The 72,089-nt window shown below is 45.8% G+C and overlaps 2 protein-coding genes across 3 annotated transcripts; both read right to left on the bottom strand.

Annotated features, from left to right (window-relative positions):
* Window positions 1-32,011: 32,011 nt before the first annotated feature.
* Window positions 32,012-35,401, bottom strand: LOC123444481 (exocyst complex component EXO70E2). Of its 2 annotated transcripts, none has more exons than XM_045121202.1 (2): window positions 34,970-35,401; window positions 32,012-33,993 (listed from the first exon to the last, which is right to left on the bottom strand). In XM_045121202.1, exon 2 carries the CDS (start codon window positions 33,951-33,953, stop codon window positions 32,139-32,141), a length of 1,815 nt encoding a protein of 604 aa, XP_044977137.1. In that variant the 5' UTR covers window positions 33,954-33,993; window positions 34,970-35,401; the 3' UTR covers window positions 32,012-32,138. The 2 variants fall into 2 exon arrangements, with proteins under 2 accessions (XP_044977137.1, XP_044977138.1); XM_045121203.1 differs by having other exon boundaries at window positions 32,012-33,996; window positions 34,970-35,350.
* Window positions 35,402-35,721: 320 nt separating this feature from the next.
* LOC123444480 (glycerophosphodiester phosphodiesterase GDPD6-like) lies at window positions 35,722-48,760 on the bottom strand. The gene is given in 12 exon segments (XM_045121201.1): window positions 35,722-36,128; window positions 36,290-36,414; window positions 37,479-37,593; window positions 37,595-37,621; window positions 38,237-38,440; window positions 38,942-39,097; window positions 39,250-39,468; window positions 39,800-39,909; window positions 45,915-45,989; window positions 46,365-46,548; window positions 46,759-46,937; window positions 48,547-48,760. Coding segments are annotated over 12 exon segments (1,680 nt in total). The 5' UTR covers window positions 48,563-48,760; the 3' UTR covers window positions 35,722-35,858.
* Window positions 48,761-72,089: the final 23,329 nt, after the last annotated feature.

Here is a 72,089-nt window from a genome sequence, read left to right as displayed (position 1 = left end):
TGGTACATACCCTCAGCCCCGAGGGAGAACTACTCCCTCCTCGTCATGGAGATCACCGGGATGATGAAGATGGCCACCGGAGATGGATTCACCCTCCGGCAGGGTGCCGGAACGGGCTCCAGATTGGTTTTTGGTGGCTACAGAGGCTTGCGGCGGCGGAACTCTCGATCTAGGTTTCTTTCTGGGGGTTTCTGAACTTATAGGAATTTATGGCGGTGGAATTGCGTTAGTTGGTCCAACAAGGAGGTCACAAGCCTGCACGGTGCGGCCTGGGGGGTGGCCGCGGTGTCAGGGCTTGTGACTCCCTCGTGGCTCTTCTGGCCTTCTTCCAAAGCTTCGGGGGTCTCTTTTGGTCCAAAAAAATCATCGTAAAGTTTCATTCCATTTGGACTCCGTCTGAAAAAGGGTCAAAAATACGGAAAAAACACAAACTGGCACTTGGCACTGAGTTAATAGGTTAGTCCCAAAAAAGATATAAAATAGCTTATTCATGCATATAAAACATCCAAAGTTGACAAGATAATAGCATGGAACCATCAAAAATTATAGATACGTTGGAGACGTATCAACATCCACGTCCTTTCACCATCACCGTGCAGAAAGCCTACGATGAGATTACTCCCGAACGGTGAAGAGCATCATGGAATTGGTGATGAAGGAAGGTTGGTGATGGCAATGGCGACGATCTCCCCTCTCCGGAGCCTAGAACGGACTCCAGATCTACCCTTCAGAGGAATAACAGGTGGTGGCGGTGCCTCCGTATCGTAAAACGCGATGAACTCTCCTCCTTGATTTTTTTCCGGACGAAAGGGACTAAATAGAGATGGAGTTGGAGGCGGCGGAGCCCTGAGGGCCCCACAAGCCTGCTAGGCGCGGCCAAGGGGGCGCACCTCATGGGCTTGTTGGCTCCTCGCTCCACTCCTCCAGTTGATTCTTGCGCCGGTATTTTTTATATATTACACAAAAAATCCTCGTAAATTTCCAGGTCATTCCGAGAACTTCTATTTCTGCGCAAAAAGAACACCATGGCAATTCTCCTGAAAACAACGTTAGTCCGGGTTAGTTCCATTCAAATCATGCAAATTAGAGTCCAAAACAAGGGCAAAAGAGTTTGGAAAAGTAGATACGACGGAGACGTATCAATGGTCAATAAGACCACTGGTTTCAAGAGAAACAACAAAGGCAAGAAGGGTAACTCCAAGAAGAGCGGCAAAACTGTTGCCCCTCCCACGAAGAAACCCAAGGCTGGACCTAAGCCGGAAATAGAGTGCTATTATTGCAAGGGGATGGGTCAGTGGAAGCGCAACTGCCCCAAGTATTTGGCTGATAAGAAGGCGGCCAACGCCAAACCAGGTATATGTGATATACATGTTATTGATGTGTACCTAACCAACTCTGATAGTAGTGCCTCGGTATTTGATACCGGTTATGTTGCTCACATTTGCAACGCGAAGGAGGAACTGTGGAATAAATGAAGGCTCGCGAAGGATGAACTGACGATGCACGTGGGAAATGGTTCCAAGATTGATGCAATCGCCGTCAGCACAGTCTCACTTCAGTTACCATCGTGATTAGTTATGAACTTAAATAATTGTTAGTTAGTGCGTGTGTTAAGCATGAACATTATGTCTGGATCTTGTTTATTGCGAGACGATTACTCATTTAAGTCAGAGAATAATGGTTGTTCTATTTTTATGAGTAATATCTTTTACGGTCATTGATACGTCTCCAACGTATCTATAATTTTTGATGGTTTCATTCTATTATCTTGTCAAACTTTGGATGTTTTGTATGCCTTTTATATCTTTTTTGGGACTAACTTATTAACTCAGTGCCAAGTGCCAGTTCCTGTTTTTTCCGTGTTTTTGACCATGTTCACATGAGGATTTTAAACGGAGTCCAAACGGAATAAAACCTGCGGAATGAATTTTTCCATGACAGAAGACACGCAGGAGACTTGAGAACCAAGGCAGGGGACCTCGGAGGAGGTCACAAGCCCACCAGGCCTGGCCTGGGGGGGCGGGCCTAGCAAGCTTGTGAGCTCCCCGTGGCTCCCCTGCCCTACTTCTTCTGCCTATAAATTCCCTAAAAATGTGAAACCACAGAAGGGCGATCGAAAGGACTTCTCCGCCGCCGCAAGCTTCTGTCTCCGCAAGATCCCATCTGGGGCATGTTCTAGTGCCCTGCCGGAGGTGGATTCGGATATGGAGGGCTTCTTCATCAACACCATGACCTCTCTAATGATGCGTGAGTAGTTCACCATAGACCTACGGGTCCATAGCTAGTAGCTAGATGGCTTCTTCTCTCTCTTGGATCTTCAATACAAAGTTCTCCATGATATTCATGGAGATCTATCCGATGTAATCTTCTTTTGCGGTGTGTTTGTCGAGATCTGATGAATTGTGGATTTATGACCAGATTATCAATGAATCTTATTTGAGTTTCTTCTGATCTCTCTTATGCATGATTTCATATCCTTGTAATTCTCTTCGAGTTGTGGATTTTGTTTAGCCAGCTTGATCTATGATTCTTGCAATGGGAGAAGTGCTTCATTTTGGGTTCATTCCATGCGGTGACCTCACCCAGTGACAGAAGGGGTAGCGAGGCACGCATCATGTTGTTGCCATCAAGGGTAAAAAGATGGGGTTTTCATATTTGGTTTGAGTTTATCCCTCTACATCATGTCATCTTGCTTAAGGCGTTACTCTGTTCGTCATGAACTCAATACACTAGATGCATGCTGGATAGCAGTCGATGTGTGTAGTAGTAGTAGTAGTAGTAGATGCAGAAAGTATCGGTCTACTTGACTCGGACGTGATGCCTATATGTATGATCATTGCCTTAGATATCGTCATGACTTTGCGTGGTTCTATCAATTGCTCGACAGTAATTTGTTCAGCCACCGTAATATTTGCTATTTTGAGAGAAGCCTCTAGTGAACACTATGGCCCCCGGGTCTACTTCACACCATATTTTCATCCTTACTCTTTTACTTCGTTGCACTTTCCGCCTTCAGATCTCACTTTGCAATCAATCTTGAAGGGATTGACAAACCCTTTATTGCGTTGGGTGCAAGCTCGTTTGTGTTTGCGCAGGTACTCTAGACTTGACGAGATTCTCCTACTGGATTGATACCTTGGTTCTCAAACTGAGGGAAATACTTACTACTCCTGTGTTGCATCACCCTTTCCTCTTCAAGGGAAAAACCAACGCAAGCAAGTCTCCGGCAACGTGTCAATTTCTGACACTGTTGTTTGAGAAGTAGCAGAAGGATTCCTGGTGCCGTTGCCGGGGAGGATCAAGTTCTAGGTGAAGCTCATCCAAGTAAGTGTCGCAAACTCATCTCTTGCATTTACTTTTTTGCCTCTCATTTTCCTCTCCCCCACTTCTGAAAAACAAAAATTTACAAAAATATTAGCCTTTTTTCGTTTGCCTTTCCTTTGCTTGTGAGCTATGTTCCTTCAATATGCTTGCATCTTCGCTTGCTGAAAATCTAGTGATATGGATCCTCATCCACTTGCTAATCTCTTTAAGAGATCCAGTTGTGTTGATCCAATTGCCAGTGAGTTGAGTGCACTTGACTTCTCTATGGAGTCTTGCTTGATATGCGTGAATCTGAAAATCGTGATGAAGAAATTTATGAAGTGATTCACGAGGGCTCCTTGAATGAAAAGCGTGATTGCAATGGTTTCACTATAAATTCTATTAGTGACAATCATTCTAAAAATATGCAAAACCCTAAGCTTGGGGATGCTAGTTTTGCTTTGTCCACTACTTGTTGCAATGATCATGATTGGGGTAATGATTTTTCTTATGATCTTGAAAATTTGTTTAAGCCTCATGATGAATATGATATTTGCAATTATATTGAAAGTGGGTTTGGGGACGTCATGACTTTAGTTGATGATAATCCCACTATTTTTGAAGAGCGTCAACTTTGCATGCATGTGGATCATGAAAAGAATATCCTTTGTGATAGCTATATTGTTGAATTTGATTATGATCCCACATGTAATTGCTATGAAAGAGCAAAATATTTTGGTAGAAACTTTCATGTTACCAAATTACCTCTCGTTATGTTGAGATTGACATTGTCTCTTTCTTCTTCCTTGCATATGGTAGCTATTGGTTGTCTTGCCAATTTGTTTTCCTATAAAATGCCTATGCATAGGAAGTATGTTAGACTTATATGTGATGGTCACATGTTTCATGATGCTCTCTTTGTGTCCGATTGCTATCTTTTATGTGAGCATCATTGAACTATCAATGCCTAGCTAAGGGCGTTAAACAATAGCGCTTGTTGGGAGGCAACCCAATGAATTTATTTATTTTTCTTTTTTGTTGCGTCCACACTATCATAATTCTGTTGTGATTGTGTTATTTGTGTTTCTTTTTGTGTTTGAGCCAAGCAAAACCTTTATGACTAGTCTTGGTAATGGTTGTTTGATCCTGCTGGAAAAAGACAGGAACTTTTTGCTCACGAGATTATTTTTCATTTTTATTCAGAACGAGCTTTTGAGTTGATTCTTTTTGCTGCTGGTTTATATGCCTTTTGCCCATGCAGTCGTAATGTTTCAGAATTTTTGAGGTACCAGAAGTATACGAAGTATATAGATTGCTACAGACTGGTCTGTTTTTGACAGATTCTGTTTTTGTTGAGTTGGTTGCTTGTTTTGATGAAACTATGGATAGTATCGGGGGGTACTAGCCATGGAAAAGTGAGAATACAGTAATCTAACACCAATATAAATAGAAATCAAGATTGCTATAGTACCTAAAGAGGTGGTAGTTTGTTTTCTTGTGCTAATGTTATCACGAGTTTCTGTTTAAGTTCTGTGTTGTGAAGTTTTCAAGTTTTGGGTGATGTTCTCATGGACAAAGAGATAAGGAGTGGAAAGAGCTCAATCTTGGGGATGCCCAATGCATCCCAAGGCAAATTCAAGGACACCAAAAATCCTAAGCTTGGGGATGCCCCGGGAAGGCATCCCCTCTTTCGTCTTCAATCCATCGGTAACATTACTTGGAGCTACATTTTTAGTCACCACATGATATGTGTTTTGCTTGGAGCATCTTGTATCGTAGGAGTCTTTTCTTTTTGTTGTGTCACAATCATCCTTGCTGCACAGCTTTTTAGAGAGACATGCACTCATCGTGATTTTGCTAGAATGATCATCGTGCTTCACTTATATCTTTTGAGCTAGATAATTTTGCTCTACGTGCTTCACTTAGATCTTTTAGAGCACGGTGGTGCATGACTTGGTAGTTGGCTTATGCTATGAAAGTAGTCCCAAAGGTGATAGGTACCCAAAGAGGATACAAAAACCTCCGTCTTCATGTGCATTGAGTAGAAAGAGAAGTCTTGATTCCTCTCAATTAGTTTTGAGACATGGATTTGGTAATATTAAGAGTTATGTTAGTAGGGTGTTGTGAATCTAGAAATACTTGTGTTCAAGTTAGTGATTCTCGCAGCATGCACGTATGGTGAACCGCTATGTTAGTAAGTCGGAGCATAATTGATCTATTGATTGTCATCCTTTGTGTTGAGGTCGGGATCGTGCGATGGTTAACACCTACCAACCCTTCCCCAAGGAGTATGCGTTTAGCACTTTGTTTCGATTACTAATAAAAACTTCCGCAACAAGTATGTGAGTTCTTCATGACTAATGTGAGTCCATGGTATAGATGCACTTTCACCTTCCACCATTGCTAGCCTCTCTAGTGCCGCGCAATTTTTGCCGGTACACAAACCCACCATATGCCTTCCTCAAAACAGCCCCCATACCTACCTACTACGGCGTTTTCATATCCATTCCAAGATATATTTCCATGCAACTCCCACCGTTCCGTCTCATGACTTGTGCCGTCACTCTCACCTATAGAGTCATCATCGTTCTGAGCTTTGATTTGTGAGTAAATAAAAGTGTGATGATCATCATTATTAGAGCATTGTCCCGTGTGAGGAAATAAAAAAAAGAGCCCAAAGAGCCCAAATAAAAAAAGGGAGAAAAAAACTGGTGGACCAAGAGCCCAAATGAAAAAAAGGGGAAGAGAGAAAAAGAGAGAAGGGACAATGCTACTATCTTTTTCCACACTTGTGCTTCATAATAGCACCATGTTCTTCATGATTGAGAGCCTCTCGTTTCGTCACCACCATATGCTAGTGGGAATCTTTATTATATAACTTGGCTTTTATATTCCAATGATGGGCTTCCTCAAAATTGCCCTAGGTCGTGAGCAAGCAAGTTGGATGCACACCCACTAGTTATCCTTTTGAGCTTTCACATACTTATAGCTCTAGTGCATCCTTTGTATGGCAATCCCTACTCATTCACATTGATATCTATTAATGGGCATCTCCATAGCCCTTTGATACGCCGAGTCAATGTGATCATCTCCTCCTTTTTTGTCTCACAACCACCTCCACACTCTATTCCACCTATAGTGTTATATCCATGGCTCACGCTCATGTATTGCGTGATAGTTATAAAAAGTTTGAGAAAGTAAGAGTGCGAAAACAATTACTTGGCCAATACCGGGGTTGTGCATGATTTAAATTAGTTGTGTGAGGATGATGGAGCATGGCCAGACTATATGGTTTTGTAGGGATAACTTTCTTTGGCCTTGTTATTCTGAAAGTTCATGATTACCTTGCTAGTTTGCTTGAAGTATTATTGTTTTCATGTCAATAGCAAACTATTGTTTTGAATCTTACGGATCTGAACATTCATGTCACACGAAAGAAGTTACAAAGGACAACTATGCTAGGTAGCATTCCACATCAAAAATTCAGTCTTTATCACTTCCCTACTCGAGGACGAGCAGGAGTTAAGATTGGGGATGCTTGATACGTCTCCAACGTATCTATAATTTTTCATGGTTTCATGCTATTATCTTGTCAAACTTTGGATGTTTTGTATGCCTTTTATATCTTTTTTGGGACTAACTTATTAACTCAGTGCCAAGTGCCAGCTCCTGTTTTTTTCGTGTTTTTGACCCTTTTCAGAGGAGGATTTTAAACAGAGTCCAAACGGAATAAAACCTACGGAATGATTTTTTCCATAAGAGAAGACACGCAGGAGACTTAAGAACCAAGGCAGGGGACCTCAGAGGAGGTCACAAGCCCACCAAGCCCGGCCTGGGGGGCGGGCCTAGCAGCCTTGTGAGCTCTCCGTGGCTCCCCTCCCCTACTTCTTCCGCCTATAAATTCCCTAAAAATCTGAAACCACACAAGGGACGATCGAAAGTACTTTTCCGCCGCCTCAAGCTTTTTTCTCCGCAAGATCCCATCTGGGGCACGTTTTGGTGCCCTGTCGGAGGGGGGATTCGGATACGGAGGGCTTATTCATCAACACCATGACCTCTCCAATAATGCATGAGTAGTTCACCATAGACCTACGGGTCCATAGCTAGTAGCTAGATGGCTTCTTCTCTCTCTTGGATCTTCAATACAAAGTTCTCCATGATCTTCATGGAGATCTATCCGATGTAATCTTCTTTTGCGGTGTGTTTGTCAAGATCTGATGAATTGTGGATTTATGATCAGATTATCTATGAATCTTATTTGAGTTTATTCTGATCTCTCTTATGCATGATTTCATATCCTTATATTTCTCTTCGAGTTGTGGGTTTTGTTTGGCCAGCTTGATCTATGATTCTTGCAATGGGAGAAGTGCTTGGTTTTGGGTTCATACCGTGCGGTGACCTCACCCAGTGACAGAAGGGGTAGCGAGGCACGCATCATGTTGTTGCCATCAAGGGTAAAAATATGGGGTTTTCGTCATTGGTTTGAGTTTATCCCTCTACATCATGTAATCTTGCTTAAGGCGTTACTCTGTTCGTCATGAACTCAATACACTAGATGCATGCTGGATAGCGGTTGATGTGTGCAGTAATAGTAGTAGATGCAGAAAGTATCGGTCTACTTGTCTCGGACGTGATGCCTATATGTATGATCATTGCCTTAGATATCATCATGACTTTGCGCGGTTCTATCAATTGCTCGACAGTAATTTGTTCACCCACCGTAATATTTGCTATTTTGAGAGAAGCCTCTAGTGAACACTATGGCCCCCGGGTCTACTTCACACCATATTTTCAGCCTTACTCTTTTACTTTGTTGCACTTTCCGCCTTCAGATCTCACTTTGCAATCAATCTTGAAGGGATTGAAAAACCCTTTATAGCGTTAGGTGCAAGCTCGTTGGTGTTTGCACAGGTACTCTGGACTTGACGAGATTCTCCTACTGGATTGATACCTTGGTTCTCAAACTGATGGAAATACTTACTGCTCGTGTGCTGCATCACCCTTTCCTCTTCAAGGAAAAAACCAACGCAAGCAACTCTCCATCAACGTGTCAATTTCTGGCGCTGTTGTTTGAGAAGTAGCAGTCATGCACCCAATGTGAGGGGTTTGTTCATATTGAATCTTGATTGTGATGACACACATATCCATAACACTGAGACCAAAAGATGTAGAGTTAACAATGATAGCGCCACCTTTTTGTGGCAGTGTCGCTTAGGTCATATTGGTGTAAAACGCATGAAGAAACTCGATGCTGATGGGCTTTTGGAGTCACTTGATTTTGAATCACTTGACACGTGCGAACCATGCCTCATGGACAAGATGACTAAGACTCCATTCTCTGGAACAATAGAGCGTGCAAGTGACTTGTTGGAAATCATACATACTGATGTGTGCGGGCCAATGAGTGTGGAGGCATGCGGCGGATATCGTTATTTTCTCACCTTCACTGATGATTTGAGTAGGTATGGATATATCTACTTGATGAAGCACAAGTCTGAAATGTTTGAAAAGTTCAAACAATTTTAGAGTGAAGTTGAAAATCATCATAACAAGAAGATCAAGTTTCTACGATCTGATCGAGGGGGTGAATATCTGAGTTTCGAGTTTGGTGCTCACTTAAGAAAATGTGGAATCGTTTCACAGTTGACACCGCCTGGAACACCACAGCGTAATGGTGTGTCCGAACGTCGTAATCGTACTTTGTTAGATATGGTGCGATCTATGATGTCTCTTACCGATTTGCCATTATCGTTTTGGGGTTATGCATTAGAGACAGATGCATTCACTTTAAATAGGGCACCATCAAAATCCTTTGAGACGATACCATATGAGCTATGGCATGGCAAGAAGCCAAAGTTGTCATTTCTTAAAGTTTGGGGATGCGATGCTTATGTCAAAAAGCTTCAGCCGGAAAAGCTGGAACCCAAAGCGGAAAAGTGTGTCTTCATAGGTTACCCAAAAGAGACAGTTGGGTACACCTTCTATCTCAGATCCGAGGGCAAAGTGTTTGTTGCTAAGAATGGAGCTTTTCTTGAGAAGGAGTTTCTCACGAAAGAATTGAGTGGGAGGAAGATAGAACTTGATGAGGTTGTGGAACCTCTGCTCCAATAGGATGGTGGCGCAGGGCAGAGAGAAATCTTTGTCGAGGCAACACCAGTTGAGGAGGAAGCTAATGATGATGATCATGAAGCTTCGGATCAAGTTACTATCGGACCTCGCAGGTCGATGAGATCACGTACTGCTCTTGAGTGGTGTGGGAATCTTGTCTTATCTATCATGTTGTTAGACAACAATGAGCCTGTCAATTATGAAGAAGCAATGGTGGGCCTGGATTCGAACAATGGTTAGAGGCCATGAAATCCGAGATAGGATCTATGTATGAAAACAAAGGGTGGACTTTGGAAGTATTACCTGAAGGTCGCAAGGCTATTCGGAACAAATGGATCTTTAGGAAGAAGACGGACGCGGACGGTAATGTGACCGTTTATAAAGCTCGACTTGTGGCAAAGGATTTTTCACAAGTTCAAGGAGTTGACTACGATGAGACGTTCTCACCGGTAGCGATGCTTAAGTCCGTCTGAATCATGTTAGCACTAGCTACATTTTTCGATTATGAAATCTGGCAGATGGATGTCAAAGCGGCGTTCTTTAATGGTTTTCTTAAGGAAGAGTTGTATATGATGCAACCCAAAGGTTTTGTCGATCCAAAGAATGCTAACAAAGTATGCAAGCTCCAGCGATCCATTTATGGACTGGTGCAAGCATCTCGGAGTAGGAATAAGCACTTTAATGGGGTGATCAAGGCGTTTGGGTTTATACAAGTTGCTGGAGAATCTTGTATATATAAGAAAGTGAGTGGGAGCCTGGTACGTCTCCGTCGTATCTACTTTTCCGAACTCTTTTGCCCTTGTTTTGGACTCTAATTTGCATGATTTGAATGGAACTAACCCGGACTGACGCTGTTTTCAGCAGAATTGCCATGGTGTTGTTTTTGTGCAGAAATAAAAGTTCTCGGGATGTCCTGAAAATTTACGGAGAATTTTTCTGGAATTAATGAAAAATACCTGCGCAAAGATCCACCAGAGGGGGCGTGCCAGTGGGCCACAAGCCCCTGGGCCGCGGACACCCCCCCCCCACGCCGCGCCGTGAGGGCTTGTGGGGCCCACATGGCGCCACCGCCTCCAAACTCAGCTCTATATCTTCCGTCTCGCCCGGAAAAAAATTAGAGAGAAGGATTCATCGCGTTTTACGATACGGAGGCGCCGCCACCTCCTGTTCTTCATCTGGAGGGCAGATGTGGAGTCCGTTCTGGGCTCCGGAGAGGGGAAATCGTCGCCATCGTCATTATCAACCTTCCTCCATTGACAATTCCATGATGTTCTTCATCGTTCGTGAGTAATCTCATCATAGGCTTGCTGGACGGTGATGAGTTGGATGAGATCTATCATATAATCGAGTTAGTTTTGATGAGAATTGATCCCTAGTATCCACTATGTCCTGAGATTGATGTTGCTACTACTTTGCCATGCTTGCCATGATTTCAGATCTGAACCTATTATGTTGTCGCCAATGTATCTGTGTTTTAGATCCTATCTTGCAAGTTGTGGTCACCTGCCATGTGTTATGACCCGTCAACCCCGGAGTGACAATAGCCGGAACCACTCCCGGAGATGACCATAGTATGAGGAGTTCATGTATTCACCAAGTGTTAATGCATTGGTCTGGTTCTTTATTTAAAGGAGAACCTTAATATCCCGTAGTTTCCATTAGGACCCCGCTGCCACGGGAGGGATGGACAATAGATGTCATGCAAGTTCTTTTCCCTAAGCACGTATGACTACATAAGGAATACATGCCTACATTAGATTGACAAACGGGAGCTAGTTACATATCTCTCCGTGTTATAGCTGTTACATGATGAATCACATCCGTCATACTCATCCATCACCGATCCACTGCCTACGAGTCTTTTACCACTGGTCCTTGCTACGTTACTTTGTCGCTACTACTGTTGCTACTACTGCTGCTGCTACTGTTGTCACTACTGTTGTTCCTTGCTACTGCTGTCACTACTGCTGTTACTTTGCTGTTACCTATTGCAAGACTTTTCTGGAGCCATTGCCAGGGAAGAATAGTTCCCCGTCCACGTGCTACTTACTGGCGCCATTGATACAACAGTTAGGAATAGTCTGCCGTCAACAGATCTTTTTCTGACACCGTTGCTATCATACCACTTTGCTACTGATATTTTGCTTGCAGACACTAATCTTTCAGGTGTGGTTGAATCTGACAAACTCAGCTGCTAATACTTGAGAATATTATTTCGCTTCCCCTAGTGTCGAATCAATAAATTTGGGTTGATAACTCTACCCTCAAAAACTATTGCGATCCCCTACACTTGTGGGTTATCAAGACTGTTTTCTGGCGCCGTTGCCGGGGAAGCACAACTATTCTCTGAGTCACTTGGGATTTACGTCTGCTTGTCACTATGAAGAATCCGAAAGATCCAAGAACTGAAATATTGCCTTCCACTACGAGGACAGGTAAGGAACTGCCATCTACCTCTGCACTTGATTCACCTTCAGTTATGAGTAAGTTTGCGACTTCGCCTCCTGCTAGAAATTTTCATATGTCGCATGTGCTTGATGATGCTACTTCTACTGCCCATGATGCTTATGATGATGCTATGCTTGATACTATGCCTGATGATGTTATGCTTGATACTATGCATGATGTTTCTATGCTTGATACTATGCCTGCTGATGCTATGCTTGATACTGCTTTGCCACTTGGTGCATTCCTTGATGCACAAATTGCTAGAGTTGCTGCTAGACGTGATGATACTTCTGAAACTACTGATACTATTGAAGTAGAACCTGCTACTATGCCTGAATTGCCTGTTATGCCTGATATGTGCTATGTTATGGAGGGAGAGATAGCTGAGGATTTTCTTGCGTGTAAGGATAGCTATGATGTTGAGAAACTACTACGTAAGTGGAAAGAAAAATCTCTAAACGCTAGGATGAAATACGACCCGAAGTTTGCCACTTCGCCTATCTTTGTGACCGATAAGGATTATGAATTCTCTGTCGACCCTGAGTTAATCACTCTGGTTGAATCTGATCCTTTTCACGGTTATGAGTCTGAAACGGTTGTAGCCCATCTTACCAAACTGCACGATATAGCCACCCTATTCACTAGTGAGGAAAAGATCCGCCACTACTATATCCTCAAGTTGTTTCCTTTCTCGCTACAGGATGGTGCTAAGACCTGGTTCACTTCTCTTCCTCCTGGTTGTGTGCATAGCCCCCAGGATATGGTCTACTACTTCTCTAAAAAAATATTTCCCTGCGCATAAGAAGCAACCTGCCTTGCGGAAAATATACAACTTTGCTCAAGCTGAAGAAGAGAGTCTCGCACAAGCTTGGGGGAGGCTCATCCAGCTACTGAATGCTTTGCCTGATCACCCTCTTGAGAAGAATGAAATACTTGATATCTTCTATAATGGACTTACTAATGCTTCCAAATACCACCTAGATAGTTGTGCCGGTTGTGTTTTTAGGGAACGAACTGTAGAACAAGCTTAGATTCTACTGAATAACATCTTGTGCAATGAGAATGCTTGGACTATTCCCGAACCACCTCCTAAGCCAACTCCAAAAAAAAGAGGTATTCTATTCCTCAGTCCTGAAGATACGCAAGAAGCCAAGAAATCTATTCGAGAGAAAGGCATTAAATCTGAAGATGTCAAAAATCTACCACCTATCGAAGAGATCCATGGTCTCGATAAACCGATACACGTAGTAGAAGTAAATTCTCTGCGTAGGTTTGATGAGAGTGATATTCCTTTTGATAAACCTGCTAGCTTATGCATGGATGAATTTGATAACTTTGTTGCCAAACAACAGAGTTTCAATGATTATGTTAGCACACAATTGGAACAGAATGCTCGTATGCTTAGTCATTTAAGTGCTTGTGTGGACAAAAACGTCAATGATCTTAAGCTTCTGAGTAAACATGCCTCTATGGTTACTATTCAGGTAGAACAAGTACTTAAAGCTCAAAATGACTTGCTCAATGAGTTGAATGACAATTCTATCAGAGTCATCACTAGAGGCGGTAGAATGACCCAGGAACCTTTGTATCCTGAGGGTCATCCGAAGAGAATTGAACAAGATTCTCAAGGAGTTAGCACTGATGCACCTAGTCATCCTAGAAAGAAGAAGAACGATGATAGGAACCTGCACGCTAGCAACCCTGTTGCTGCTACACCTGAGAGTCCAAACGATGTCTCTGTCTCTGATGCTGAAATGCAATCTCGTGATGAACATGAGCCTAATGATAATATCAATAGTGATGTTCATGTTGATGCTCAACCTAGCAACGATAAGGATGTGGAGATTGAACCTGATCTTGATAACCCACAACCTAAGAATAGAATATACGATAAGAATGACTTCACTGCTATGAAGCATGGTAAAGAAAGCGAACCATGGGTTCAGAAACCTATGCCCTTTCCTCCCAAACCATCCAAGAAAAAGGATGATGAGGATTTTGACCGATTCGTTGAAATGATCAGACCTGTCTTCGTGCAAATGCGTTTGACGGATATGCTCAAGATGTCTCCGAATGCTAAGTACATGAAAGATATTGTGACTAATAAGAGGAGGATACCTCAGGTTGAGATTTCCACCATGCTTGCCAATTACACTTTCAAGGGTGGAACTCCTAAGAAACTAGGTGATCCCGGTGTGCCCACTATACCTTGCTCCATTAAAGGCAACTACGTTAGAACTGTGTTATGCGACCTTGGAGCCGGTGTTAGTGTTATGCCTCTCTCTCTTTATCATAGACTTGAACTGGATAAGTTGACACCCACTGAAATCTCTCTGTAAATGGTCGACAAATCAACTGCTTTCCTTATCGGCATTTGCGAGGATGTGCCTATTGTGGTTGCTAACGTCACTATCGTAACAGACTTTGTTATCTTGGATATTCCCGAGGACGATGCCATGGCTGTCATCCTCGGAAGACCCTTTTTAAACACCGCAGGGGCTGTTATAGATTGCAACAAAGGCAATGTCACTTTCCATGTCAACGGTAATGAGCATACGGTGCACTTCCCGAAGAAACAATATCGAGTACATTGCATCAATGCTATCCAAAAAACTTCATCAATTCTTATTGGGAGCTTTGAATGCCCTATTCCTCGTGTCAAGATGAAGTATGATTTGCTTGTTGGGGATATACACATCCCCATTGAGGTGACCTAGTGACTATTTGAAAATTCTCCGTTCTCTTTTGCGATTCGAAAAGTTTTCTCAAGGAGATTTGATCAACCCCATTGACGGATTTCTTTCGATGACCATGAGATGGATGAATCAAGGAGTCACAAACCTCTGTTCCAAGCTTTCACTTTAGGTTTCTTAGAAGAAATATGATAGATTTAGTTTAGTTTTCCCTGTTTTCTGTTTTAGCGTCCGGTAGAAAAATACCCCGAAAATAAAAGTTCTCCGAACGTCCTGAAAATCAAGTATGATTTTTTCTGGATTTTTTTGAAAAATACTAAGACAAAGAGCTTGTCTGGGGGCTGCACCAGTGGGCCACAAGCCGAGGGGGCGCGGGCACCCCCCTGGCCGCGCCACCGGGGCCCACAGGCACCCCCTCCACTCATTCTTGCTCCCATCTGATTCTCCTACCTCTAGAAAAAAATCGTTTCGCAGCTCAAACCCGTGTTCTTGCTCCTCTTGCTGGGATTTTCGATCTCTTTGCTCAAATCACCATTCTCCGAACTGTTTTGGGGAAATTACTCCTTGGTAAGTGACTCCTCCATTGGTCCAATTAGTTTTTGCTCTAGTGCCTTATACTCCGCGTATTTTTGCTGCCTTGGTGACCATGTTCTTGAGCTTTGCATGCTAATTTTAGCTGGTCCCAAGTAGTTTTGATGCGTAATATGGCCTCTAGGCATTTGTGGGAGTAGTTGCTACTAGTTTAGTTGAGCCTTGTTCACTTGTCCTTTGGGTCACTGAAAATTTCAGAAAAAGGAAGATGTTCAGGAGAAACTTTCATGGTGGTTCCTCAAGCAAGAGAGGTCCCCGTCTTGCGATTCGGGAGCCTGATCCTTACCAACCTAGGGACGCGCAGGTACAACCATGTGAATGGCCTTCTGATGAATTTATGATTGAGGCAGGTTTCAAAGATGAGTTTGATGCACTTGTTCACAACGTCGGACTCGAAGAATTCATCTCCGATAAATGTGAACAGTATGTTGCTCTCACTGCCTCTTTTGTTCGTAGATTCAAATTTTCAGCTGGCCGTGAGACATCGGTACTGTTTGATCTCTATGATAAATCGTATACCATGGATTTAGAGGATTTCAATAGAATTTGCAGAATACCTACTTGGGGTAGCCTCAATGATCCTCCTAAATCTTCGGTTAGATATTTTTGCTCTGGTATTACTGTTGGAGAAACTAGGGACATTACGCAAGCTACCATGGGGAGTATTCATTTTCCTGCCTTGCATTACTTTGCCCTCTTCATAGGCAGATGCATTAATGGAAAGATTGAGCATTGTCACCTCTGCGCACCCGACCTCAGTATCCTTAAGAGCGCAGTGACGTGTGATAAAAGCTTCAACATGGGAGCTATAATAGCGAGGAGGCTGAATAAGAATGCTAATGAAGGGGATTTCTTTGGTGGGATCTATGCCACTCGCATAGAAAATTTTCTTGGAGTACCCATCCGCGAAGGAGATCCCCCACTCCATACAGCTTTCCTTGATCGCGTCGCTTTGACACGCTACCAGTTCCTTGAGAGGGATGATGAATCCCTCCTATACCGTTTGATATTTAACCGGCAGCGTGTTTTCCATATTACCCTTCCTGCTCCTGCCTTCTTTGAATTTCAGGTAAAACGGAGATATTACATAACCAGAGGAGAGGCAAAGGAGTATGAGAGGGAGGCAAAGGCTGCTCGTCTCCGTGAGGCAGCTATTCAGGCAGTGGCTGCAGCGCTCCTGTATAACCCCCATTATGATTTTGGGTTTTGCGAGGACCATCCTTGGGAGTAGACCAACTTAGGCCAAAAGCCTAAACTTGGGGGAGTACGTGCTCTCACCGACTTTATATTCTTGCTTATGCTTTCACTTTGTTAGCTGGTGTTCACACTTTGCCACTGTATCATCCATGCTAGTTTATTTTCTTTTTCTCGTTTTCTTTTCGTGTGTTTGTCTAGTTTGAGAAAACCCAAAAATATTTTCTTTTTCTTCTTTTGCTTGTTGGGAGCTTTCCCATGTAAATAGTTTTCTTTTTCTTTGGGTCAAGGTAGAAGATATTGGTTACAATGTTTAGTGGCTCTTGCATGCATACCTGTTTAGCTTTCAAAGAGCCATATTACTTTGTCTTCTCCTTTGTGTTTGCCTGCAGATTCCAGCTTTAGTCCAATGCACGAGCACTCTTATTATTGTTCACATCATTGGGTCGTGAAAGTGAAAGGCAATAATGACGATATGTGATGAAGTGACTGAGCCTGGAAAAGCTGGTATGAACTCGATCTATTTTGTTTTTGTAAATATGACTAGCTCACTGTTCCTAGTTCAGCTTTGTTGTGAGAGAAACATGTTTGCAGTGACAACTTAGAGATCATAGTTGCTTATGCCATGCTTACTTAGCTAGGAGCTTATAATGGTTTGTCTTGGATGCCCACGTGAATGTTGAGATGACTATGATGTAGTATGATAGGATGGTATCCTCCTTTGAATGATTCAAGTGGCTTGACTTGGCGCATGTTCACGCATGTAGTTGAAACAAAATCAACATAGCCTCTATGATGTTCATGTTCATGGTGATTTATGTCCTACTCATGCTTGCACTCAATGCTAGTTAATCTCAATGCATTTTGATGACTGTTGTCGCTCTCTAGTTGGTTGCTTCCCAGTCTTTTGCAAGCCTTCACTTGTACTAAGCGGGAATATTGCTTGTGCATCCACTTCCATAAATCCAAAGTTGTGCCATATGAGTCCACCATACCTACCTATGTGCGGTATCTACCTGCCGTTCCAAGTAAATTTGTATGTGCCATTCTCTAAATCTTCAAGAAATAATATGTTTTGCATGCCCGAACCGCTCATGTGGTGACAGGGGGCTATCAGTATCTTCCATGCTAGGCGTGTTATCCTCGATATGTGTTTATTCACTATCATTCATGAGAAAGGGGCCAGTAATTGGAATTCCTAGTTCCATGCTCAAATCGAAAAGATAATTGCAAACAAAACTCCCCCAGGATTGATGTTCGTATGGACGGTACCCGAGGATTCGGCTAGCCGTGGAGTGTGATTGATTGGTGGTGGGGGAGTCAAAACTTTACTTTTCTATTTGGGAACCACATATAGCATGTGTAGCGTGGAAGATGTTGAGAACTCTTAGTCATTGCGTTGACAATGAAAGCATGCCACCCAAAATTATTATCTCTGTTTTCAAAGCTTGAGCTCTGGCACCTCTGCAAATCAATTCTTCCCTCTGCGAAGGGCCTATCTATTTATGTTCCTGTTGAGTCATCGTCCTCTTACAAAAGCACCAATTAGAGAGCACCTCTGTCATCTTTATGCTTTGCTTTTAACTGTGTTGAGTATGACTGTGACTGGATCTTCATTGCCTTGAATTACAATGTTTAGTCAGCCCTTGGTCTTTGAAGGTGCTCTGCATTTATGTTTTGCGATCTCAGAAAGAGCTAGCGAGATACCATCTGTTCGTACTGCTTCATGTTGTTTTGATTGAAATGTTGACGTTTGAGACTTATTATTATTTACTTGCTAGTTGATTATGCCATTGATATGAGTTTACCGTGAGACCTAGATGTCATTTGCTTATGTGGTTTGCTTGTGATCTTGCTGAAACTCTGGATATGAGTTAGACATAGTTGCAACAACAAGATCAAACAGAGTTCGTCAAAGTTTTTCTTTTGTCCCTTTCAGTTTGTCAACTGAATTGCTTGATGAAAAGCAAGGCTTTAAACTTGGGGGAGTTGATACGTCTCCGTCGTATCTACTTTTCCGAACTCTTTTGCCCTTGTTTTGGACTCTAATTTGCATGATTTTAATGGAACTAACCCGGACTGACGCTGTTTTCAGCAGAATTGCCATGGTGTTGTTTTTGTGCAGAAATAAAAGTTCTCGGGATGTCCTGAAAATTTACGGAGAATTTTTCTGGAATTAATGAAAAATACCTGCGCAAAGATCCACCGGAGGGGGCGTGCCAGTGGGCCACAAGCCCCTGGGCCGCGGACACCCCCCCACGCCGCGCCGTGAGGGCTTGTGGGGCCCACGTGGCGCCACCGCCTCCAAACTCAGCTCTATATCTTCCGTCTCGCCCGGAAAAAAATCAGAGAGAAGGATTCATCGCGTTTTACGATACGGAGGAGCCGCCACCTCCTGTTCTTCATCTGGAGGGCAGATGTGGAGTCCGTTCTAGGCTCCGGAGAGGGGAAATCGTCGCCACCGTCATCATCAACCTTCCTCCATCGACAATTCCATGATGTTCTTCATCTTTCGTGAGTAATCTCATCGTAGGCTTGCTGGACGGTGATGAGTTGGATGAGATCTATCATATAATCGAGTTAGTTTTGATGAGGATTGATCCCTAGTATCCACTATGTCCTGAGATTGATGTTGCTACTACTTTGCCATGCTTAATGCTTGTCACTAGGGCCCGAGTGCCATGATTTCAGATCTGAACCTATTATGTTGTCGCCAATATATGTGTGTTTTAGATCCTATCTTGCAAGTTGTAGTCACCTACTATGTGTTATGATCCGGCAACCCCGGAGTGACAATAGCCGAAACCACTCCCGGAGATGACCATAGTATGAGGAGTTCATGTATTCACCAAATGTTAATGCGTTATTAAAAGGAGAACCTTAATATCCCATAGTTTCCATTAGGACCCCGCTGCCACGGGAGGGATGGACAATAGATGTCATGCAAGTTCTTTTCCCTAAGCACGTATGACTACATATGGAATACATGCCTACATTAGATTGACGAACGGGAGCTAGTTACATATCTCTCTGTGTTATAGCTGTTACATGATGAATCACATCCGTCATACTCATCCATCACCGATCCACTGCCTACGAGTCTTTTACTACTGGTCCTTCCTACGTTACTTTGTCGCTACTACTGCTGCTGCTACTGCTGTCACTACTGTTGTTCCTTGCTACTGTTGTCACTACTGTTGTTACTTTGTTGTTACCTGTTGCAAGACTTTTCTGGAGCTGTTGCCAGGGAAGAATAGTTCCCCGTCCACGTGCTACTTACTCGCACCATTGATACAACAGTTAGGAATAGTCTGCCGTCAACAGATCTTTTTCTGACACCGTTGCTATCATACCACTTTGCTACTGATACTTTGCTTGCACACACTAATCTTTCAGGTGTGGTTGAATCTGACAAACTCAGCTGCTAATACTTGAGAATATTCTTTCGCTTCCCCTTGTGACGGATCAATAAATTTGGGTTGAATACTCTACCCTCAAAAACTGTTGCGATCCCCTACACTTGTGGGTTATCAGAGTTGTGTAGCATTTCTAATATTATATGTGGATGACATATTGCTGATTGGAAACAATATGGAGTTTTTAGAGAGCGTATAGGATTACTTGAATAAATGTTTTTCAATGAAAGACCTAGGAGAAGCTACTTACATATTAGGCATTAAGATCTATAGAGATAGATCGAGGTGCCTAATAGGACTTTCACAAAGCACATACCTTGATAAAGTTTTGAAGAAGTTCAAAATGGAGCAGTCCAAGAAGGGGTTCTTGCCAGTGTTACAAGGTATAAAGTTGAGTAAGACTCAGTGTCCAGTAACTACGGAAGATAGAGAAAAGACGAGTACCATCCCCTATGCTTTAGCCATAGGGTCTATCATGTATGCAATGCTATGCACAAGACTGAACATCAGCCTGGCCATAAGTATGGCAGGCAGGTTTCAAAGTGATCCGGGAGTGGAACACTGGGCGGCGGTCAAGAATATTCTGAAGTACCTGAAAAGGACTAAGGAAATGTTGCTCGTTTATGGAGGTGTCGAAGAGCTCGTCATAAAAGGTTACATCGATGCAAGCTTTGACACTGATCCGGATGACTCTAAGTCTCAAACCGGATACATATTTATTCTTAATGGGGTGCGGTAAGCTGGTGCTGTTCCAAGCAAAGCATCGTAGAAGATTCTACATGTGAAGCGGAGTACATGGCTGCCTCGGAGGCGGCTAAGGAGGGTGTCTGGATGAAGCAGTTCATGACGGATCTTGGAGTTGTGTCTGTTGGGGAACATAGTATGGGAAACAAAAAAAATTCCTACGCACACGCAATACCTATCCATGGTGATGATCATCTACGAGAGGGGAGAGTGAATCTACATACCCTTGTAGATCGCTAAGCGGAAGCGGATATAACACGGTTGATGTAGTATAACATCTTCACGATTCAAATCGTAGCCCGTCCCGTGATCTCATCACGATCCGTCCCCGATACCATCACGATCCATCCTGATCTAGTGTCGAACAGACGGCACCTCCGCGTTCAACACATGTACAACTCGATGACGACCCCCGCCTTCTCGATCTAGCAAGAGAGAGGGGGAAGTAGATGAGTTCTCCGGCAGCATGACGGCACGCCGGTGATGGTGGTGATCTATTCCTGCAGGGCTTCGCCTAAGCAACGCAGAAATCCGATCTAGAGAAAGAACTACAAACTAGAGGAGAGGGTAGCACGTGGCTGAAATTGTGTGTCTCAAAAACCCTCAATACCTCTAATATATATAGGAGGGAGGGAGGGGAGGAGGCAGCCTCAAACCCTCAAGGTTTGGCCGAAATTGGAGGTGGAGGAGTCCTACTCCAATCCTACTAGGAGTAGGATTCCTCCTTTCCATTTGGAAACCCTTTCCACCTTTTCCACCTTTGGGTTTTTGCCTCTCAAACCTCATAGGCCTTAGTGGGAGCTTATGTCAGCCCACTAGGGGCAGGTTTGTACCCTCCCACTGCCCATAAGGCCCCTCGGGGCGTGACACCCTCCCGATGGTCCCCGGTACCCTTCCGGCACTCCCGGTACACTACCGATGAGCCCAAAAAATTTCCTGTGACCAAAACAGGACTTCCTATATATCAATCTTTACCTCCGGACCATTCCGGAGCTCCTCGTGACGTCTGGGATCTCATTCGGGACTTGGAACAACTTTCGGTTACCAACACCTATAACTCAACTATACCGAAACGTCACTGAACCTTAAGTGTGCAGACCCTGCGGGTTCGAGAACTATGCAGACATGACCTGAGACATTCTACGATCAATAACCAACAGCGGGACCTGGATGTCCATATTGGCTCCTACATATTCTACGAAGATCTCTATCGTTTGAACCTCTATGTCAAGGATTTAGTTAATCCTGTATGTTGTTCCCTTTGTCCTTCGGTATGTTACTTGCCCGAGATTCAATCGTCGGTATCTCCATACCTATTTCAATCTCGTTACCGACAAGTCTCTTTATTCGTTCCGTAATACAAGATCCAGTAACTAACTCCTTAGTCGCATTGCTTGCAAGGCTTGTTGTGATGTTGTATTACCAAGTGGGCCCCGAGATACCTCTCCGTCACACGGAGTGACAAATCCCATTCTTGATCCATGCCAACCCAACAGACACCTTTGGAGATACCTGTAGGGCACCTTTATAGTCACCTAGTAACATTGCGAGGTTTGATACACACAAGGTATTCCTCCGGTGTCCGGGAGTTGCATGATCTCATGGTCATAGGAACAGATACATTGACATGTAGAAAAAATAGTAGCAATAAACTGACACGATCATATGCTACGTTTACAGTTTGGGTCTTGTCCATCACATCATTCTCCTAATGATGTGATCCTGTTATCAAGTGACAACACTTGCCTATGGCTAGGAAACCTTGACCATCTTTGATCAATGAGCTAGTCAACTAGAGGCTCACTAGGGATAGTGTGTTGTCTATGTATCCACACATGTATTTGAGTTTCCAATCAATACAAATCTAGCATGGATAATAAACGATTATCATGAACAAGGAAATATAATAATAACCAATTTATTATTGCCTCTAGGGCATATTTCCAACAATGCCGAGCCCACTAAGTCCAATAACTCTGTTCTGTGACAACACTGGTGCCATTGCTCTAGCCAAGGAACCAAGGTTTCACAAGAAGACCAGACACATCAAACGACGCTTCAACCTCATCCGCGACTACGTCGAAGGAGAGGACGTAAATATTTTCAAAGTGCACATGGATCTAAATGTTGCAGATCCGCTGACTAAACCTCTTCCGCGAGCAAAGCATGATGAACACCAGAACTGCATGGGTGTTAGATTCATTCCAATGTAAATCGCGTAGCGATGTGAGACTAGATTATTGACTCTAGTGCAAGTGGGAGACTGTTGGAAATATGCCCTAGAGGCAATGACAAAATAGTTATTATTATATTTCCTGTTTCAAGATAATCGTTTATTATCCATGCTATAATTGTATTGAATGAAAACATAGATGCATGTGTGGATATATAGACAAAACAATGTCCCTAGTAAGCCTCTAGTTGACTAGCCTGTTGATCAAGGATGGTTAAGGTATTCTGACCATATGCAAGTGTTGTCACTTGATGTCTGGATCCCATCATTGGAAGAATGATGTGATGGACAAGACCCAAACTATAAACGTAGCATGTGATCGTGTCATTTTGTTGCTATTGCTTTCTGCATGTCAAGTATTCATTCCTATGACCATGAGATCATGTAACTCACTGACACCGGAGGAATACCTTGTGTGTATCAAACGTTGCAACGTTACTGGGTAACTATAAAGGTGCTCTACAGGTATCTCTGAAGGTGTCCGTTGAGTTAGCATGCATCAAGACTGGGATTTGTCACTCCATGTGACGGAGAGGTATCTCGGGGCCCACTCGGTAATACAACATCACATATAAGCCTTGCAAGCAACGTGGCTAATGTGTTATTCACGGGATCTTGTATTCTGGAAAGAGTAAAGAGACTTGCCGGTAACAAGATTGAAATAGGTATAGGGATACCGACGATCAAATCTCGGGCAAGTAACATACTGAAAGACAAAGGGAATGGTATACGGGATTATATGAATCCTTGGCACAGAGGTTCAACTGATAAGATCTTCGTAGAATATGTATGATCCAATATGGACATCCATGTCCCGTTGTTGGATATTGACCAGGGAGTGTCTCACGTCATGTCTGCATAGTTCTCGAACCCGCAGGGTCTGCACACTTAAGGTTCGGTGACGTTTCGGTATAGTTGAGTTATATGTGTTGGTGACCGAAGGTTTGTTTGGAGTCCCGGATGAGATCACAGAGGTCACGAGGGTTTTCGGAATGGTACGGAAATGAAGATTAATATATAGGATTGTTTCATTTGGCCTCCGGAAAGGTTTCGTGCATTACCCGCAGTGTACCGGGAGTGAAGAATGGGTTCCGAGTTCTTACCGGGAGGGGCCCACCCACTCGGGCGTGAACCCAATAGCCCATGGGTGGCACACCAGCCCTTAGTGGGCTGGTGTGGCCAACCCAAGTGGACTATTTTGTCCAAGGAAAGAAAATCAAGGAGAAAAAAAAGAGGGAGGTGGGAAGGAACGAAGGGACTCCTCCTTCCCCAAACCGAATTGGAGTTGGAGTTCCTCCTCTCCCACTTCGGCCGACGCCCTAGGGGCTCCCTTGAGCCCCAAGGCTAGCCCCTCCCCTCCTCCTATGTATACTAGAGGTTTTATGGGTTTTGAGACACAACTTTAGCCACGTGCAACCCTAAACCTCTACTTCGTAGTTCTTTTTCTAGATCGGTTTTCTGCGGAGCTCGGGTGGAGCCCTACAGGAATAGATCATCACCATCATCGGTGTGCCGTCACGCTACCGGAGAACTCATCTACTTCCCCATCTCTCTTGCTGGATCAAGAAGGCGGAGATCGTCATCGAGTTGTACGTGTGCTGAACGCGGAGGTGTCGTCCGTTCGGTGCTAGATCGGGACGGATTGTGGGACGACGGTGATTTGAATCATGAAGTTGTTCCACTACATCAACCGCGTTTCTTAATGCTTCCCGCTTAGCGATCTACAAGGGTATGTGGATTCGATCTACCTCTCGTAGATGAACATCACCATGATAGGTCTTCGTGTGCGTAGGAAATTTTTTGTTTCCCATGCAACGTTTGTTGGAAATATGCCCTAGAGGCAATGATAAATAGTTATTATTATATTTCCTGTCTAAAGATAATCGTTTACTATCCATGCTATAATTGTACTGAATGAAAACATAGATACATGTGTGGATACATAGACACAACAATGTCCCTAGCAAGCCTCTAGTTGGCTAGCCAGTTGATCAAGGATAGTCAAGGTTTTCTGGCTATGTGCAAAGTGTTGTTGCTTGATAACTGGATCACATAATTAGGAGAATCATGTGATGGACTAGGCCCAAACTATGAACGTAGCATATTGATCGTGTCGTTTTATTTCTAGAGTTTTCTGCATGTCAAGTATTTATTCCTATGACCATGAGATCATATAACTCACTGGCACCAGAGGAATGCCTTGTGTGTATCAAACGTCACAATGTAACTGGGTGACTATAAAGGGTCTCTACAGGTATCTCCGAAGGTGTTCGTTGAGTTAGTATGGATCAAGACTGGGATTTGTCACTCCGTGTGACGGAGAGGTATCTCGGGGCCCACTCGGTAATACAACATCACACATAAGCCTTGCAAGCAATGTGACTAAGTGTAAGTCACGATATCTTGTATTACAGAACGAGTAAAGAGACTTGCTGGTAACGAGATTGAAATAGGTATGCGGATACCGACGATCGAATCTCGGGCAAGTAACATACCGAAGGACAAAGGGAATGACATACGGGATTATATGAATCCTTGACACTGAGATTCAACCGATAAGATCTTCGGAGAATATGTAGGATCCAATATGAGCATCCAGGTCCCGCTATTGGATATTGACCGAGGAGTACCTCGGTGCATGTCTACATAGTTCTCGAACCCGCAGGGTCTGCACACTTAAGGTTCGGCAATGTTTTAGCATAGTTGAGTTATATGTGTGGTTACCGAATGTTGTTCGGAGTCCCGGATGATATCGCAGACGTCACGGGGGTTTTCGGAATGGTCTCGGGACGAAGATTGATATATAGGATGACTTCATTTGGTTACCGGAATGTTTTCGGGCATTACCGGGAATGTGCCGGGAGTGACGAATGGGTTCTGGAAGTTCACCGGGAGGGGGGCAACCCTCCCGGGGGAAGCCCAAAGGACTTATGGGTGGCGCACCAGCCCTTAGTGGGCTGGTGGGACAGCCCAATAAGGCCTATACGCCATAGAGAAAAAACCAAAGAAGAAAAGAAAAAAGAAAGACGGGAAGGAAGAGAAGGACTCCACTTTCCAATCCTAGTTGGACTAGGATTTGAGTAGGACTCCTCTTCTCCTCTTGGCCGGCGCACCTTGGGGACTTGGTCCTCAAGGAAAGTCTCCTCCCCCTCCCTCCTATATATAGTGGTGATTTAGGGCTGATTTGAGACAACTTTTTCCACGTGCAACTCGGATCTAGACACCATAGTTTTACTTCTAGATCGTATTTCTGCAAGCTCGGGCGGAGTCGTGCAGGAGTAGATCCTTCACCAACACCGGAGCACCGTCACGCTGCCGGAGAACTCATCTACTTCTCCGTATTGCTTGGTGGATCAAGAAGGCTAAGATCATCGTCGAGCTGTACGTGTGCTGAACGCGGAGGTGTCGTCCGTTTGACACTAGATCAGAGCGGATCGTGGGACGGATCGCGGGACGGTTCGTGGGACGGTTCGCGGGGCGGATCGAGGGATGTGAGGACGTTCCACTACATCAACCGCGTTTCTTAACGCTTCCTGTTGTGCGATCTACAAGGGTACGTAGATCCAAACCTCCTCTCGTAGATGGACATCACCATGATAGGTCTTCGTGCATGTAGGAAAATTTTTGTTTCCCATGCAACGTTCCCCAACACATCGCTCCAAACGGAGATTAGCATCCGCAAGGGTGTGAACTTAGGGATACATGGTCGTCTCCGCGTGCCTCGGTTATCTCTTACCCAAACCCTTTACTTATGCACTTTACTTTGTGATAGCCATATTGTTTCTTGTCATATACCTTGCTATCACTTAGTTGTTTATCTTGCTTGGCATAAGTTGTTGGTGCACATAGGTGAGCCTAGTTGTTTTAGGTTTTGTGCTTGACAAATTAAACTTTAGTTTTATTCCGCATTTGTTCAAGCCTAACCGTAATGATTTTAAAGCGCCTATTCACCCCCCCCCCTCTAGGCGACATCCACGTCCTTTCACCACCACTACCGCTATGTGTGTACGGTGCCAGTAGGTGGGCCCCGATTAGCAGAAGCGCCCGGACAGCGAAACGCACTACTGCTATGGCTCTTAGTAGTAGCGCTAGCGTGATACCAGCCCTACTGCTACACGTAGCAGCCACCTTTTCTCCCTCTCCCCCTCTCCCCTTTCCCCTCTCCTCTACCTCGCTCCCTTAGTTCTTCCTTCTCCTACCTCTCTTCTCTCCCCATTCATGCCCCCATCCACCATATCCTCCATTAGTGAGCTCAATTAATGCATGGCCTCTTTCTCACTTGAATTTATTTGTATCTCCAACTAGAAATACCATGCATCTTTGTCCTACTACTTTCGATCCCTAGCTATCGCTAAATAGCGGCACCGGCCATCGATCTATCGTACGTTTGCTCGATCGATCCCTCTCTCGGGACGAAAAGTGAGCAAAAAGTTGTGCTTTGCAAGAATTAATGGAAATATGTGTGTTTGCGCTATGATGGTGGGAATATGTGCGTGTGGCATAAGTTGTCGCCTATGTGTATTTGTTGGATCGTGCGTGACATGAGTTGCTTATGTTTCGCCGAAATGTTAGTTTATTTTCATTTCGGTGAATTTCGAGCAAACTCTATATGGCCTATTTTTAGGGAAGGTCGTGCATAAATTTTGTATGACTTTGATATATGCATGCATGGTTAAAATTCTTTTGCTTATTATACCGCGCAGGTAATCATGAAGGTCAGTGAAAGATGGTTGCGATCCGCGGTGGAGGACATGTATTTAAATTACTGGACTGGGGTTATATGTCTGTGTAGAAGATGCAAACTAATCTTCATCTTGGACCCCTTTGACAGTGGTAGTTTGAAGGCGCAACTTATCATGCATGGTTTCATGGATGGCTATACTCGATGGATAATTGAAGATGATGATGAGGGTGTCCACATGGCAGACAATAACGACATGGGGGTAGACAAAGAGATGCCCGACGATGATGGACCCAAAGAAGAGTTTGAGGGCACAGGACATGGCGGAGGAGAAGAGGCCGGACACGACGGAGAAGAGGCCGGACACGACGGAGAAGAGGCCAACACGGCGGAGAAGAGGCCAGACACGGTGGAGAAGAGGTCGGACACGACGTAGAAGAGGCGGATACGCCGCAGTCTTCGACGCGACTAAGTTCAGTCATGCAAGACCCTCATGTCCAAGACCTGCTTCGCAAGAGTACGACTAGTAGCATAGCCTCTTCAAGATAGGAGGCCAAGCTGGCACAATTGAAGGTAGACTTGAATACTCCATTGTATGACAGTTGTGATCCTCAGGTGACCCGCTTGAGTTTCACGCTCGAACTTCTAAAGACGAAGGCCAAAAACAAATGGACAGACACAAGCCTCGATGAGCATTGAAGTATCTGCATAATAAAGTTCTTCCCTCGGGGAACCCGTGTCCTACTAGTGCCGATGAGGCCAAGAAGATCATGTGCCCTCTTGATCTGACCCACATTAGACACCATGCATGCATCAACAATTGCATTATTTATCGGAAAGAGCACGCGGGAAAAACTAGCTGTCCGGTGTGCAATGCTTCTCGATGCAAGAATGTCGGGAAGAAATCTTCTCAGAAAGTTGTATGGTACTTACCGATCACTCCGCGCCTGCAACGTTATTTCGTAGATCCTAAGGAAGCAAAGCTCATGCGGTGGCATGCGGAGAGGGTGAAGCCCGACGGTGAAGATGATCCAAATCTAAGACACCTCGCGGATGCTAGCCAGTGGCGAGCATTCAACGCAGAATATAAATATTTCGTAGAAGATGCAAGGAATATCGTGCTTGGCATGAGTACCGATGGCATGAATACGTTTGGCAAGCAGAGCACCGACCATAGGACATGGCCCGTGTTTGTGTGGATGTACAACCTCCCTCTTGGTTGTGCATGAAGTCAAAGTACATACACATGAGCATGCTGATTCAAGGGCCAAAAAAAGGAGAAATTGTATTAATCTGGGGCTACTCAAAGAGTAGTTAGACACGTTATGGAAAACACCGGCCAAGACATGCGGCGCCAGCAAAGGCGAGTATTTCTACATGAGAGCCGCGCTGATAGCGACGGTGCATGACTTTCTCGGTTATGGATATGTCGCAAGCGAGGTGTGCCATGGATATTGTGGATCCACCCGGTGCACGGATGATACAACGTCTCGGCAGTTAACGTCAACAAAAGATGGTGGGTCTGGGAAAATTGTGTACATGGGGCATCGAAGATGGCTCGAGAAGGATGGCCCATGGAGAAACCATGGAGATCTATTCAATGGTGATGCTGAGCATCGAGGACCTCCACGTAAGAGGAGTGGCGCCGAAATTGATGAGCTGAACAGTGCCCTGCGTCGGGAAAGATGAAAAAGGCGTCGAAGCCAGTTCTGAAGGTATGGAAGACGAGGTCTATATTCTGGGACTTAGAGTACTGGCCCAACCTCGACATGCCTCATTGCCTTGATCAAATGCATATCACGAAGAATGTCCTTGAGATCTTCCTTGCAACAGTGATGAACATGCAGGATAAGACCAAGGATGGGCCGAAGGCATGAAGAGACTTGGAAGATTTGAAGATTAGGGTAGGTCTCCACATGCCGTCCCGTAAAAAGTCCGATGAGACGGAGACGGAGATGGAAGCGGGGGACAGGGGCAGAAAAGTCAACAAGAAGGAAGAGAATTATTGCCCCCTTCTTGCTTCACCTTAAGTCTGAAGGAGATCGATCAATTCTTCAAGTGGCTTACCGGAATCAAAGTTAGCTCCGATTACTGTGGGAAGATAACAGATTTCTAGACACCAAGAAGAAAAAGGTTCACCGGGATGAAATCCCATGACTGTCACGTGATGATGACGCAAATCCTTTCGGTTGCCCTTAGATGTATAATGGATGAGCACGTCCGTGAAACACTTACTAGTCTATGCAAAAAAATTGTTATCTCTCGAAACTCGATCAATGTGAAGCAACTCCGAATGTTATAGGAAGAGACCGTTATCATACTAAATGAGCTTGAGATTTACTTCTCGTCCGCGTTCTTTGATGTCATGGTGCATCTGTGTGTCCACATTGTGGACGACATCATCGACCTCGGGCCGTCATTCCTTCACAACATGATGTCGTTTGAGAGGATGAATGGGGTCATCAAAGGATTCGTTCATAACATGTCTCATCCGGATGGAATCATCGTGCAGGGCTATCTGACCCAAGAGTGCATCTCCTTCTGCGAGAATTATGTAAGCGACGAAAACCCTGTTGTTGGTTTGCCCGTCAAGGAGCACCTTGGGATACTCGGAGGAGGTCACACGAACGGCTGGAGGGAATTGCATGTGGACCACTCAGGTCGACGCAACGACTTGGACATAGCAAACTTAGTAGTGCTACAACACCTAGACGTAGGAGATCCTTTCATGGAACTGCACAAAGGAACCATCATGAATAAGTATCGTGTCCAGGGGCTATACAAGACGGACACCGAAGTTACTACAGAGCATAACTCCACTTTCTTGCGTTGGTTCAAAGAGCATGTTCTTGCTAATCCCTCAGAAGAGGGCATTGCTGACGGACTGCTCATACATGCCTTAGCACATAGCCCTGCGGCCAACCTCGTGACCTATCAGGCATATGATATCAACGGATACATGTTTTACATGGAGGCCAAAGACATAAATAGTGATTACCAGAACTCAGGGGTGACGATGCAATGCATGAAAGGCGACAACGGCGCAACTGAAAGATTCTACGGAAGGGTCGAAGAGATTTGGGAGCTTGACTACGCTGGATTGCATAGTGCGACGATGTTTCGTGTCAGATGGGCTAAGACAGTCGAAAGAGAGAACCGGTACTTCACTACCATGTCTATACCCGACGCGAAGAGCGCAGCTACCGTGAAAGTCATCGCCAAAACTAAGCCCTGGGTACATGGTAAGCACGTGACACAATGCTTCTTCATTACCGACCTCAGCAATCCGAGCCGTGTTGTCGTGAGGAGAGGCAAAAGGAGCATAGTCGGAGTGGACGGAGTCGCTAACGAGGAAGACTAAGTTTAAGGGGTCTGTTCCGCCGCAGCTCGAGCCGACCCGTAAAAGAGCATCTTCTGCGAATATCCTTTTTTACATGTTCATTTTGCGGGGTCTGACTCTGCCCTCGCCTGCGTCGGCCCGTAAAGTCATTTTTCCGCAAAATGTAAACGCGTTTTACGGGTCGGAGCATCTCTAGCAGATCCCGTAAACTGGTCAAGCCCGTAAAAACACGAGGTGTTCACAGTTTCGGTCGGAAAAACGATGCGGAGCAAACCCCGTAAAACTTGTTCGACTCGTAAACTTTTTAAGGGGCACGGTAAATCCATCCGCGAAAACCTTATATGTGCAGTTTTCGAGGCAATATACATTTCAACCCGTAAACTGGTCAAACCTCGTCGGTGCAAACGCGTCGCCGCGGAACTGGCCGGAATCTACTTGGAACTCGTTGGAATTCGCCGCCCCATGTCGGAAGAAGCCGCCGCACGCCAAAATTTGTCGCCGCCGGTCCAAATTACGGCCAGCTCGACTCCCACTGCCGAGACGAGGCCGTCCACGGACAGGATGGAGCAGGCCACCGGCGGCCTGAATCAGAAGAAGTATTTTAGTTTTATATATCTAGAATGAATATATATAATTTTATATCTAGATGTATTTTAGTTTTATCTCCACCACCGGCGGCCACAGGCAAACCTTGTCGTAAGAATATATCTAGATGTATTTTAGTTATATATATATATATATTATTTTTTTTCATTAATACAACAAATAATTCCGAACGGAAGAAGTATTTAAGAACGGACCGAGTACATCTAAGCATCATATGTACTCCCTCTATAAAGAAATATAAGATCGTTTAGATCACTAAAGTAGTGATCTAAATTCTCTTAGTCTTATACTCCCTCTGTTCCAAAATAACTGTCTCAACTTTGTACATCTAAGCATCATATTTCCAAAATAACTGTCTCAACTTTGTACATCTAAGCATCATATGTACTCCCTCTGTAAAGAAATATAAGATCGTTTAGATCACTAAAGTAGTGATCTAAATTCGTCTTATACCCCCTCTGTTCCAAAAATAACTGTCTCAACTTTATACTAGATCTAGTACAAAATTGTACTAAGCTTAAGAAACTTATTTTGGAACGGAGGGAGTACTTCTTTACAGAGAGAGTACTTCGGTTAGATATATATAGTACATGAAGCACTTTAAGCACCATGGCTGCCATGAATGAGCTGATACACTTCCGCAAACACAAGGCATCCAAAAATATATGCTTTTGAGGATGGACATCAATACAACAAAATAAGCAATAAAATTCTTTTAATTGGTACAAAGCAAAATTACAACCATCGTGTTATCCCTTGAAAAAGAACTTTGCTTTAAGCTTCAAACTCGGCCAGAATGCTGCAATGACTTCTGAGTTCCTTCAAACAGATCCAGCAAAAGTTCCTCCAGATCTTCAGGCCTGTACTTTATGTAGCGATCTCTCTGCTTGCTTCCATCAAGGAAGGAGGAGTATCTTCCCACAAATGTCCTGTAAGCCTGTATAACTTTCAGTGATATGGAAATCCTGACATCTTCGCGGAGTTGGTCGTCTGGGACAGACCATGCCGTCTGAACTCGATAAACATCTTCAAAGGACAGGTTGAAGTTTTTGAATTTCTCCCTGATGATTTTACGAGAAGTGGCATCTCCAGCAGCACATAAGCCATCATCACTCAGGTAAGAAAGGACCTGACTCCACGACGCCCTCTCGTAGTTTGTGGCCTGATGCTGAAACATTCGGTTGTGCAACCGGATCCAGTCGTCGCCAAGAAAGCTTTTGAGGTCTGAGTTCTTCACTTTCTGGACCATGTAGCAGATGTTGTTCATCATAAAGATGTTCCGCAATCGACCATCCCTGTACAATCTAGACCCGGCTTCAAGATTTGCTTCTAAAACTGCAGCAACGGACTGCAGATGCAGTGCTGTAGCCGTGAAATGAGTGCATGAGTGTGGCACAGACTGAGTGTCAGCAGAGAAATGCTCTGCATCCTTGAGTAGTGAATCAAGGGTTTTGCTGTAAACAGTGACAGCCTTTATATAGTTCATGACATACTTGGTGAGGGGGTGCACTGCACCAGTAGGCACCGCACTAGATGACGTGTAGGATTGGATAGCATACTTGAATTCCGCAAATGTTTTGCTCGCCGATTCTCCCAGCTGGAGTAGGACCTCGTGATACTCAGCTAGAACCATATCATTGCCCCCTGCTTGGAACAAGAACTCTGCTTCAGGGAGGAGATCATCCAGGACCTCATACATATCAAGAATCCGGAAAAGCTTTTCTGGCTTACAAGGTCCAATTGCTACAGACTCATAGAAGCTCAGAAGCTGCATAACAGAGCTAAATGAAATCTCATAGAAGCACAAGTCTACGGCTGTTCCTGAAAGGTCACCAAAGACAAGACTGCTAAGGCGCCTCTCGCTCGCAAGGTAGACTCGGACAAAAGCCTTCATTGCCCGATTCCACCGCTTTATCGATGCGCTCAGTTTGTTCCATTTAGTGCTCATAAGTTCTTCCATGCTGTGCTTGTCGATGTGAAGAGACCCAATGAACTCATCTATTGCACCCTGCCGTGCAGTGATATAAGCCTGGCAACACTCGTTGTTGTAGTCACTCAGGAACATGAAGTTGGCGATGGACTTGACAGCAGAGAGTGCACCAGGTTGGATCAAATCAGCCACAAAATATTCAGATCCTCCGCTGCTACCGGTTTGTGTTGACTTGCCTTCACTTTGTTCCTCACTGAATGAGCTGCTTGAAAATTCATCCGTGCTGCCATCCTCTGTAGAACGGAAGGAGAGAAGCTCCTGTTCTAACGGCTGTTTGTAGTACGTAAGAAGGTAAACAAACTCCTCTTCGAGCCTCGCCATCGCCAATTCAAAAAGGTCGTCAGCATATACGGTGAGTTCCTTGTGCTCTTTGGCTTCTCCACCAGGATCCAAATTACCCAACTTCTCAGACAGCTGCCGTAATTTGTACAGCACTTCTAAGTACTCAAATGAGTTCTGTGGATCATGAACATGCAGGGAGTTGTGAAAATCCAAACTAAGGATCTTCTTTCGCAATGCCTGGAGCGCAAGCTTAATATCACATAGCCCTACTTCTTCTCCCAGCTGGATGTTTGAATATTGCTTATCTAACTCAGGAGCCATCATTTTGTAGATTTAATATTCGGTGTCTTCCTGTTTCCTTTCCCTGCTTCACATGTTTATAACAATGATCAGGTCCAACTCCAAATTTGGAAAAGCTTCAGATGAATAACACTCAAGGTAGTGAGGGTCGTATCATGAGAAGTATCCCAAGACATGGACAGTGCAAAGGTACAAAAAGTAGACACCGGGAGCTAAATGAGCGAAAAATATTCATTTGAGCACCTCGAGAGACTGATATACAGGGATGTGAACACACAATTACTAGCAATGGTAGCAAGAGAACATGGCAGCCCTACGGTTAAGGGTGATATTATCCTCTTTTGCCCCTAGTTTATTGTTAACCACGTAAATCTCTTTATTTACTCATATTTCAATAAGTTGAAAACATGAATGCATATTTCCTAGGTTGGATTTGATTAGGCTGCCCCAGAGGCACATAGCAGGAGCACCACTTGTCACTTCTTGCTCCCAAAACATAGAACGACTTATTAACTTTGAGCTATAAATAATATTCATTAGGTAAATTTGGTCCACATAAACCCAAAAAATCAGATGATTCATCTGTACTTTTAGAACACCCGTTTGCTAGCAGCTCTCCGTCAGAAGTTAAGGATACTGCCGATTGGGTCACAGTCACTTTCAAAAAAAAAAAAAAAAAAAAACGCCAACAAACTATAGCTAGATTACTATGCTACTTAGGAGTACTACATGAGCTCATCCATATTTACCACTTTAAAAGGATTAGGCCAAAGTTGTTGTACTAGTTACCACTTTCTGTGAAGATCTTCCCTACTGGAAGAGGAAAATCCAATACCAAGGCGAAGCACACAGATGGTCCGTCTAAAACTCTCAAAACAACCAGTTCAGATGCCCACCGCTACCATACAAAACAAGCCCAAGTTCTACACCGGAGAAAAGTTAAGGAAGCAGATGCTGCTCTCCCAAAACAAAAAGAAAAAAAGGCCCTGCTTACGCTAACCCCTTAACAGAGCAAGAGAAGGGTGGTATGAGGAACTCACCGCAGCACTGGCGAGCTGCTGCTGCTTCGCTTTCCCCGCCCCGGCGGCCGTACTGGAGCCCGCCGGCGCAACCCAAGATTGATTGCAGAATAAGTCGAGAGAGAGAGAGAGAGAGAGAGCAGAGAGATAGAGAGAGAGAGAGAGCGGAGAAGAGGAGAGAAGAGGGAGAGGGAGACGGGATTGGAGTGGGCAGGGGAGGGGGAGGAAGGTCAGGTGTGGGAAGGCAAGTCAAGTCAACCCGAGGGTGGCGACGGCGACGGCGACGGCGATGGGAGCGAGACGGACCGCGGAATGGTCCGTGGAATGGAATTTTGGAACGGATGCCGTGACGCCGGGGTCTCTCTCTCCAATCTCCATCTGTTCCTTCACTCTTTCCCGTTCCGTTCTGAGGGGAGAAGAACACACACACACATAGTACTAGGCTCCGGTTTTCTTTTGCCCTGTGGAAAGGAAAAGGAAAACGGAGCAAGAAGGGCGAGCTTTCGCACTGGACCGACCGGCTGCCGCTGACCGCCTGGCCGTGACCTCACATGGACGAATCATCCTCCTCTCGCTCCATTGTTTGTTCATTTCTGGGACTATAATGACGTCCCTCCTACACGTCCATATCAAAAGTCACAAAACTATTGGTTCCTCGATGGCCGTCGGGCCCTGCCCTGCGAGGCGGGCTCTCTGAACGGCACGCAACAGCAAACGATTCTCTAAACACGGCTCGGTTTCTCCGAAAGCACGATTCGCGGTCCACGGGGGGCGAAACGAAAGGGCTCCATACGCCAAAATTTCGTCATATCGTTCGAAGTTGGAACTACATACATATACATGCAGTCCAGTCCAGTCACGCAGCATTGGATGGATGGTGCTCGTATACTTGTAATGTAGCTCTAGCTATTCATTCGATCTGGACCTGGTACCACTGCACGGAGCCCACCTCGCCGTCGACCTCGAGCTCGCACACCGACCTGACGAGGTACGAGACGGCGTCGTCCACCGTGTCGAACCTCGCGAGGTCCGGCGGCAGCGCGCCCCCCGGCCACCTCTCCAGCCACCCGCGCAGCCTCTCCTCCAGCTCCTCCTTGGACACGAACTCCTCCTCCATCCCGGGCTCCAGCAGCACGTACGTGTCCGACTGGATGTCCGCCCGCCTCCTCCGCGCCGCGCACTGCCAAACCAAATTTCACGTCACAGAAAAAAATACAGTCATTATCAAACACAGAAAATCGTTGCCATGATTGAATGATTGGTCGACTCAACAGTAACGACGATATCCATCTTGAACCGTTCCACGACGGAAATGGATGGATGGATGGACGGGACTCGGACCTTTGTCCCGGGGCCTCGACGTTGAATCATCGGCGGTCTCGTAGTGGGAGCTGCGCCGGAGAAGAAGCTCGTCAGTGCCGTCGCCGGCGATCGCCTCTGGGCACGGGGCAGCGACCATCTTTTGCCTGCACGTAGCGGAGTGGTGGCGCATGAGAAAGAGAACGTTACAGGAAATCAACCAAATGCGGTGGCGCTCTCTTGACTACTGATGGAAATCGGGGAGCATTTGACGGGTATGCTGCCACGACTGTGCGATCTCCCACTTTCTCGCTTTTGCCTTTTGAAAGACGGAAGCGCCGTTCAACTCAAAGGCGGGCTGCCGGCTGACCGCCGTCGATTTTCCGTACGTACTTTACGTACCAAAGTTGGGAAGGTGCGGCAAGCTTTCTCCGAGATATTCCCAGACTAAAAGGAAGGCGTGTTTCCATGATACTTCTGTATTCTCAACAGGACTCCGGAGCTGCTGCTAGCTACTCATGCTCAGCTAAAGCTGGAGCGCTACATTTCTTTGGCCAAGTTGTGCAGGTCCTGGTCAAAAGGCAGGGTTGTGAGCCAAATAAACACTGGTCAAATTCTCAAAGATACAGCGTATCATCTGATAACATACGGTACCCATCAAGCTCGCGCAAGCTGTACAATAGTGTGCCTGTGGTTGTATGGGACTTGCTGTGGAGATTTTGACTGCAACCGGAATAAATATCGTGTCCCACACACGGACGTCGGACATCTGATCAAATCCACTAACCACAAGACATGCGTACCCGTACGAGTTGTCATGGCACCGATGGGGTTAGAAGTTGACTAGACGGCTGGTTCTACCAAGCCCGTGCAAAGATTTCCCAAAATTCTAAGCACCTAACCTCGAGTCAAAGATGCAATCTAGTGCCTTGCCAGCTTGCTAGTGAACTATATACATTAATATATGCGGTTTTTCTCACTTCACTTTGATGAGCGGTGCGGTTTTAAACAAAAGGAAGACCGACTGACTCTGTTTCTGCAGCTCAGCCGGCCTTGACCCCTGATTAGCTGACTATAGTAGTGGAGCATGATTTAACGCCTTCTCTTTCCTGGATAACTACCTCGTTGGACTCTGAAACCTCCACGGCAAAGAATAAGATTATATTTCACCTAACTACGGAGTACTTGGCAAACGATTAGCTGAGTAAGCACTGAGAAGAGCTGCGTTTACCGGTGAGCGGCGCGGTGGTGGAGGCGTATTCCGGCAGCCGGGCCAGAGCCGCAGCCTCCATCCTTCCGCTGCTGGAGCTGTGCGGCCTCAAATCTTCTTTATCCTTCAATGGCTCAGCCCGATACAATTATCCTCCCCTGCCCCTGCATTGAGATTGGTGAGTGGAAACGTCCATCCAAAAAAGCCAAGAGACGACCGGGTCCTTGCAAAATTACCAAGAATTGACAGGGACCGCGCAACTAGCAACAAAACACAGGCTGCGGCCAGCTAGTTATACAGCAGGGTACAAGTTGCAGACGGGTGACGCCTATTTAGTTGAACCACAGGTCAACTGTCAACACTAAACTTTTAGTAGCTGCATTTCAACACCAATTCCACTTGTACATACGAACACCAACTTGAGAGATTGTTGAAATGATATTCCATCGGATGTTTGAAAGTTGAAACTATATGCCATTGGATGAGCTATACACCAACTGTTACAGTTTCGTCTGGAAACGTTTCGGGAAAAAAAATGTTTGCTGCGGTAATATATATCTCCCCCTCGAGATTCGGGGGGTTAATGAATAGGCATACATAAACTCGTGTTAACACTATATAACAGCGTAAACCAACATCTATTAGTGACCTTTCAAGGTCACTGCGGATCATCAAATGTCGACCCATTTTGGTCTTGCGCATTAATCACTGAAAATGGCAGTGACTTTGCTGGAACACAAACTTATTCAGCGGCCTTCGTATGCTGCGATCATCTGAGCAATTTTTAGTAGGAGGCTGCTCGCGGTTGCGTCCTTCGGGTGTGGGGTTTTCAGTTCTTGGTACTGGTGTACGCTTCCAGCGAAATCTGTGAATAATCCGTCAACCCCCACCGTATTTATCCAGAAATCGTACTCGGCATAGGGATCCTGATGGAAGTTGAAGTGCAGAAACTGGTTCTCGTTCCTGTATGTGTAAGGGTGTACCTGCAGAAACGATGGAATGCAGTTTCATATGCGTCCAGGTGCAAACTACGTGCCATCAAATCGTGGTTGACATGTATTTAGGGTAATAATTGGGCTATTCGGGATCACTTATAGCGGTCTTAATAAGCTAATGATAGTTAAATCTGACCTTATGAAGATATATTTCAGTGGTCAGTTTGTCAGAACTTTAAATGAGACGCTGACCAAGGGGGGCAAAGCTGAGAGTTCCTGATGCAGATGTCGGAGTCATATCATGTGTTTTCTTCCAATGAATTCAGCCAACGATTGGTCAAATCCTAATAATGAGATAAAATATAGATAACCATGACATTTCATTCATTCTTGTGGTGATTCATACTTTCAGAGTGACCAAAAGGCACTTAAACAAAACAAATGCTTTAGGTGGTCTGAACTTACGTCGGACTAACATGATTTACTTTATGAGCATGCATGTAAATAGTAACTCTAGACAACTGTAAGGAATACAAACAAATATCAAACCTGCAGATTATGAGCATGCGCTCTTGCAACAAGATCAGTTGGTTCCAGCATATAGTTTTTTGCAACTGGAACAATAGTATCTTTCCACGGACCGAGGCCGACAACATAGTTACTAATATATGCAAGGTAGTCATCTGAAGTGATTTCCGAGTATGACTGCAAGCAAAAAATAACATAAGTAATATCCATACAATCAGATGCTTCTGCTGAAGTTGCAAAAAACACCATAAGTACATACTACTCGTGTTTCTTCCATACAATTCACATTGCTGTAGTATAAAATAAATTTTATTACTCAAGATCTATACCTGGTTTGTGTCTTGTGTTCTCACTGTGATATCATCAATCAGAAAGATCTTCGGAGAGTCTGTCAACTTTGATACATGTACAAGGGAAGAGGGAGCAAATGATTGTATAAACAATGGCTGTTTTAGCCAATTTTCGGACATATATTGACCCCTGTATCCGTACTTTAGTAAGGTATCCACAAATTTGTCCTCAAACTTCTTTCCATCTGCCCACTTTACCTGTCAAGAGAAGAATACAAGCTCACTGCTTGAAGCACTTCAGAAATTGGAAAATCCGCCTAAGATTGTACTGAATAAATTCAAAGCTTTTGAATTGTACAGCTCATCAAAGTTAAGGTAGAGTACTTAAATATATCAGCTGCAGCATTGTTCTCTCCACCCATATACTATCAAAGATCTTTGCAAAAGCTAATCCATTCCCTACCATAACCATTTTCATAGCAAATTTCCATGTAGCTTCTAAGCACATTTCTTGCCAGAAAAGGCTTGATTAGAGAATTACGAGAATCCTTAAAGTACCCTATTGCTTATTGAGAACAGGGAGACTTACGTGCTTGTTGATAAAAACTGGATCTTTTATCTCTGGATATATTCCAACGGTTCTGCTTGCATCTAAGGCAATTGAAATGAATTCTTCAAATGTGATGATTGAAAATTTGCCTGCATGTCCAGACAATATCATTGATGATTCTTAATTCACAAATATGCCATCAGACTGCATCTTTCAGATTAGTTCATGTATTTTGTCAGTTTAAATAACTGAAATGTCAAATGGGTCTACTACAAAAAAGAGCATGCTAGTTTAAAAAAAATAAAAAAATTTGAAAGAAACTGACAAAGTAAAGAAAAAACACATTTTGGAGAAGACTAAAATACATACATCAACCATGGAATAAAGTCCCAGGTATTAGTTAGTGGGAACTGGAAGGCAGGTTATTGAACAGAGAACTAGTAGTAATTAATTACTACACCTCTGAGCTTTCTAAAAAAAACAAAAGAATCTGTTATGACCGGTACAACGTACCAACGGAGGAGGCCCAATGGGCAGGGTTAATTACGGGCTTAGCCCAAGTTATCTTACCTATCTTAGAAGTCCAAGTTATATTAGAGTCCAAGTTATATTAGAGTCCAAGTTATCTAGGGTTTAGTGAAGGCTGTCCTCCTTTATAAACACATGTACCCCTTCGATATTAATCAGACAATAAACAGTATATTCTGTTGTCGTCTCCTGCCAAACCCTAGCCGTCTCTCTCTCTCTCTCTCTCACGCCGCGACGGCGCCCCGCCGCCGGCGCCGGCGTCCCCAACCTCGCAGCCCGCACTTCCACCCCTACAACCTACGTCCGAGACCTGGTAAAACCCTAGCCTCTACCAATTTGGTATCAGGTAGCTTGGGTTCGATGAGTTTGTCGGACCTTCCCACCACCACCGCCGCCGCCACCACCGCCTTCCCCGCCACCTCACAGCAGCCGCCGCCGCCGCACCACTCAACGCCGCCGGCCACCTCAGGTCCGGCCGCCTCCGGTCCCGCGGCCCTGGCGGCCGAACCCGCCCCCGTCCTCTCCCCGGCGGAGATGTCCTCAGCGATCCGCGACCTCAACCTGGCGGTCTCGAACCTCCGGACTCTCCTCCAGGCTCCGTACGCAACCCCGCCACCACCGCCTCCGCCGGCGGCGCCCTTCGCGCCACCGCCCCCGGCGACTGTCGTGCCCCAGGGCCTGCCGATCACCCAGGTCCGGTGGCCGCCGTCGCCGTCCCCGCTACCGACGTGGATGGACACGCCGACCTACACGACGGCGCCACTACAGCTGACGGTGTTGCAGCCACCCGCCCCCACCTTCGGGGGGTTCGGCGGGTACACTGATCCGTACGCCGGGAGCTCCGTGGTGCCGCAACACTCTCCTTCCGCCGCGCTGGGCCGTCACGAGGGCACCTACGCGGCCTCGCCACACGTGCAGCAGCCACCCCGCTTCACCAAGCTGGAGTTCGCCACCTACGACGGCACCGTCGACCCCCTGAACTGGCTCAATCAGTGCGACCAGTTTTTCAGGGGGCAGCGGACCATGGCGTCCGACCGCACGTGGATCGCCTCCTACCACCTCCGTGGCGCCGCCCAGACTTGGTACTACGCCCTCGAGCAGGACGAGGGCGGGATGCCTTCATGGGAGCGCTTTCGCGACCTGTGTCTCCTCCGGTTCGGCCCCCCCATACGTGGGAGCCGCTTGGCCGAGCTCGGTCGCCTTCCCTTCACCACCTCGGTGCAGGACTTCGCCGACCGCTTCCAGACGTTGGCCTGCCATGCGCCTGACGTCACGGCTCGCCAACGCGCCGAGCTCTTCGTCGGCGGCCTTCCCGACCACATCCGCATCGACGTCGAGATGCGCGACCCCCAGGACCTGCAGACGGCCATGTATTACGCACGCGCGTACGAGCAGCGCGCCAACGCCCTGCAGCATGCGTTCCCGGGCCGCGGCACGCGTTCCCCGACCCGCCCCGCCCCGACGGCCGCCACCCCGACACGCCCCGCCCTGCCGGCCGCTACGGCGGCTGCCCCCGCGCCGACACGCACCTTCCGACGCTTGACGTCGGCCGAGCAGCTCGAGCGGCGCCGCAAGGGCCTGTGCTTCAACTGCGACGAGCCGTATGCGCCGGGTCATACGTGCGCCCGCCTGTTCTACTTGGAGACCGTCGACGACGCGGAGGTGGAGGCCCTCACCGCGGAGCTCGACGCCACCACACTCTCCGAGGCCGGCGTCACGACCTACGGGCCGGTCGACGCGACCGCCTTCGTCGTCTCCCTTCATGCCATGGCTGGCATCAAGACGGCAAAGACGATGCTGCTTCCGGTGACGATCAACGGGGAGCGTCTAACCGCGCTCGTGGACACGGGTTCGACGCACAACTTCCTGTCCGGGGACGCCATGCGTCGCCTCGCACTCCAACCGACGGGCTCGGAGAAGTTCAGCGTCACCGTCGCCAACGGGGACCGCCTTGCTTGTCAGGGGGTGGCGCGGCAGGTTCCCGTCCTCATAGGCGACGAGCCGTTCTCCATCGACTGCGTCGGCATCGACCTGGGCTGCTACGACTTCATCCTCGGCATCGACTTCCTGTCCACTCTCGGCCCATCCTTTGGGACCTCGATGTGCTGTCCCTCATCTTCTGGCGCGAGGGCGGCCGTCGCGTTCAGTGGACAGGCATCGGCGGCTCCGGCGCCGTGACTCCACAGCTCCAGTTGATGGCGTCCGCACTGGACGAGGCGCATCCCCTCCTGGCCGACCTCCTGCAGCAGCACAGCGACATCTTCGACGAGCCACAGGGCCTCCCTCCCGTGCGGCCCTGTGACCACCGCATCCACCTGCTGCCGGACACGGCACCTGTAGCCGTGCGTCCGTACGGGTACCCTCAGCTGCAGAAAGACGAGCTCGAGCGTCAGGTGGCGGTCATGCTCGCGCAAGGCATCATCCGGATTTCGACATTGCCGTTCTCCGCCCCGGTGCTCCTTGTGCGCAAGTCCGACGGCACATGGCGCTTCTGCATCGACTACCGCACCCTCAACGCCCTGACGTCCAAGGACAAGTTCCCCATCCCCGTCGTGGATGAGCTCTTGGACGAGCTACACGGAGCGCACTTCTTCACCAAGCTCGACCTTCGCTCGGGCTACCATCAGGTGCGCATGCACCCTGACGACATCGAGAAGACGGCGTTCCGCACTCACCATGGCCACTTCGAGTTCCTGGTGATGCCGTTCGGCCTCTCCAACGCGCCGGCGACCTTCCAGGCCCTGATGAACGACGTGCTCAGCCCATACTTGCGCCGCTTTGTGCTTGTTTTCTTTGATGACATTCTCATCTACAGTGCATCTTGGGCGGAGCATCTACAACATGTGGCCATCATCTTCAACGAGCTTCGAGCGCATCGTCTTCACCTCAAGCGCTCGAAGTGATCGTTCGGCACGACCTCCGTCGCGTACCTGGGGCATGTCATCTCGGCGGACGGGGTAGCGATGGACGCGGACAAGGTCGCCGCCGTCGCCGCGTGGCCGATCCCGCGGTCACCACGGGCGCTCCGCGGCTTCTTGGGCCTCGCCGGCTACTACCGGAAGTACATCCGGGACTTCGGCCTCATCGCCGCGCCACTGACGCGTCTCCTTCGACGCGACGCCTTCTCCTGGGACCAGGAGGCGACTACGGCATTCGAGGCTCTCCAGCGGTCGCTCACGACGGGACCCGTCCTCCAGATGCCGGACTTTGATATGCCCTTCATCGTGGACTGCGACGCCTCTGGCATCGGCTTCGGCGCCGTCCTTCACCAGGGCGAGGGACCGCTCGCCTTCTTCAGTCGCCCCTTCGCCGCTCGCCATCACAAGCTCGCGGCCTACGAGCGCGAGCTTATTGGGCTGGTTCAGGCGGTACGCCACTGGCGGCCTTATCTTTGGGGCCGGTCATTCCGTGTGCGCACGGACCACTACAGCCTCAAGTTCTTGCTGGACCAGCGCCTCTCCACAGTTCCGCAACACCAGTGGATCAGCAAGCTCTTTGGCTTCGACTTCACCGTTGAGTACCGCCCCGGCCGTCTCAACACGGTCGCCGACGCCTTGTCCCGCCGCGACACTGAGGATGTCGCGGAGGACGTCGCCATGGCTGGCACTATCATGTGCATTCGCTCCGGGCCATCTTTCGCCTTCATCAACGACATTCGCCAGGCAACTTCGACGGCCGCGGACGCCCAGGGCCTGCACCAGCGCCTTGACGCCGGCGAGCTGGACGCGCCCTGGCGCTTGGACGAGGGGCTACTCCTACATGGCCGCCGCATCTTCGTGCCCGACCATGGCGACCTGCGCCAACAGGTCCTGACCTTGGCGCACTCTGCAGGGCACGAGGGCGTGCAGAAGACTCTCCATCGTCTCCGTGCTGATTTTTACATCCCCGGTGATGGCGCGATGGTCCGCAACTGGGTGCGGTCGTGCGTGACGTGCCAGCGGAACAAGACGGAGACACTACGACCCGCGGGTCTACTGCAGCCGCTGGACGTACCCTCCCAAGTGTGGACGGATATTTCCATGGACTTCATCGAGGGCCTTCCCAAGGTGGGCGGCAAGTCCGTCATCCTCACGGTGGTTGACCGCTTCTCCAAGTACGCGCACTTCATCGCCCTGGGTCATCCATATACAGCCGCCTCCGTGGCGCGGGCCTTCTTCGACGGCATCGTCCGCCTCCACGGTTTTTCGTCGTCCATCGTCAGCGATCGTGATCCCGTGTTCACGGGACATGTCTGGCGGGATCTCTTTCGACTGGCGGGCGTGAAGCTCCGCATGAGCACAACGTTCCACCCTCAGACAGACGGCCAATCCGAGGTGGTCAACAAGGTGATCGCCATGTACCTGCGCTGTGTTACTGGTGATCGTCCACGAGCTTGGGTGGACTGGTTGGCGCGGACGGAGTACTGCTACAACACCTCCTATCACTCCGCCCTGCGCACCACGCCTTTCGAGGTGGTCTACGGGCGCCCACCTCCGGCGATGCTCCCTTACGAGCCTGGGACGGCTCGGTCCGAGACGGCGGGCGACTTACTCCACACCCGCGACGACATTCTGGCTGAGGCACGCCAGCGTCTTCTCCAAGCACAGCAGCTGGCTCGGAAGTACTACAATGCTCATCATCGCGAGGCGGAGTTCGCGGTGGGCGATTGGGTGTGGCTGCGCCTCCTCCACAAGACCACACAGTCTCTGGACCCGCGCTCCAAGCGCAAATTGGGACCTCGCTACGCCGGTCCCTTTCGTGTGCTGGAGCGTGTCGGCACACTCGCATACCGCGTGGAGCTGCCAGCTGGTTCTCGCCTCCACGACGTCTTCCATGTCGGCTTACTGAAGGCCTACCGCGGGGACCTTCCTGCAGCGACACCGGCCCTTCCTCCTACTTCGGATGGCCGCATCCTTCCAACTTCCGCACAGGTGGCGAAGGTGCTACAGGCACAGCAGCGTCGCGGCGTCTGGCATGTCTTGGTACAATGGACCGGCCTGCCAGAGGAGGAAGCGACTTGGGAGAAGCTCGACGATTTCCGCCAGCAGTTTCCAGATGTTCAGCTCGAGGACGAGCTGTTTGAGAAGGCGGGGAGAGATGTTATGACCGGTACAACGTACCAACGGAGGAGGCCCAATGGGCAGGGTTAATTACGGGCTTAGCCCAAGTTATCTTACCTATCTTAGAAATCCAAGTTATATTAGAGTCCAAGTTATATTAGAGTCCAAGTTAGAGTCCAAGTTATCTAGGGTTTAGTGGAGGCTGTCCTCCTTTATAAACACATGTACCCCTTCGATATTAATCAGACAATAAACAGTATATTCTGTTGTCGTCTCCCTCAGGAGACGAGAGCCCCAAACCCTAGCCGTCTCTCTCTCTCTCTCTCACGCCGCGACGGCGCCCCGCCGCCGGCGTCCCCAACCTCGCAGCCCGCACTTCCACCCCTACAACCTACGTCCGAGACCTGGTAGAACCCTAGCCTCTACCAGAATCCCTCCAAATTGATTCTTTTTTTTAGGCTCTGAATACATACTTTTTACGAGGCTCTAAGTTTATTTTGGATGTACAATACCTTCATTCGTAGAGAGGATAATATGACCACGATAAAGAAAAGTAAAAGTAGAAGCTCAAGGACACAGTAACATACCATTATATTGTTGATCTCTGAATGGGTATCGCTGCTTCACTTTAAGTGTTTTAAGTTCCTCAAGCGTGAAATCCACTGCATGTGGACACCTAATTATCAGAAAAATCAAGAAATAATAGGTTCACAGGTTTACCATTCACATTCAGTTCATATCCTCAGCAATATGCAGGTAGTGTCAGTTCAGCAGCAGGTGCAGATAAACCAATATGATATTGTCATGATTTATCAACCACAGAGCTATTTGTCAAATTAATGTTGGCAGAATGCCAGCAGGCAATGGTTCTAGGACATCATGCACGAAGTAGTGTCAACTTTCTAAATTTGAGTAAAGGAATAATAATTTGATATATTTTTCTTGCATTACATACCTAACTTTTGATGCTGCAAATATATATCCGAACAGATTTATAATAATGAATACAGAAACAGGGTTGGTTATAATAAGCACACCTACAAACCAGCCAGTAACGTTGGCCCATTCCACCTCGTAGGTTCTCCTTCGATTGGCGAACTCCTTATGGACGGAAATATCAGTTGTATCATCAAGTGTCACATCATGAAAGCAGATCAATGCACCATCTTTGCTAGCAAGGATGTCAGTCTCTATAAAATCTGCACCTTCTTCAATAGCCCTCTGCAACAGTTTTTTTGTCATGAAACATAATTTTCCAACGGCGAAAAATCACATGATTGAAACTTATCAGAATTGAGTTTTGTAGCATTTGCAATGGTCAATTTAAGAAATCTAACCATCCAGTGATATATCCTCTTAATAAGGGTATCATCTTCCATATGCAAAAAAGAGATACTATTTTATTTGTCATGTAAATTCTATGAGCTGTACCAGGTAAGCAGCACTTGTTTCCTCCGGGATTTCCCCATTTGAGCCACGGTGAGCAATATTATACGGTCGAAATGTCTGTATTGGCTTCTTCTCTTCATTACTAGTCTTACTTGGCAGTGGAAAGAATGGTCTAGCAATGGCCACATGTAATAGTAGCAGAAGAAGAAAAGGAACATGACCTGCCAAGGATGATAACAGAACTAAAATAAGATAGCTTGACAAAAGTTAATTTTTCATTGTGATCTTTGTAGACAGTTTAGAAATAAATGTTAAATATTTAACACTGTTATTAGAATCCTCATATCCAGTCCGAACAGAAGAGTTCAACTATATTCTAACAGTGACAAATATAACTACCACAGAGAGCCCTCTGAATTTTTTTTTTAAATAGCCATGAGAACATGCAATACTGAAAACATTACATGGCGTCAAATATGGGTAGTGTCAAAACTATCACAGGAGATAAATTGAATCAAACACTTCCACAGAAAATTATTTAAAGACAAAGTCCATGAAGATTCATTATAATTGGAAACGAGTTAGCATAAGTGCACAGATTTAATTTGGTGTTATATGGATAGGATATGTAGAAGGATGGATGCTATATGCAGAAGACGCGAGTAACCATGATATATGCAATGGGAGAAGAAACTAATCTAGCTGCTCTCCTCCCTTTATTTTCTATACTTCTGAACATATTGATGAAAGAATATGCACGTTGTGCCGTGTGTTTCTGTTTTCAGGGCTTGTTGAGCTGTGCCCTCAGCATTAACCCTTTTCGTACCTTCTGTGTGTTTGTACTAACTTTTCGAGTGTGTGTGTGTGGTGTGAACCTCTGTGTGGATGTTGTGGCTCGGGCGGTTTGCTTTATATATAAAGTGGGGCGAAAGCCTTTTTCGGTAAAGAATATGCACGTTTGCACTATGGATACAGCCAATGAAAGATTCTTCATGGACTAGCATTGTTGAAAAGAAGTGAAATCCTCAGTTTTTAATGTTTATAATTTCTTGGTTTCATTTATGTTGCATTACATATTGTGCAGGTCATAATTCACACGATCGAGTTTGTGTGTTTCTTCTGTGGCACTTGTTTAGAACTTATCTTGAATTTTTTTTAAGATAATGTCAGCGCTTCCCACACCAACAATTTCGGTTAAAGAAAGCACTAACATCAGGAGTTCACAGCAAGTTCCACTGCATGAAGGAAACGAAGAAAAAAAAAACTCTTGGCATAGCATAACATATATCAAATGAGGGAAAATCTGAGACCAGAAACTTGTCTGTATATCCTGCAGGCTGCAGCCTAAATGTGAGCACCCTGGTCCAGTTTGCCCGACCAAGCAACAGTTTCCCCACAAATATAAAGCACTAAACCGGCATGATATAAAGCACTAAACGGGAGTAATAAAAATAGTAATGCACCTAACATAGCACTACCAGTCTACCACTAACACTGCAGAAACTGTACAGAATCGCGCGGACTAGCGCAACCCCTAGAGCACGTTCGTTGGCTAGTTGCCGCCCACCCCAATCCTAGCAGAGACTTCTGTGGTCCTAATCTGCACAAAATAGCAGCCATTGCCTAATTGCCTTATCACGGATCACCTCAATTCGTGCCTGCACATCGCCGCTACACAGTTTATCTGTCAACCGAGCGTGTGGGCGTCAGAAAAATCGCACAGGAGGAGAAAGGGGAGGAATAGCTCTGGACGGGCTCGATAGATCGCCGCGGCGGGGAAGTATCGGGGGCGAAGGCCAGCTAATCGAATAGGGGGGGAAGGGGGCTTACAGAGGGACGGACGCATAGTGCTGCTGCTTCGCCCGCTGCGGTTCCGATATCAGCGGGAGGCGAGCAGAGGCGGAGACCCGAGAGCTTGGCTCTAATGGAGCGAGGAGGACGACGACGGCACGGCCGGGCCCCTCCCTCTCTCTCTCTCTCGCTATATTCGCTCCCGCTTTTTCTTTCTGGCACGCCGTTAACGTGCCATCCTCTTCTTCCTCCCGTTTTTTTAATCTTCTGGGCGCCCGTGACGGGGACGTATATACGCCCACCGATGCTGCGCTCCCACGTTGGCGGAATATTCGGAGGACAACCTCTTTTGATTTTGATTTTGAAACTCGTGGGACAATCTCTTTGGGATGAACAGCTAGTGTTGATGGGATTATGTAGGACAGCAGGAGCACTTGGGGAGTCGGGATACGATCCGTGTTACCTCGCTTACATGCGGGCCCCCCGTATAAACAGCCGATCTTTGGATAGCGGTGTGAGCCGTGCCGGCCTCTTTCCGGCCGGTGTGTGGGGGGCGACTAGCGACGGGCCGTGTGCGGCGAGCCCGCGTGGATTAGCGGATACGCTCGTGGTTCGATCGTCTACGGCCTGCCTTTTATTTTTCATGCTTGTATTTAGTCTTTTTGTCACAATACAATCACTCACATGCACGGACATACAATCAGCAGCCCTACGAACGCATGCATGTACATTTTATTTTTATGAACACCTTCAAGAAACTGAGTCAACATATTATTTTTAGATTGATAAAGTTGTCACACACGTCTTCGTAGGCGACGGAACGTCTCCTTCCACTCAACGCACATCGACGAAAGACCTAAAATAAATCCATGAAAATACGAACTTCATTGTCAAGCTTGAAACTTGAACTCTGATGGATAAAGAATATCACCGTCTTTCTAACTATCTAATCACATATTGATTCGTCCTTATATTTAGTTGGGATTAGCATCATTCGTACAAAATTAGTTAACACTCCAACAAATGTATCTAAATTTGTAAAAAAGTTATAGTAAAAAAAGTTATTTCATAAAAAGTATAAGAGGAGTCCACGAGCTGTTGGAAATATGCCCTACACGTAATAATAAATTAGTTATTATCATATTTTCTTGTTCATGATAATCGTTTATTATCCATGTTATAATTGTATTGATTGGAAACTCACATACATGTGTGGATACATAAACAACGCGAAGTCCCTAGTAAAGCCTCTACTATACACTAGTAGGAGAAATGCTACCAGTAGCGCTGGTTTGTCCCTTACTAGTAGCGCTGGTGCCAGCACTACTTCAATTGCACTACAGCTAATCTGTTAGCAGTAGCGCTGTTTTATCCAGCGCTACTGGTATACACATTAGCAGTAGCGCTGGAGCAGATAAAGCGCTACCGAAAACCCAGCGCTACTGCTAATGTTACTGCTTTCAATGTTTAATTCCTGTCGTATTAGTAGCGCCATTATACATGTTTTCATACAGTATCATCATAATACATCATTGTCATATAACAACTCTTCATCATCATCATTTTCGTCCATGATACATCACTAATTGTTCTTAATACCTAGACTAGCTCATTGATCAAAGATGGTTAAAATTTCCTAACCATAGATATGAGTTGTCATTTGATAACGGGATCATATATCATTAGGAGAATGATGTGATAGACAAGACTCAACCGTAAGCATAGCATTTAATTGTATGACTAAGTTTATTGCTATTACTTTCTCCATGTCAAGTATCTGTTCCTAAGACCATGAGATCATGCAACTCCCTCACACTGGAAAATACGTTGTTTGTATCTAACATCACAACATAACTGGATGATCATAAAGATGCTCCTACAGGTATCTCCGAGGGTGTATATTGGGTTGGCATGGATCGATGTTGGGATTTGTCACTCCGTATGACGGAGAGGTATCTCTGGTCCCACTCGGTAATACAACATCATAAGAAGTTTGCAAGCAATGTGGCTAAGGAGTTAGTCACGGGATCTTGTATTACGAAACGAGTAAAGAGACTTGCCAGTAACGAGATTGAACTAAGTATGGAGATACCGATGATCGAATCTCGGGCAAGTAAAATACCACTCGACAAAGGGAACTGCATACAGGATTGACTGAATCCTTGATATCGCGGCTTGGCCGATAATGATCTTCGTGAAATATGTGGGAACCAATATGTGAATCCAGGTCCCGCTATTGGTTATTGACCGGAGAGGTGTCTCGGTCATGTCCACATGATTCTCGAACCGAGAGGGTCCGCACGCTTAACGCTCGATTGCCGCTAGAGTAGTATTAGGATATGCATGTTAGTGATTGAATCTTGTTCGAAGTCCCGGATGAGATCTCCAACGTCACGAGGAGTTCCGCAATGGTCCGTAGGTAAAGATTTATATATGGGAAGTCCTATTTTTGGCTACTGGAAAAGTTTCGAGCATTAAGGGTAGTGTACCAGGGTGCCGAAAGGGTTCCGGGGGTCCACCGAGGGGTCCACCTGCCCCGTGGGCCCACATGGGCTCTAAAGGTTGTGCCCTATCCGCCCTAGGCTAGGAGCACCATCCCCTAGAGGCGAAATTGGCTTGGGGGCAAGAGTCCCAAAGGGACAGGGAACCCAGGAGGTGCCTTGGAGGAGGGGGACTCCTCCCTTTCTTGTGGAGGGAGGACTCCACCCTAGCCGCCGGCCCTCCTTGGAGGAGGGGCCAAGGGCTGCGACCTAACCCTACCCCTTGCCTCCTATATATATTAGAGGAGAGGGGGAGGGTTGGATACAACAATTCCCGTGCCGTGCGGCCTCCCCTCTCTCCCGTTCTTCCTCGTTCGCAGTTCCGGAGGTGCTTGGCGAAGCCCTGCTCGGATTGCTCCACCGTCATCTCCACAATGTCGTTGTGTTGGTTGAGATCCCATCTACTTATCCTCCCTATCTTGCTAGATCAAGAAGGAGGACACGCCATCGAGCCGCACGTATGCTGAATGCGGAGGCGCCGTCCGTTCGGCGCTAGATCGGGATGGATCGCGATTGGATCGTGAAGACGTACGACTACATCAACCGTGTTTCTTAATGCTTCCGCTTAGCGATCTACAATGGAATGTAGATGCACTCCCCCTCTCGTAGATGTTGATATCCATAGATAGATTTTGGGTGTGCTAAGGAAAATTTTTGTTTCCCATGCAATGTTCCCCAACAGTGGCATCATGAGCTAGGTCTGTGTGTAGATAATATGCACGAGTAGAACACAAAGTGTTTTTGGGTGTTGATGTTCAGATTGCTTACTTGCTTAGTCTTATCTTGATTCGACGGTATCGTGGGATGAAGCGGCCCAGACCAACCTTACTCGTCCACATACGAGAGACCGGTTCCATCGACTGACATGCAACTTGTTGCATAAAGATGGCTCGCGGGTGTTTGTCTCTCCCACTTTTGTTGAATTGCATGTTGGAAATATGCCCTAGAGGCAATAATAAATTAGTTATTATTATATTTCTTAGTTCATGATAATCGTTTATTATCCATGCTATAATTGTATTGATTGGAAACACAATACTTGTGTGGATACATAGACAAAACACTGTCCCTAGTAAGCCTCTAGTAGACTAGCTCGTTGATCAAAGATGGCCAAGGTTTCCTGGCCATAGGCAAGTGTTGTTACTTGATAACGGGATCACATCATTAGGAGAATCATGTGATGGACTAGACCCAAACTAATAGACGTAGCATGTTGATCGTGTCATTTTGTTGCTACTGTTTTCTGCGTGTCAAGTATTTATTCCTATGACCATGAGATCATATAACTCACTGACACCGGAGGAATGCTTTGTGTGTATCAAACGTCGCAACGTAACTGGGTGACTATAAAGATGCTCTACAGGTATCTCCGAAGGTGTTAGTTGAGTTAGTATGGATCAAGACTGGGATTTGTCACTCCGTGTGACGGAGAGGTATCTCGGGGCCCACTCGGTAATACAACATCACACATAAGCCTTGCAAGCAATGTAACTTAGTGTAAGTTGCGGGATCTTGTATTACGGAACGAGTAAAGAGACTTGCCGGTAAACGAGATTGAAATAGGTATGCGGATACCGACGATCGAATCTCGGGCAAGTAACATACCGAAGGACAAAGGGAATGACATACGGGATTATACGAATCCTTGGCACTGAGGTTCAAACGATAAGATCTTCGTAGAATATGTAGGATCCAATATGGGCATCCAGGTCCTGCTATTGGATATTGACCGAGGAGTCTCTCGGGTCATGTCTACATAGTTCTCGAACCCGCAGGGTCTGCACACTTAAGGTTCGACGTTGTTTTATGCGTATTTGAGTTATATGGTTGGTTACCGAATGTTGTTCGGAGTCCCGGATGAGATCACGGACGTCACGAGGGTTTCCGGAATGGTCCGGAAACGAAGATTAATATATAGGATGACCTCATTTGATTACCGGAAGGTTTTCGGAGTTACCGGGAATGTACCGGGAATGACGAATGGGTTCCGGGAGTTCACCGGGGGGGGGGGGGGGGCAACCCACCCCGGGGAAGCTCATAGGCTTTGGGGGGACACACCAGCCCTTAGTGGGCTGGTGGGACAGCCCCAAGGGGGCCTATGCGCCAAGAATAAAGAATCAAAGGAAAAGAAAAAAAAAGAGGGAGGAAGTGGGAAGGGAGGGGGACTCCTCCCACCAAACCAAGTCCAACTCGGTTTGGGGGGGGGAGTCCTCCCCCCCTTGGCTCGGCCGACTCCTTGGGGGTCCTTGGACCCCAAGGCAAGGCCCCCCTCCCTCCTCCTATATATATGGAGGTTTTAGGGCTGATTTGAGACGACTTTCTCACGGCTGCCCGACCACATACCTCCATAGTTTTTCCTCTAGATCGCGTTTCTGCGGAGCTCGGGCGGAGCCCTGCTGAGACAAGATCATCACCAACCTCCGGAGCGCCGTCACGCTGCCGGAGAACTATTCTACCTCTCCGTCTCTCTTGCTGGATCAAGAAGGCCGAGATCATCGTCGAGCTGTACGTGTGCTGAACGCGGAGGTGCCGTTCGTTCGGTACTAGATCGTGGGACTGATCGCGGGATTGTTCGCGGGGCGGATCGAGGGACGTGAGGACGTTCCACTACATCAACCGCGTTCTCTAACGCTTCTGCTGTACGATCTACAAGGGTACATAGATCACTCATCCCCTCTCGTAGATGGACATCACCATGATAGGTCTTCGTGCGCGTAGGAAAATTTTTGTTTCCCTTGCGACGTTCCCCAACATTGCATTCAACAGAGGTTGTCCTTGTGGAAGGTTAAATAGCAAACTGAATATCACCGTTGTGGCTTTGTGTAGGTACGAACAGTTCTTGCTAGTTGCCCATGGCAGCTACGTAAAACTTGCAACAACAAAGTAGAGGACGTCTAACTTGTTTTTGCAGGGCATGTTGTGATGTGATATGACCAAATACATGATGTGATATATGTGATGTAGGAGATGGTCATGTTTTGTATAGAATTATCACGACTTGCATATCGATGAGTACGGCAACCGGCAGGAGCCATAGGGTTGTCTTTAATTTATTTGTGTCTTTTTGCTTCACTTTATCGCTATGAGTTAGCAATAGTTGTAGAAGCATAGTTGGTGCGACAACCCCAATGCCGACAAAATGATGGAGGTCATGATGATGGAGATCGTGGTGTCATGTCGGTGACAATGGAGATCACGAAGTGCTTTGAAGATGGAGATCAAAAGCACAAGATGATGGTGGACATATCATGTCACTTATATGATTTGCATGTGATGTTAATCCTTATATGCATCTTATTTTGCTTAGGATGACGGTAGCATTATAAGATGATCCCTTACTAAAATTTCAAGATAAAATTGTGTTCTCCACAACTGTGCATCATTGCAAAGGTTCGTCGTTTTGAAGCACCACGTGATGATCAGGTGTGATAGACTCTACATTTGCATACAACGGGTGTAGGCCAGTTTTGCACATGCAGAATATTTGGGTTAAAATTGACGAGCCTAGCATGTATAGACATGGCCTCGGAACAAAGGAAACCGAAAGGTCGAACATGAGTAATATGGTAGATATGATCAACATGGAGATGTTCACCATTGAAACCACCTCATCTCACGTGATGATCGGACTTGGGTTGATGGATTTGGATCATGTTACACTGCTACAACCTGAGGGTTGTTGATTTGAATGCGAGTTCTTTAGTAATATGCTTAATTGAACTCATTATCATGAACATAGTCAATGTCTTTGCAAATTATGTTGTAGATCCATAGCTCGCGTTGTAGCTCCCCCGTATTTTGATACGTTCCTAGAGAAAACTAAGTTGAAAGATGATGGTAGCAATTATGCGGACTAGGTCCGTGATCTGAGGATTGTCCTAAAATGTTGCACAAAAGGCTTATGTCCTTGATGCACCGCTCGGTGTGCCACCCCCTCAAGAGTCATATGTGGATGTTGTGAACATATGATAGACACGCTTTTGATGACTACTTGATAGTTCAGTGGGTCATGCTTTACGACTTAGAATTGAAGATCCAAAGACGTTTTGAACGTCACACAGCATATGAGATGTTCCAAGAGCTAAAATTGGGATTTCATGCTCGTGTCCATGTTGAGAGGTATCAGACCTCGGATGAGTTCTTTGCCTGCAAGATGAACGAGAATAACTCAATTGGTGAGCATGCGCTCAAATTGTGTGGGTGCTACAATTGCTTGAATCAAGTGGGAGTTAATCTTCCGGATAAGATAGTGATTGACATAATTCTCCAACTCACTGCCACCAAGCTACTAGAGCTTCGTGATGAACTATAATATGCCAGGGATGGAGAAGATGATCCATAAGCTATTCGCGATGTTTTACACCGCATGTAAGGGCATTCTCCTACCATTAAGTATTTTGGTGATAATGACAGCTCACTATGTTATCTAACCGGGTGTCAAGTTGTTCACGTATCATGTGTGAGACACAAGACGGTTAGGTATTCCCTCCAAACGGAAAAGATTGAAGACGGTGTTCTCTACGTGTTTATTCACTTTGGCCATAGGGATCCCGTACTATTAAGAGGGAATCCACATTCTTTTTCACCCAACTCTTTCCATCGCATCAAAGATAGAGGCCCCTCTTTCCTTCCAAGTTGGATGTTTGTACCGCTGCCTCGGCGGGTTGTACCGCCCACTCCCTCGTCGGTTGAACCAGCCCATCACTTGGTTTAAACTGGTCATGACTCTGTTGTGTTGTAGTTGTTCAGCGGTGGTGTGAACAAGTCGGACTCCGGGTAAGCGAGATCTGAAGCGACTGGATCTGGTCGAGCGTCTCGTTTAACATCGAGAGGCTGACCTGACCAATCCTTTGTATATTTTTAGAGTTAACCTCCACGACTTCCGGGAAGGAAACCAATTCGGAAGTAGTCGTTTCCCTCTGTCCGAACACATTGGTCGGTTCCCAGCTCGAAGCCTCGTCCCCGAGGAGGAGAGGACCAAAGCCATGGTTGTGCAGGGGATCGAGAGACAAGGCTTCGGGGTTTTGCACTTCATCGGCCGAGGCCGTGAGGTTAGCATGGAACAGATTGCCCCGCGAGTCGGTGGAGACTTCAAACTCTCCGAACCTTATCCGGTGATCAGGGACAAAACCACCGATCTGGCCAAGTTGGCCGGTTAGGTACGTGCTTGGCATGAAGCGGCCGAGTGCGGGGACGTGTTTGGGGGCGAAGACACCCCCGTCGCAGACTCGATCGTTGATGATCAAGAAAGCCATCGATCTGTGCGGTGCTCCAATGGCGAAACTCTTAATGAAAGCACCAATGTCGGTGTCAAAACCGACAAATCTTGAGTAGGGAGTCCCAAACTATGGAGCTTATATAGATGGGTTGCAGGAGAGAGGGGGAGACGATGTTTACCCAGGTTGAGGCCCTCTTGAGGAGGTAAAACCCTACGTCCTGCTTGATTATATTGACGGGGAAAGATGGTTATAGAGTAGATCTACCTCGAGACCATACGAGCTAACCCCAGATGAGATATTCTACCTCTACGTATAAGGGCTTCCGGTTTATATAGACACAGGGCCCCTAGGGTTATATGTTACCGACATAGATCGGGAGTAGACAGACTGAACTGGTCATCCTGCCTTGGAGTGCACGAGTGTCTTCGAAGATTTCCATCTTGATCACGTAGTCGTCAGATAATCCGGTTCTTCAATGACGCGGCCCATATGATCGGCCCATGAGGGATAACCCGACTGCCCGAGGACCCCTTAATCTGAAACTCCCTCAATGGGTGCTTGGGTGATGTTCTTACTTAAACAAACCTCCCACTTATGATTTATCCTCCCACAAGCATCCGCAACTACGAGAAAAAGTATTAAGAATAAATTCTAACCATAGCATTAAACATAGGGATCCAAATCAGCCCCTTACAAAGTAGTGCATAGATTGGGGTTTAAGTTTTTGTCACTCTCACATCCCACCCTCTAATTACTACTCCATAATACATTCCCTTAGGTGCAAATATGGTGAAGTGTTATGTAGTCTACGTTCACATAAGACCACTAAGGGAATCACAACATTCATATCATCAAAATATCGAACGAATATCAACTTCACATGACTACTTGCAACATGATTTCTCCCGTGGCCTCAAGAACAAAGTAACTACTCAGAAGTGATAAACATGTTCATGATCAGAGAGGTATTAAATATCATAATGGATCTCAACATATGATCTTCCACCAAATAAACCATAAGCATCAACTACAAGATGTAATCAACACTACTAGTCACACCCCAGGTAACAATTCGAAGTTCCGGTACAAGATTGAGTACAAGAGATGAACTAGGATTTTGAGAGGAGATGGTGCTGATGAAGATGTTGATGAAGATTGTCCTCCCCAGGATGAGAGTGTTGGTGGTGATGATGTTGGCCTTGATTTCCCCCTCCGGGAGAGAAGTTCCTTCGCGAAATCGCTCTGCCGTAGGGCAAAAGCGCTCGTGCCTAGGTTCCGCCTCGAGACGGCGTCGATTCATCCCGAAAGTCCTCCTCTTATTTTTAGGGTAAAAGAGAATTTATACCAGAAGATGATTGCCAGAGGTGGGCCAGGGGGGCACTAGACATCACACCAAGCTAGGGGGTCTGGCGTGCCCTGGTGTCTACTGGGCGTGTGGTAGCCACCCTCCGGTACTTCTTCGCTCTAGTATTTTTTGTTTATTATAAAATAAATCTCCATAAATTTTCAGCCCAATTGGAGATGTGCAGAATAGGTATCTCTGACGTAGCTTTTTCAGGTCCATCATTCTATGTGTCGGCATTCTCCCACTTGATGTAAACCTTGCATATTATGAGAGAAAATGCATTAGAATTACTCCACCAAGTGGCAAAATGCATAAAAACACTATAAATAATAGTATCAAAACATGATGCAAAATGGACGTATCAAGCCTATATGGGTCAAGCCTCGGTCGCTCGATTTATGGTCATTCAATTGATGAGATTAAGTCTTCATTATTTAGTATAGAGTTTATTTGTCAAACAAATCATATGAACCAAAATATAGTTGCGGATTGTCTAGCAAGATATAATTGTTGTGAGTGTACTGTACCATTGTTGTGTGATTCAGCAGAGAACCATCATGTATTGTGAATCTCTTGTCTCTAAACTATATCTCTATTATCATGGAATAAACTACTATAGGACCTACAAAAAATGAATAATAAGTTGAACTCGCCGAGCTACACCAAAATTCCTGGTAGACGGAACACAAAATGTTAACATTTAAAGGGGTAAAATACTAATTTTCCTCTGAGTTAAGCACTCTATATACTTTTTTCCTTTACAAAATTGTGCATGGTTGGGGGGCACCCCCCCAACACTACACTAAGCTCCGGTAGTGATAAGTTTGGAATACCAGACTCCAAAACCACATATAATCTATCTCTCGAGGCCTTCGTAGCTAAGAACATCTTCTTGATTTGCATCACACTTACACAGGTAAAATAGCATTTACTAAACCCAGTGACTAGTTGAACGCATTCAATAACGATTGCAGCATTAGTCCTTGGCGGAGCCTCTGCGGACACCACAGAAACAAATGGGCGAGTTTAGCTAGTTTTTACGCCCTATTACAAAGCAGTTGACATGACAAAAGAGAGGGAACATAGAAATATGCAATAAATAGCGCCAAAACGACCCTCCACTCTGTCAGCCTCGACACGTTCACCAAGAGATCCTAAGCAACTCCCCTCTTCGATGGTCCAAAAGCCTTAAACATCGGAGAAGAAGCGCACCCTAGGCGTCCGAACGCAGCACTTTTCATTGCGTGACAAAAGCCCCCACCAGTTCCATTATACAACGTAAGTTTCACCATCTCCTCGTGTGAAAGACAAATTCGTGTCGAAACAACGATAAGCCCCATAATGTGCAGATGATATAATATTAACAACCTCATTCTTTTTTTTCTCTTTCGACCAAACTGCTAAATCATTAAAAGAGCAGGGTACAAAAATACCACATAACTCATAAATAATAGCTCACATTTGTTTAGAAACAATGCATTCAAAGAAAAAATGTTGAATAGACTCATGTTCACTACAAAACACACATGTTGGGTCATCAACACGCCTTCTTTTTGCTAAGTTATCCCTAGTCAAACATTTGTTATAATAAGCCAACCAAAGAAAGACATATATGTTGGGAGGAACTTTGATTTTCCAAATGTTGTCTTTAATGTCAGAAGAAACCTCACCAAATTTATCATCTTATAAAAAGACATCACAGAATATCTACTAGATGCCTCAAGAGCCCATAGGGGGGCATCTAGCACAGTGGAGGGACTAAAGGTTCGAACCAAAGAATTCAATTTGAACCAAGAATCCATCAATCTAACATCCACACACCTCCTAAAGGTCAGGTGTAACTGGTCCCCATCCCACACCTGAGCCAGAGAAGACTCTTGTTGTTGACAAATCTCAAAAAGATCCCAAAAGAGAGTTTTTAAAGAACAATCCCTTATCCAAATGTCATGCTAGAAGGCAATGCTCTCCCCATTGCGAGGGAGCCATCTAACAAAGGTTTTAGCTACCCCCAATGCCCAAGTCACACTTTTCCAGAAAGGTGACCCTGACATACATTTAACCCAGTATAAGTTTGGTTTGTCCACTCCATATTTGTAACAATAACCTTCTTCCAGTCTTTATCCTCCCCCTCATAAAATCTTTTACCCCAAGAGGCTAAAATAGACATATTAACCTCCTTCAGATTAGGTACCCCTAACCCTCCAAATTCTTTTCCCCTAGTCAAAAGACCCCAATTAGCTAGATAATATTTATGCACCCCCCCCCCCAAATTCCCCCAAAAGAATTGGGACATCTAAGAGTTGATAGCATCAATGACCCATTTAGGAAATTTCATTATATACATGAGGTAAGTAGGGATGCTAGCAATACATGTAGTTAATAAGATCAATTTGCCTATATATGAAAGATTCCTACCAAACCATCCAACAATACATTTGATAATCCTATTAATGATACGTTGCAAATCCTCCCTTTTTAATTTCTTGTAATGCAAAGGAACAACAAGATACTTAAAGGGGAAATCCCCAAATTGGCAACAAAAAATTTGAGCAATTTCTTTGGACATGTCTTCAGTGACATGAAGAGTACGAAGGTCACTCTTATGGAAGTTAATTTTAAGCCCAGATAATTTTTCAAAACAGATAAGAATCCATTTAAGGTTTTAAGCATATTCAATAGATTTTTAAGGAATAAACTAGTATCATCAGCATATTGAAGACTAATCACACCCCTAGGAATAACATGAGGAAGAAGCCCAGCAATTAAATCATGTCTAGCAGCTTTAACGAAAATTTTAGTGAACACATCAGCTACCAGATTAAAGAGCAAAGGTGAATGAGGATCACCTTGCTTAAGACCTTTCTTCCCAATAAAATGTGGCCCATTTCTGTCATTAATACTAACGTGAAAAGTCCCCTCATGTAAGGTACTAAACACCTAACCAACCCATTTCCCCCCAAAGCCCCTAGAAAGGAGCATCTCTTTAAGGAAGCCCCAACTAACTCTATCATAAGCTTTCTCATAGTCTAATTTCAGAATCACCCCCCTAGAACTAGTCCTATGCACCTCATGAATAGCTTCATGGTGTATCACCACACTTTCAAGGATAAATCTCCCTTTAATAAAGGCAGTCTCATTTGGGGAGATAAGTTTGTCACACACATGAGAAACTCTGGTAGTCATGGCTTTGGAAAAAAAATTGACATCACAATTTCTTAAACTAATAGGTCTAAAATTCCTCATCTTCGTAGTGTGAGGAATTTTAGGAATAAGAGTGATGATAGCAAACTTAAGTCTGTGAATGTCTAAAATCCCTGCTTCAAAAAATTCACCATTGATGACGACTTGATGGATATACTTCTCGCCCCTCGTTGGTTACCCCAAGTGGAAGGTGGAGATGTAGTCAGCAGCAGATTTCCCTTACACGAGGACTATAAGGTTTATCGAACCAGGAGGACTCCGAGGATCAACAAGTAGGTGTTCGCTACTCTGGCGCTAGCAGAAGACGTGGACCTGCACACACAACAAATAACTTTGCTCCCAACGAGTACAGAGAGGTTGTCAATCTCTCCAGCCTTGTAGTTTGCAAAGGATCAAAACACAAGCGGGAATAGTGATAGTGATTGCAACGAAAAAGAAAATAAAAGCAGTAAATGGTGCAGGTGTAAGCAATGGTGGTAATATGGACCGGAGTCACATGATGTTCACTAGTGATGTCTCTCTCCAAAAAGACGATAAACAACTATGCATGGGTAAACAAATTACAGCTGGGCAATTGACAAAATTATAAACGCAACGCAATGCTAATAATGCTACTAGAAAGTTAGAGGCTCAAAAGTAAGACATGTAGACCGTTTATTCATCAGCATCTACTTATTAATGATCCACCTTGAGATATCTATCCAGAACATCTCGTTGGTATTAAGTTGCGAGCCCCACCCAAAGTGTAAATTCAAAGGAACGGACAACTGCATTAACGAACTTTGCATAAGGTAAAAAATCCTTGCAACCATGGTCACAAGCACCGTTGTTTTTTATGGGGAACGTCGCATGGGAAACAAAAAATTCCCTACGCACACGCAATACCTATCGATGGTGATGATCATCTACAAGAGGGGAGAGTGAATCTACATACCCTTGTAGATTGCTAAGCGGAAGCGTATATAACGCGATTGATGTAGTGGAACATCTTGGTGATCCAAATCGCAGCCCGTCCCGCGATCTCATCATGATCCGTCCCGCGATTCCATCACGATCCATCCTGATCTAGTGCCGAACGGATGGCACCTCCGCGGTCAGCACACGTACAACTCGATGACGATCTCCGCCTTCTTGATCCAACAAGAGGGGCGACGAGGTAGATGAGTTCTCCATCACGGCGGCATGGTGGTGGTGGTGGTGGAGCTATTCCAGCAGGGCTTCGCCTAAGCACCGCTGAAACTAGACTAGAGGAGAAACAGATCTAGAGAGAGAGAGGGCAACACGTGGCTGTTTTTTTGTGTCTCAAAAACCCTCAATACCTCTAGTATATATAGGAGGGAGGGAGGGGAGGAGGCAGCCTCAAACCCTCAAGGTTTGGCCGAAATTGGTGGTGGTGGTGTCCTACTCCAATCCTACTAGGAGTAGGATTCCTCCTTTCCACTTGGAAACCCTTTCCACCTTTTCCACCTTTGAGTTTTTTTGCCTCTCAAACCTCATGGGCCTTAGTGGGAGCTGATGTCAGCCCACTAGGGGCTGGTTTTTATCCTCCCACAGCCCATAAGGCACCTCGAGGCGTGATACCCCTACCGATGGTCCCCGGTACCCTTCCAGCACTCCCGGTACACAACCGATGAGCCCGAAACTTTTCCGATGACCAAAACAGTACTTCCTATATAAAAATCTTTACCTACGGACCATTTCGGAGCTCCTCGTGACGTCCAGGATCTCATCCAGGACTCCGAACAACTTTCGGTTACCAACACCTATAACTCAACTATACCGAAACGTCATCGAACCTTAAGTGTGCAGACCGTGCGGGTTCGAGAACTATGCAGACATGACCTGAGACACTCTCCGGTCAATATCCAATAGCGGGACCTGGATGTCCATATTGGATCCTACATATTCTACGAAGATCTTATCGGTTGAACCTCTATGTCAAGGATTCATATAATCTCGTATACCATTCCCTTTGTCCTTCGGTATGTTACTTGCCCGAGATTCGATCGTCGGTATCTCCATACCTATTTCAATCGCGTCACCGGCAAGTCTCTTTACTCATTCCATAATACAAGATCCCATGACTAACTCTTTATTCACATTGCTTGCTGATACGTCTCCATCCTATCTACTTTTCCAAACTCTTTTGCCCTTGTTTTGGACTCTAATTTGCATGATTTGAATGGAACTAACCCGGACTAACGCTGTTTTCAGCAGAATTGCCATGGTGTTGTTTTTTGTGCAGAAATAAAAGTTCTCGGAATGACCTGAAAATTTACGGAGAATTTTTGTGGAATATATAAAATATACTGGCGCAAGAATCAACGGAGGAAGTGGAGCTGTGAGCCCACAAGCCCACCAGGCGCGACCCCCCTGGCCGCGCCTGGCAGGCTTGTGCCCCCCACAAAACTCCACCGCCTCCAAATCCAGCTCTATTTAGTCCGTTTCGTCCGTAAAAAAAATCAAGGAGAAGAGTGCATCGCGTTTTACGATACGGAGGCGCCGCCACCTCCTGTTCTTCCTCTAGAGGGCAGATCTGGAGTCCGTTCTGGGCTTCGGAGAGGGGAAATCGTCGCCATCGTCATCATCAACCTTCCTTCATCGCCAATTCCATGATGCCCTTCACCGTTCGTGAGTAATCTCATCGTAGGCTTGCTGGACGGTGATGGGTTGGATGAGATCTATCATGTAATTGAGTTAGTTTTGACGGGGATTGATCCCTAGTATCCACTATGTTCTGAGATTGATGTTGCTACTACTTTGCCATGCTTAATGCTTGTCACTAGGGCCCGAGTGCCATGATTTCAGATCCGAACCTATTATGTTGTCGCCAATATATGTGTGTTCTTGATCCTATCTTGCAAGTTGTAGTCACCTACTATGTGTTATGACCTGGCAACCCCGGAGTGACAATAGCCGGAACCACTCCCGGAGATGATCATAGTATGAGGAGTTCATGTATTCACCAAGTGTTAATGCGGTGGTCCGGTTCTTTATTAAAAGGAGAACCTTAATATCCCGTAGTTTCCATTAGGACCCCGCTGCCACGGGAGGGATGGACAATAGATGTCATGCAAGTTCTTTTACCTAAGCACGTATGACTACATACGGAATACATGCCTACATTACATTGACGAACTGGAGCTAGTTACATATCTCTCCGTGTTATAACTGTTGCATGATGAATAGCATCCGGCATAATCATCCAACACCGATCCAATTCCTATGAGTCTTTTCCTACTGGTCCTTGCTACGTTACTTTGCCGCTACTGTTGTCACTGCTGCTACTGTTACTCTGTTGCTACTGCTCTTACTTTGCTGCTACTGTTGTCACTTTGCTGCTACTGGTTACTGTTGCTACTGCTACTATCACACTACTCGGCTACTGGTACTTTGCTGCAGATACTAAATCTTTCAGGTGTGGTTGAATTTACAACTCAACTCCTAATACTTGAGATTATTCTTTGGCTTTCCCTTGAGTTGAATCAATAAATTTGGGTTGAATACTCTACCCTTGAAAACTGTTGCGATCCCCTATACTTGTGGGTTATCAAGACTATTTTCTGGCGCCGTTGCCGGGGAAGCACAACTATATTCTCTGAGTCACTTGGGATTTACGTCTACTGGTCACTATGAGGAATCTGATAGATCCAAGAACTAAAGTCTTGCCCTCAACTACGAGGACAGGTAAGGAACTGCCATCTAGCTCTGCACTTGATTCACCTTCAGTTATGAGTAAGTTTGCGACACCACCTCCTGCTAGAAATCTTGATATGTCGCCTGTGCTTGATGATGCTACTTCTACTGCCCATGATGCTTATGATGATGCTATGCTTGATACTGCTTTGCCACTTGGTGCATTCCTTGATGCACAAATTGCTAGAGTTACTGCTGATGCTTATGATGCTTCTGAAACTGCTGATACTATTGAAGTAGAACCTGCTATTTTGCCTGCTAGAACTAGCTCTCCTAGATATGAATTGCCTGATATGCCTGAGTGTTATGTTATGGACGGAGACATAGCTGAGGATTTTCTTGCGTGTAAGGATAGCTATGATGTTGAGAATTTACTGCGCAAGTGGAAAGAAAAATCTCTGAACGCTAGGATGAAGTACGACCCGAAGTTTGCTACTTCACCTATCTTTGTGACCGATAAGGATTATGAATTCTCTGTCGACCCTGAGTTAATCACTCTGGTCGAATCTGATCCTTTTCACGGTTGTGAGTCTGAGACGGTTGTAGCCCATCTTACAAAACTGCACGATATAGCCACCCTATTCACTAGTGAGGAAAAGATCCGCCACTACTATATCCTCAAGCTGTTTCCTTTCTCGCTAAAGGATGATGCTAAGACCTGGTTCACTTCTCTTGCTCCTGGTTGTGTGCGTAGCCCCCAGGATATGGTCTACTACTTCTTTGCAAAATATTTCCCTGCCCATAAGAAGCAAGCTGCCTTGCAGGAAATATACAACTTTGCACAAGTTGAAGAAGAGAGTCTCCCACAAGCTTGGGGGAGGCTCGTCCAGCTACTCAATGCTTTGCCTGATCACCCTCTTGAGAAGAATGAAATACTTGATATCTTATATAATGGACTTACCGATGCTTCTAGAGACCACCTAGATAGTTGTGTTGGTTGTGTTTTTAGGGAACAAACCGTAGAACAAGCTGAGATCCTATTGAATAACATCTTGTGCAATGAGAATGCTTGGAATATTCCCGAACCACCTCCTAAGCCAACTCTTAAGAAAAGAGGCATTCTATTCCTCAGTCCCGAAGATATGCAAGAAGCTAAGAAATCTATGAAAGAGAAAGGCATTAAATCTGTAGATGTCAAAAATCTACCACCTATCAAAGAGATCCATGGTCTTGATAACCCGATACAGGTAGTAGAAGTAAATTCTCTACGTAGATTCGATGAGAGTGATATTCCTTTTGATAAACCTGCTAGCTTATGCTTGGATGAATTTGATAACTTTGTTGCCAAACAACAAAGTTTCAATGATTATGTTAGCAGACAATTGGAACAGAATGCTCGTATGCTTAGTCATTTAAGTGCTTGTGTGGACAGAAATGTCAATGATCTTAAGCTTCTGAGTAAACATGCCTCTATGGTTACTACTCAAGTAGAACAAGTACTTAAGGCTCAAAATGACTTGCTCAATGAGTTGAATGACAATTCTGTTAGAGTCGTCCCTAGAGGCGATAGAATGACCCAGGAACCTTTGTATCCTGAGGGTCATCCTAAGAGAATTGGACAAGATTCTCAAGGAGTTAGCACTGATGCACCTAGTCATCCTAGGAAGAAGAAGAAAGATGATAGGGATTTGCACGCTACCAACCCTGTTGCTGCTACACCTGAGAGTCCAAACGATGTCTCTGTCTCTGATGCTGAAACGCAATCTGGTGATGAACATGAGCCTAATGATAATATCAATATTGATGTTCATGATAATGCTCAACCTAACAATGATAAGGATGTGGAGATTGAACCTGTTGATCTTGATAACCCACAGCCAAAGAATAGAAGATACAATAAGAATGACTTTGCTGCTAGGAAGCATGGTAAAGAGAGGGAACCATGGGTTCAGAAACCCATGCCCTTTCCTCCAAAACCATTCAAGAAAAAGGATGATGATGATTTTGAGCGCTTTGTTGAAATGATCAGACCTGTCTTTCTACAAATGCGTTTGACAGATATGCTCAAAATGTCTCTGTATGCTAAGTACATGAAGGATATTGTGACTAATAAAAGGAGGATACCTGAGGTTGAGATTTCCACCATGCTCACTAACTATACCTTCAAGGGTGGAACTCCTAAGAAACTAGGTGATCTCGGAGTGCCCACTATACCTTGCTCCATTAAAGGCAACTACGTTAAAACTTCTTTATGCGATCTTGGAGCCGGTGTTAGTGTTATGCCTCTCTCTCTTTATCGTAGGCTTGAACTGGATAAGTTGACACCCACTGAAATCTCTCTGCAAATGGCCGACAAATCAACTGCTTTCCCTATCGGCATTCGCGAGGATGTGTGAGTTGTGGTTGCAAATGTCACTATCTTAACAGACTTTGTTATTTTGGATATCCCGAGGATGATGCCATGGCGGTCATCCTTGGAAGACCCTTTTTAAACACTGCAGGGGCTGTTATAGATTGCAACAAAGGCAATGTCACTTTCCATGTCAACAGTAATGAGCATACGGTGCACTTTCCGAGTACATTGCATCAATGCTATCGAAAAAACTTCATCGATTCTTATTGGGAGCTTTGAATGCACTATACCTCCTGTTAAGATGAAGTATGATTTGCTCGTTGGGGAGATTCACATCCCCATTGAGGTAACTACTTTGGCAACAGAGAACAGCGCCAGAAATTGACACGTTGATGGAGACTGGGCTTGCGTTGGTTTTTCCCTTGAAGAGCAAAGGGTGATGCAACACAGGAGCAGTAAGTATTTTCCTCAGTTCGAGAACCAAGGTATCAATCCAGTAGGAGAATCTCGTCAAGTCCAGAGTACCTGCGCAAACACAAAAGAGATTACACCCAACGCTTTAAAGGGGTTGTCAATCCCTTCAAGATTGATTGCAAAGTGAGATCTAAAGGCGGAAAGTGCAACGAAGTAAAAAGTGTAAGGCTGAAAATATGGTGTGAAGTAGACCCGGGGCCATAGTGTTCACTAGAGGCTTCTCTCAAAATAGCAAGTATTACGGTGGGTGAACAAATTACCGTCAAGCAATTGATAGAACCGCGCAAAGTCATGACGATATCTAAGGCAATGATCATACATATAGGCATCACGTCCGAGACAAGTAGACCGATACTTTTTGCATCTACTACTATTACTCCACACATCGACCGCTATCCAGCATGCATCTAGTGTATTGAGTTCATGACGAACAGAGTAGCGACTTAAGCAAGATGACATGATGTAGAGGGATAATATCAAACCAATGATGAAAACCCCATCTTTTTACCCTTGATGGCAACAACATGATGCGTGCCTCGCTACCCCTTCTGTCACTGGGTGAGGTCACCGCACGGTATGAACCCAAAACCAAGCACTTCTCCCATTGCAATAATCATATATCTAGTTGGCCAAACAAAACCCACAACTCGAAGAGAATTACAAGGATATGAAATCATGCATAAGAGAGATCAGAATAAACTCAAATAAGATTCATAGATAATCTGATCATAAATCCACAATTCATCGGATCTCGACAAAGACACCGCAAAAGAAGATTACATCGGATAGATCTCCATGAAGATCATGGAGAACTTTGTATTGAAGATCCAAGAGAGAGAAGAAGCCATCTAGCTACTAGCTATGGACCCGTAGGTCTATGGTGAACTACTCACGCATCATCGGAGAGGTCATGGTGTTGCTGAAGAAGCCCTCCGTATCCGAATCCCCCCTCCGAGAGGGCACCAGAACGTGCCCGAGATGGGATCTTGCGGAGACAGAAGCTTGCGGCGGCAGAAAAGTACTTTCGATGATTGATACGTCTCAAACGTATCTATAATTTTTGATGGTTTCATGCTGTTATCTTGTCAACTTTGGATGTTTTATATACCTTTTATATCTTTTTTGGGACTAACTTATTAATTCAGTGCCAAGTCCTAGTTCCTGTTTTTTCTGTGTTTTTGACTCTTTTCAGATCTGATTTTGGAACGGAGTCCAAACGGAATAAAATCCCCGAAATAAATTTTTCCAGAACAGAAGAAGATCGGGGGACTTGAGGGCCAAGGCAGGGAAGCCACAGGGAGCCCACAAGCCCTGTATCCGCCACTAGGGAGGCGGTGGCTACCAGGCTTGTGGCCTCCCTGGAGCTCCCCTGCCCTAGCTTTTTCGCCTATATATTCCCTAAAATCCCAGAAAAAATCAGGGCATCCACAAAAACACTTTTCCGCCGCCGCAAGCTTCCGTTTCTGCGAGATCTCATATGGAGACCGTTCCCGGTGCCCTACCGGAGGGGACTTTGGAGTTGGAGGGCTTCTACATCAACATCATCGCCTCTCCAATGACTCGTGAGTAGTCCACTTCAGACCTACGGGTCCGTAGTTAGTAGCTAGATGGCTTCTTCTCTCTCTTGGATCTTCAATACAAAGTTCTCCATGATCTTCATGGAGATCTATCCGATGTAATCCCCTTTGGCGGTGTGTTTGTCGAGATCCGATGAATTGTGGATTTGTGATCAGATTATCTATGAATTATATTTGAGTCTTTGCTGATTTCTTATATGCATGATTTGATATCCTTGTAAGTCTTTTCGAGTCTTGGGTTTTGTTTGGCCAACTAGATCTATGATTCTTGCAATGGGAGAAGTGCTTGGTATTGGGTTCATACCATGTGGTGACCTTTCCCAGTGACAGAAGGGGCAGCAAGGCACGCATCGTGTTGTTGCCATCAAGGGTAACAAGATGGGCTTTTATCGTAGATATGAGATTGTCCATCTACATCATGTCATCTTGCTTAAGGCGTTACTCTGTTCTTATGAACTTAATACACTATATGCATGCTGGATAGCGGTCGACGTGTGGAGTAATAGTAGTAGATGCAGAAAGTATCGGTCTACTTGTTTTGGACGTGATGCCTATAGATATAATCATTGCCTTAGATAACGTCATGACTTTGCGCGGTTCTATCAATTGCTCGACAGTAACTTGTTCACCCACCGTCTACTTGCTTTCATGAGAGAAGCCACTAGTGAACACTATGGCCCCCGGGTCTATTCACAACTATCGTCTCCACTTTCACTTTTACTTTGCTTTGTTTACTTTTTTGCTTTCAGTTCTCACTTTGCAATCAATCTATAAGGGATTGACAACCCCTTCATAGCGTTGGGTGCAAGATCTTTGTGTTTGTGCAGGTACTTGTGACTTGGCGCGAGCCTCCCACTGGATCGATACCTTGGTTCTCAAACTGAGGGAAATACTTACCACCGCTGCGCTACATCACCCTTTCCTCTTCAAGGGAACACCAACGCAAGGCTCCAAGGCCGCGGGGAAATACTTTGCTTATTTTGTTGGAAATATGCCCTAGAGGCAATAATAAAATGGTTATTATCATATTTCCTTGTTCATGATAATCGTCTATTGTTCATGCTATAATTATATTAATAGGAAACAGTAATACATGTGTGAATAAATAGATCACAATGTGTCCCTAGCAAGCCTCTAGTTGGCTAGCTCGTTAGTCAATGGATGATCATGGTTTCCTGTTCATGGGCATTAGACGTCATTGATAACGGGATCACATCATTGGGAGAATGATGTGATGGACAAGACCCAATCCTAAGCGTAGCACTAGATCGTATTGTTCGTATGCTAAAGCTTTTCTAATGTCAAGTGTATTTTCCTTCAACCGTGAGACTGTGCAACTCCCGGATACCGTAGGAGTGCTTTGGGTGTATCAAACGTCACAACGTAACTGGGTGACTATAAAGGTGCACTACGGGTACCTCTGAAAGTGTCTGTTGGGTTGGTACGAATCGAGATCGGGATTTGTCACTCCGCGTGACGGAGAGGTATCTCTGGGCCCACTCGGTAGAACATCATCATGAGCTCAATGTGACTAAGGAGTCAGTCACACGATGAAGTGCTACGGAACGAGTAAAGAGGCTTACCGGTAACGAGATTGAACAAGGTATAGGTATACCGACGATCGAATCTCGGGCAAGTTCTATACCGACAGACAAAGGGAATTGTATACGGGATTAATTGAATCCTTGACATCGTGGTTTATCTGATGAGATCATCGTGGAGAAAGTGGGAGCCACCATGGGTATCCAGACCCCGCTGATGGTTATTGGCCAGAGAGGTGTCTCGGTCATGTCTACCTGTCTCCCGAACCCGTAGGGTCTACACACTTAAGGTTCGATGACGCTAGGGTTATAGGGAATTGTTATACGAGGTTATCGAAAGTTGTTCGGAGTCCCGGATGAGAACGCAGACGTCACGAGGAGCTCCATAATGGTCCGGAGGTAAAGATTGATATATATGACAGATGGTTTCGGACAGTGGAAGTGTTTCGGGCGTCACCGGTAACGTACCGGGACCACCGGAGGTGGCCCCGGGGGTCCACTGGAAGGGGGCAACGACCCCGGAAGGCTACATGGGCCAAGTGCGGGAGGGAACCAGCCCCTAGGTGGGCTGGTGCACCTCCCACACTCAGCCCAAGGCGCAGGAGGTGGAGAGGGGGGGGACCCTAGGTGGTGGTGGGCCTAAGGCCCACCTAGGGGTGCGCCACCACTCCCCCTTGCCCTGGCCGCCGCACCTCCCATCTAGGGGGGCTGCCGCACCACCTAGGGTAGGAACCCTAGGGGTGGCACCCCCCTCCCCTCCTCCTATATATAGTGGGCACTTTTGGGCTTTTGGCGACACAGTTTTCTCTCTCTCTCGGCGCAGCCCTGCCCTTCTTTCTCCTCCTCTCTGCCGGTGCTTGGCGAAGCCCTGCCAGGAGACCTCGTCTCTCCATCGACACCACGCCGTCGTGCTGCCGAAGATCTTCCCCAAACTCTCCCTCCTCCTTGCTGGATCAAGGTGCAGGAGACGTCACCGGGCTGCACGTGTGTTGAACGCGGAGGTGCCGTGGTTCGGCACTAGATCGGAATCACACCGCGATCTGAATCGCCGCGAGTACGACTCCATCAACCGCGTTCTAGCAACGCTTCTGCTTAGCAATCTTCAAAGGTATGAAGATGCACTCACCCCTCTCTTGTTGCTGGTCTCTCCATAGGAAGATCTGAATATGCGTAGGAATGTTTTTGAATTTATACTACGTTACCCAACAGTGGCATCCGAGCCAGGTTTTCTATGCGTAGATTCTTGCACGAGTAGAACACAAAAGGTTGTGGGCGATGATTTGTCAATTGCTTGCTGCTACTAGTCTTATTCTTTTCCGGCGGTATTGTGGGATGAAGCAGCCCGGACCGACATTACACGTACGCTTACGTGAGACTGGTTCCACCGAGAGACATGCACACCGTGCATAAAGGTGGCTAGCGGGTGTGTGTCTCTCCCACTCTAGTCGGATAGGATTTGATGAAAGGGGTCCTTATGAAGGGTAAATAGCTTTGGCATATCATCGTTGTGGCTGTCACGTAGGTAAGAAAGCGTTCTTGCTAGAAACCCAAATCAGCCACGTAAAACTTGCAACAACAATTAGAGGACGTCTAACTTGTTTTTGCAGGGTTTGACATGTGATGTGATATGGCCAAAGTTGTGATGTTGCATGTATGATGTATGAGATGATCATGTTATTGTAATAGGTTTCACGAC

This window comes from Hordeum vulgare, chromosome 3H (assembly GCF_904849725.1).
Source record: "Hordeum vulgare subsp. vulgare chromosome 3H, MorexV3_pseudomolecules_assembly, whole genome shotgun sequence".
Taxonomy (NCBI): domain Eukaryota; kingdom Viridiplantae; phylum Streptophyta; class Magnoliopsida; order Poales; family Poaceae; genus Hordeum; species Hordeum vulgare.
Note: the sequence above shows the minus strand (reverse complement) of the source record. Positions and strands in the feature narration are given on the sequence as shown.

Excerpts from the sequence above, each read along its gene's own strand:
- LOC123444481 (XM_045121202.1), bottom strand. The coding sequence starts at position 33,953 with ATGATGGCTCCTGAGTTAGATAAGCAATATTCAAACATCCAGCTGGGA.